The 71,178-nt window shown below is 37.9% G+C and overlaps 6 protein-coding genes across 18 annotated transcripts in view; 4 read left to right on the forward strand and 2 right to left on the reverse strand.

Annotated features, from left to right (window-relative positions):
- Positions 1 to 2,803, forward strand: part of gins3 (GINS complex subunit 3) — a 3,714-nt gene extending 911 nt beyond the window's left edge. The window contains exons 2-3 of the mRNA XM_084095995.1: positions 538 to 771; positions 2,388 to 2,803. Coding sequence (XP_083952121.1) covers positions 538 to 771; positions 2,388 to 2,618 — 465 coding nt within the window. The 3' untranslated portion in view covers positions 2,619 to 2,803. The remainder of the gene's footprint in view (positions 1 to 537; positions 772 to 2,387) is intronic.
- A 5,694-nt stretch (positions 2,804 to 8,497) lies between these two features.
- On the forward strand, positions 8,498 to 35,286 carry ndrg4 (NDRG family member 4). 12 transcript variants are annotated; one of them, XM_084095390.1, is made up of 19 exons: positions 8,498 to 8,665; positions 10,117 to 10,190; positions 15,988 to 16,078; positions 16,742 to 16,879; positions 18,896 to 18,934; positions 23,115 to 23,220; positions 25,971 to 26,091; positions 26,814 to 26,876; positions 27,754 to 27,814; positions 27,901 to 28,044; positions 28,243 to 28,346; positions 28,472 to 28,528; positions 28,612 to 28,663; positions 29,910 to 29,957; positions 30,060 to 30,095; positions 30,369 to 30,420; positions 30,691 to 30,729; positions 31,741 to 31,865; positions 32,501 to 35,286. In XM_084095390.1, exons 2-19 carry the CDS (start codon positions 10,117 to 10,119, stop codon positions 32,540 to 32,542), a joined length of 1,392 nt encoding a protein of 463 aa, XP_083951516.1. In that variant the 5' UTR covers positions 8,498 to 8,665; the 3' UTR covers positions 32,543 to 35,286. The 12 variants fall into 12 exon arrangements, with proteins under 12 accessions (XP_083951516.1, XP_083951520.1, XP_083951521.1 ...); XM_084095394.1 differs by having other exon boundaries at positions 31,741 to 35,286; XM_084095396.1 differs by lacking the exon at positions 10,117 to 10,190 and having other exon boundaries at positions 8,504 to 8,665.
- A 195-nt stretch (positions 35,287 to 35,481) lies between these two features.
- LOC311071252 (olfactomedin-4) lies at positions 35,482 to 38,822 on the reverse strand. Its single transcript, XM_084095540.1, has 5 exons — positions 38,664 to 38,822; positions 38,443 to 38,565; positions 38,104 to 38,322; positions 37,291 to 37,444; positions 35,482 to 37,192 (listed from the first exon to the last, which is right to left on the reverse strand). Exons 1-5 carry the CDS (start codon positions 38,718 to 38,720, stop codon positions 36,363 to 36,365), a joined length of 1,383 nt encoding a protein of 460 aa, XP_083951666.1. The 5' UTR covers positions 38,721 to 38,822; the 3' UTR covers positions 35,482 to 36,362.
- A 72-nt stretch (positions 38,823 to 38,894) lies between these two features.
- On the forward strand, positions 38,895 to 42,180 carry LOC311071251 (olfactomedin-4-like). Of its 2 annotated transcripts, XM_084095539.1 has the most exons (6): positions 38,895 to 39,227; positions 39,315 to 39,379; positions 39,824 to 39,982; positions 40,065 to 40,277; positions 40,680 to 40,812; positions 40,984 to 42,180. In XM_084095539.1, exons 2-6 carry the CDS (start codon positions 39,347 to 39,349, stop codon positions 41,793 to 41,795), a joined length of 1,350 nt encoding a protein of 449 aa, XP_083951665.1. In that variant the 5' UTR covers positions 38,895 to 39,227; positions 39,315 to 39,346; the 3' UTR covers positions 41,796 to 42,180. The 2 variants fall into 2 exon arrangements, with proteins under 2 accessions (XP_083951665.1, XP_083951664.1); XM_084095538.1 differs by lacking the exon at positions 38,895 to 39,227 and having other exon boundaries at positions 39,265 to 39,379.
- A 10,192-nt stretch (positions 42,181 to 52,372) lies between these two features.
- Positions 52,373 to 60,682, reverse strand: LOC311071011 (uncharacterized protein). The gene is made up of 10 exons (XM_084095224.1): positions 60,548 to 60,682; positions 60,266 to 60,388; positions 59,903 to 60,121; positions 59,196 to 59,349; positions 58,284 to 59,119; positions 56,409 to 56,465; positions 56,142 to 56,264; positions 55,819 to 56,037; positions 54,872 to 55,022; positions 52,373 to 54,803 (listed from the first exon to the last, which is right to left on the reverse strand). Exons 1-10 carry the CDS (start codon positions 60,602 to 60,604, stop codon positions 53,974 to 53,976), a joined length of 2,769 nt encoding a protein of 922 aa, XP_083951350.1. The 5' UTR covers positions 60,605 to 60,682; the 3' UTR covers positions 52,373 to 53,973.
- A 1,012-nt stretch (positions 60,683 to 61,694) lies between these two features.
- Positions 61,695 to 63,759, forward strand: LOC311070507 (olfactomedin-like). The gene is made up of 5 exons (XM_084094406.1): positions 61,695 to 61,827; positions 61,941 to 62,099; positions 62,227 to 62,439; positions 62,602 to 62,734; positions 62,893 to 63,759. Exons 1-5 carry the CDS (start codon positions 61,795 to 61,797, stop codon positions 63,702 to 63,704), a joined length of 1,350 nt encoding a protein of 449 aa, XP_083950532.1. The 5' UTR covers positions 61,695 to 61,794; the 3' UTR covers positions 63,705 to 63,759.
- Positions 63,760 to 71,178: the final 7,419 nt, after the last annotated feature.

The raw sequence follows: 71,178 nt of genomic DNA on the forward strand, positions 1-71,178 counted from the left end.
ATGTTCAATATTCAAAATGATAGTGTTACCACCAAAACAATATTGAATTTAAAACAATCTGATAAAAAAAAGTTAAGTTTGCATCACTGGATATTACTGTCAGTTTCACATTTCTATCATGCAACCGTTGTCAAATATTACATTTTTAAGCTACTCACCTTTCCAACTTACCTCTCTTCCACAGTTAAAAGTACAAAGTGTCATGTGGGAATTCGCTCTAATCTTCTGTGAACAGTAAATCTCGTCTTTTTTATTGACCATCTTAATCATTTTGACGAGCGCTGTTAGACCACTGAGGCGGACCAGCCTAAAAATGTAACTTTTAAAACTTGGTGTCATCCTAAAAACAGAGCATCAATAATATCAAATATTGGTGTGCGACAATTTAGCCGTTTTATCAGGGGTCCCCCTTGTCCCCCTTTTGTCTATGGTGTTTATGGCCCTGACCACAACATATTTATATGGTGGTCTAATGGCAACTTCATATGAGAAGAAAGTGTCTTTTCGCAGATTTATTCTTGTGTTTGTATGTTTCAGGGCACAAAGATGGAGATGCCGCTCTGGCTGGCCAAGGGCTTGTATGAAAGGAAGAGGCGAGTGCTGTCCATGGAGCTGCCGAAGGTGTATCGTGAGGGCTGGAGAACAGTGTTCGGGGCAGATCCCGCTGTTGTAGACCTGCAAAAAATGGGGCCATATTACTATGGTTTAGGCTCCCAGATGCTGCATTTTGACAGCCCAGAAAACCCAGAGATTGCTAATACCATCCTCCAGGTGAGCATGTCTAGATAGGTAGTCATAAAACAATAAATTATGACTTTAAAGAGCATGCAAATGCTCGGAAAATCTTCTTTAAATGTTAACCCTGCAAGATATGGTAAGGAGTTTTGTTTAATGTACTTTAACCTAGTTAGTAATTGGTAGTTAGAACAAGGCTTGTTGTTAAGGTTCGCAACTTCACATGCTAAAATTATGTCAGTTAAACAACTAATGCCGAGTTCACACTGCACAAATTTAGGCCCGATTTTCGCTCGCGAGATCGCCAACAAATGCCCGAAATCATAGGCAAAATCGGTGCTCGTTCATGCAAGGGACAATCACGCACTGTGAATGACCAAAGACACGATTTGAGAGAATCGCAATGAGTCGCCGACGCCCGTGAGATATTTGGCATGCAAATATCTGGACTAGTCGGCGATTCAGAATCCTGCAGTGTGAAATGTGTTCTGACTGAAAACTACGTCGGCGAAGACCTACATCCAATAAGAGAGCAAGAAACAGGACAGCGGGATGTTCGGGGAGGAGTTATAGACCACAATATCAGTATTTTAATAGATATATTTACAATTATATCAAACAGAAACGAAGCACAAACATTTGCTTGACCAGCAGCACATTGCAAAATTATTTATTTACCCCAGCTCTCTTTGCAGAACACACAATCCTTGCTCCCCGCGTCTCCCCAACCATTTCCTCCTACATTATCACAGACAATTTGGATCGCAATCTTCTTGCAGGCTATCATTTTTAATAAAAATTCCAGTCTGGCGTGAGAACTCCCGTCTCACGCACGCGTGATCTTGCGTTATTTCCTTATCACTTCTCGCGTGTTTGGTTGTGAAACGTAGTTTGCGGACCAGTTAGAAGTGGTCTGCGATTCTTTCTTTTGTAAAGTCATGCAAACCCCCTGTCTCCGATCCATCGTGCAGTGTTAACACAGCAGCAACTGAATGTTACCCCAGATAGTTGTGCAGTGTGAAAAGAACAGTGACCCGACTACTTGGAAAATCATACATTGTGAACTCGGCATTAGGGACATGCATGCATTACTGATCCATCTGCTATTTCTTATCTCAACCAGTAGAGGGAGCAATACATTTAAAATCATTACTAGCACTGACCAGTTGCTGGGCAGACTGGTATGGCAGGTTCAATAGGACGTACAGATCTGTTGTGTTAAATCAGTAAATGCAATTAAAGCTCCATGTTACTTAAGCTTATGGAAAGTCAATTTTGCTTAATTTAGGGCTTTACAAATCTGCTGCATAGATATTATGGCTGGATATTATGGCTTTTGGTTATTGCAATTCAACAAGCAGCTTTAAACATTAAGAATATGGCTAAATTCTTTTAATATATGTTTGAAATAGCAAATACAAAATGATTTTTAGTGTTTAAAACCATGTGAGAAATTGTGCACCATAAAGTCTACTTATTTTGATCATTTCTAGTGCTGAATTAATTACATTTTAGGAGTTAAATTGACTGATTATTGGTGTAACTGAATAGAAGTATTAAGACTCTTTCCTCAACTGTCCCTGCATCCTCTAAGGATGTATAATTGTACTTCCAATCCATATTATCTATACTGTCCCCATCTCTCTTATCAGACCTTCATTGGTCGTTTCCGTCGGACCATGGACTCATCCCAAAACGCCTACAACGAGGACACATCAGCGCTGGTGGAGCGATTGGATTGTTTAGAGAGATGCTTGTTTAAGTCAGGGCAGAGTGGACTTAACAGTTTCCAACTGTGGGAAAAAGGCCGGTCCTCTCACCTCACTGCCTCTAGTCTAGTTATCAACTACAGAAAGAGGAAAATTACAGACCTACAGGCCTGAAAGTCCAAAAGATTGTAAAAAAAGGTAAAAGTAGGGTTTCTTGTGAATGTGTGAGAAAGTGAGTCATGTGCATATGTGTGATATTGAGAGTTGTATTAAATTGTCTGAATTTTTTACTGTAATATTTCTGTGTATAAACTATTTCAATTTGGTATATGGTCAATAAATCAATTTATTATAATGTTTTAACTGTTTCTTTTTCTGTTTTTGAAACTTCATAATCATATTTTATATATATATATATTCACCCAGAGATGTGCTTTTTATAAAGCAATTGAGATTCTCCTTTGACGGGCTCTGTCTGTGTTTTTAAAGCCTGGGTATGAGTTTGCATGTCATCCACATCAATATCCAAAACATTTTAACAATGATTGTTTCCGGTGTTTAGACTGAAACATAAATAATTAACATTAATGCATTTATGCTCTCATGTAAAGGGTGCTCGTTTCTGGTGATCCATTTAGAATATTGGAGGTGACATTTGTATGCGTCACCAGGTTGTCCGTGAGAATGTGAGTGCGAGCAAGCCTCATTTGCGTCAGTCAACACAAAGACAAATCAAATCACTGGATTTCTCCACATCTCTGTGCCCATTTCTCTCCCCTCTCACTTAAAAAAAACCCACCAAGTTAACCTATCCTTAAGATCTTGCATATATTTGAATGCTCTTTTCTGCAGTATAAGACTTCAAATGTCTTGGTCTTCTTGTTTTAATGAGCATGTTTATGAATACAGAGTCCCAGCTGCTTGTTGATGCGTAAAATGTGGGTCAGCTGATGTGGATGATCTCATCCGTGATTTCGGAATGGAAGTTATTGATATATCCCTCTGGGATGGTCATATTGACCTTGTTATCTCTGCAACCTCAGCCGAGTTGGCTTGGGAAGGGCAGGAGGGATTTATTGACTTTTTCAAAGGTCTAAACTAAAGAAAAGTCACTCATGAAGTTACATAATTTGGTGGCTTGATGACAAATAGGGCCATGACTTTATTGAATAACCATACATGTTCAGACATTAAAATAAAATTGTTAATGATCCTAAGGAGAAAATGATATGAGAACAATTTTTTTTTTCTGCCTTTGGTAGTGTGTAATATAGCTGAAAGCTAGTAACCAGAAAGCTGATGATTCAATTACCCCAAACTTTGACATTTTTCCTTGGGCTTGTAAGCAGCCAAAACACACTAGAAACTCCATAGACCTTATTCAGAGCAGCGCCATGACAGGTATGTCACAGCTAGGCTGTGAGGGATAGACTTACCGTGTTTTCAATGGCATCCGCTGTAAAGGCCGTATAAAGCTCCTAAATCACTTATAATTTTCCACAGCTCATACTGTCTGGGGTTTTTTGTATACTGAAATTTCTTGGAAAGATATTTTTGCAGCGTCTTGTTGCCAGAACAATCCACAAACACATTTAATAACAGTACAACCCACTGAAGAGATGTATGTCTATCCCTCACAGTCACGCTTTCATTCCCGTTAAGAATAAAAGATGGTACTGCTGTGAACAAGGTCTATAGCGCCACGTTAAAGATTATTCAAACATATTTGCAATCACATAACCATCAGTGGGATATATCATTACATTTTTGCATATCATTGTAGATCTTTCCATGCACTACGTACAGACTTAAAAATCCTAGGTAACCATTCCATGGCCTCATAGTGAATTGTGTAGTTTTTCACCATGACCCATGCTGGGTCTCCAAGAACACTGCCATTTCTTGTTGTTGCTCAATGAATCACTCTTGACCTGGATTCACAGTGGTGGCTTTTCTGGCATGAGCTAGTGATGTACTGTTCCTCTTAAGAGATGTGAACATGGAGCTGACCCAACTACTGCCACATAAACCTGTTAATAGTCTCTGTGTTTTTGTTAAGAATCTGACAGTGACATTTATGGCTAACATATTTACGCACTGTAAACAAATGCAAGATGTTTTTTTGAAGTGACACTCAGGCAATAATATTTTATGAAGATGTAGTCCAGTGTTCAGTGTCAGAAAACAGCAGTTCCTGACCAAATTGAGCCCTTTCACAGAGTTTGTATGCAAGCAATGTATCCACAGTAGCATCATCTCTGTAGCAACGCTGCATATTTTGAGAAGACTGGTGCTAGAACAACACACACACAAAGACATAAAATATTCTGATGTGCACCTAAAAAGTGAAAACATCATTTTACAAAAACACTGACGTCTTTTCACAATCCCTTCCTCTCTCAATTATAGTCCTCTTATTCACTGCAGAGTTATTCACGTTTTTAACTGTGAGAATCCTGCAAAAGATTTTAGATCCATCTGTCCTGAGCTGACTGTGTTGCATCTCTTTTAAACTGAGTTGGATGAAAAGTATTTACTAGTGTTCCCTAGTGTCCGTCTTTGAGACTTTTAGTGTCTTTTTGTTGTTTCACTGAGCCTATTTTCAGACCTTTTCGTTTAAAAAGGACAGACACGACTTGGAGGAAAAAGAGTGAGAGATGGAGAGAGAAACAGAGGTGTCAGGATTAGCCGTATCTAAGCTAACGCCCACACACTGCTCTTCAGATGTGGCTAATCTCTCCCTGACTGGGTTTGCATTTACTCTGAAACACCGGCTCAAACAAGCCAGTGCACTATAGCAGGTGGGAGTTGAGAGAACACTGTTTTACCTGTTTTATCTAATATTAATGTTTTGTACTGTCAGTTAATTTGTAAATAATTTTTTTTTTTGACTAGGCACTGCAAAATGCCCCCCTCATGGAAACTCTGTTGATGTTGGATGTGTTGGAACGGATATTAAGATGTTGGAAAGTATGCCCTTCCCCTTCTAATCTGCAGCGCCTCATTCATCTGTTTTTAAATTTTTGCAGTATTTTAGAGATCCAGTTGCCTTTTTCACTGCAGATTGACCTGTCTTTTTATAAATAGGCTGAGCTTTTATAAAAGCATTTATTTTTCTCTCACCACCTCTCTCCTTACCTTGTTTCCCATTCTCTCTATCAGTGTCAGACGATGCCAGTTTGAAGGACAAGTTTTTTCAGGCTGATGAGGAAAAAACATCCATAAATTTCAGAGTCGAGTGACCTGTTCTGCTTCATTCCTGCTATAATGGAGGAATGAGTCATAGCTAAGCTGTCTATCTCTCATGTTTATCTCTCATGTTCTTTTTCTTATTCATTTGAGTGGCACATCACCACATATATGAAGCATCGTGCTTCAGACAGAATCCAATTTGTATTTAAGATTGTGCTGAGACAACCTTAGCAACTAAATTGCAACAACCTACTTGTGGCAGTGCATTTTGCACAGGCAACCACACACATTCTCGTTAGACAAAGTTACAATCTACTTTTTTATTAGGTGTTGTGTCAGTGGCATAGGGCTTGTAACCAGAAGGTTGCTGGTTCAATCTCTGCATGTAGCCAACCATGAGCTACCATCGTTGTATCCTTGAGTAATGTCTGACCCATAGAGTAAGTGTATCCCTCACTTTTTTTTTCTTCAATTATGTGGTATGTCAAATAAAACAAGCATTCTTGTGTTTCAGACAATCTGGATTCAAGCATGTCCTGAGGCAAATTCAGTCTACAAGGGATTCAAACAGAAAAGTATCAGTTTCTAAAAAGCAACTCAAATCCAACTCAATGGAAAATTTTGATGCAACGTGTAGACCTATAAGTCTAATACTGAAATCGCGTTTTTCGTGATCAGTTGCAGACACCATAATTTAAATCTCATTAATTTACTTCCATTTATTTTGCAGCCCTATATGTGCAAGTGAAAACCACAAGACCACAAGTCAACCTTAAGGACCTCTGACACTCCTAATTGTGATGTCTTTCCTTTAGACAGATGCACTGACACTCTCCACATTGCATTGGGACAACAGTTTTGCCTCCTTGATAGCACATGCCTTGAGTATGTCCTGCTTACCAATGAGCAGTTTAAAGTTCTCATTGGCACAGGTACAGACAAACAAACCTCAGATAAACAAAAGACTCAAAACGTGCTTCGCCTATCAACTGTGGTCCACAGCGCTGCCAGGTTTCTCCCAATTCACCACTTCAAACCTGGCTATAGTCCATCTACTGTTATAGACCTTTCCAAAAAAGGTGTCTGACCTATTTCTCCTTATCGCAGCGCTAATATAGAGACAAATAAGGGTTAATTAGCCTGCAAGACTGTGAGCCGAGAATGTGTTACTGTCTTAAATTTGCAACAAACAATGAAACAGAGAGGAATGTACACTGTGCTGCACTGTTGTGTACAGTAAGTGGTGATAACTGGCCCATAATTCCTAATGAAAGTAAACATAATCGTTCGGGGCTGGTTTGAGCTAGTGTATTGGCAAACTTTTACATTGAAGAGTGGAAAGCAACCTTCAGCAAAGAATATGTCAGACTGCAACATAATGTGAGTTGACATCTCTTGTTCAGTCAATTCAACAAGTGTGCTGAAATATTGTACTCTCAGAAGTTTACAGACTGGTGCCATGGCTGAATAAATTGAATAATATAAATAGATAAAATAAATTTGATTTTATATAGTTAAAATTGTATAAGTAGGAACAATAGAGTAGTGAGTTGGCATGTGCACCTTTTCCTCTCTTAACTGTGCCAACAAGATAATGTGGAAGGTTTATTTATATTGCTGATTGTGGCTCCAAAGTAGGTTATATGGACTATCCAACAGCAAAAGACCCTCAGAATTGCCAGGGAAAAGTTTTATAGCCATTTCAAAATTGCTGACGATTTCTACCCAGAAGCTACAGGCTGAGTCAGACTAGTCATAGGCAGCAAGATTTTTTCTTGGTTACAGGATTGAAGAATATTAAAGACAGTGAGACAGCAAGGGGAGACAAGGCATGTGTCAGCTTTTCCATCCTTTAGATGTGTTAATTAGGATATTGATTAGCTATGATTCAATGCTTTTGGCGTCTTGCAAATGATAAGCAGTTATCACCCTCAATATCATCATCATTGTCAATCTTACCACCAGCACAAACATTTATTTATTTATTTGCATTAAAAAAAAATTAGTCAGGACATGCAGCTAATTTTGAATGACCATTAACTGAAAAGATTTTGTTGCTCCCATTTTGATTTGGGCTACCTGGACCATGCTAACCAGTCTTGAACCCTTGACTACCCCATGCATTGAGATAAGCCAATTATAACAGCATTTAACTATAGAAGGTATGGAAGCAAAAACTGACCAATTCCTAGAGTTAGAGGGAGGATGAAAAATAGGCTGAATTACAACTGTTTTGGTGCAAGAAACCTTGACTAACATTAGAAGTAGTCTTCAGGGGGAAAAGTAAATTGCCATAAAAGAGTACAAATAAGTAAACAGTGCTCTGTAACAACATGTGCATAGGCGTATGTGTCTGTGTCTTCGAATAATGCTGTGATAAGTAAATGTGTGGGTTTGTTGTGGCAGTATTTGGGTGGGTATATGAGTATGTATTTATAATCACTTGGGAGAACAGTTTCTAGTAAAAACTGCCTCGATAAAAGCTCATACTGCCAAATTCATGCCTTCTCCCTGAAGTGTAAGAATTGCGTGTACAGAGCTGCCACTTGTGGTCTAATTGGACAGCCTTTCATCCCAAGCCTCCAGGCTTTACTCAATATCCCTCACTTTTTCTTTCTCCTCTCTGTCTCCTTGATTCCTTCCTGTCTGCCCTTTGCTCTTCTTTCAGTCCTCTCCTGTATCCAATTTCTTATCTCTCTGTCTCTCTCCTGTCTGTCCCTCTCTGTGTCCCTCTCTGTGATTGCTCTTTCTCTCTCTCTCCCTCCCTCTATCTCGCTCTCATCTGTTGGTATGGCTCAGGCTGCATCATCCAAGAGGACACGTGTTCTCTGTTTATTATAGAGCAAAAAAAGGGAGGGGGAGAGTGAGCGAACGAGGGAGGGTGGAACAGAGGTACAGAGATTCACACAGAATAGCCCTCATAGGGTAGACAGCATCGCTCTGAAACGCACTCACAAGCAAACAAAAAGAGAGGCTAAACACATCGAAATCTTTTTAGACGACAACAGGAACACAGTCCTTAAGCAAAGGTAAGAAAGATCTCCTTAGTCATTGCGGTGATTGTTGTAAAAAGGTGCAAATTAGAAAGATCATTCAAGAGAACTCTTAAGACATTTGTTGTTAGGTTAAGTTGACTACTTGGTTGTTTTGGTGCAAGGTGTTTGAAGACGTGGCAAATGGACAGAGCAGATCAAAAAGTGCCTCAACAATGGGCCTTGAGGGACTCCACCTCAGGAGAAACATTAGAGTCCCTGCTGAGAGTATTCCAGCGCTTGTGTCATAAGCTACGCTTCATAGTACCAGCCTCTGCATTGGCGTCAATGGGTAGTCGACAGGTTAAATTTATTAACCCTACAAAATAACTGCGTCAGACAGGGACGCTTTGCCAAAAACAGCAAGCCAGTGGTGGTCCATCCAGACCACCCCTTAAATTCAGGGTAAGTCTATTAACAGGTGTCCTTTTCCCTTCATTGGAGTAATGCTATCTGCTATGGTGCTGATATGTAATAACTGATAAGCACAGCTTTTGTTTTCTTAATCTCAATAACACTTCACAAAATATCTGACGCCAGTGTACCTGGTTGGGTGCCAGCTTGCATTGGGAGGCCAGGAGGGCCGTGGAACTTTCCAGGGTGGATAACTGGGACTTATCACAAGCCTTGGCACTTTCAACTTTAAAGGGGTGATGGATGATGTTGTTAGCCTGTGCCTAAAGATGAAAATATTTATGTTGGATTTAAAATAAAACAGTTGGTTTAAATACAGCAAATGGCGACTGCCACACCTTTGGTTGACAACATAGCATGAAGCTGAAATAAATATCTATGTAACTCAAAGGTTGATGTAAATTCAAGCAGGTAGTTTAATTACTGTGTGTGAACATTAAATCTGCAAAGATGCATAACAATATGTGGCATGCTTTTTTTTTTTTTTTAAACAAGTGATTAAAGAGTAAGTAAATATTTTAAGTAATATTTATCCTTGTAAAAAGAAAGATGGCATTACTGACGCAAGTTGATGCAAGGCTGATTCTTTTTTTTTTTTTTTTTGCTACGTATCCCTGCAAGACAACAACGAGATGCCCCCATTTCTACATTACATAATAATGCAACAGACGCCTTGGAAACTTTTCTGTCTCACTCTTACAAAACCTACACATCCTGAAAGCCTTCCCTGTTAGAACTGTTGGACTGTTCTCCACTGAGCATGGAAAAATATTTTTTAATAAACTGCATGTTAGCTTTACTCTAATAGAAGCTCCTGGCTTGAGATTTATATAAAGAATGTCATTTATAGAGGATTTAAAAAAAAAATCCTGGAACTTTTCAATAAAACATATCTTTGAAAGAGGCATGCCCTAGGACAAGTTTACATTTGAGTGTACAGGACTCGGAGGGGGCTTCCTGAATACTAAGATTTTTCTGAATACCAAATATTGTGTATAGCTGAATTACAAATGGATCTTGTTTTGTACTGATAGATGGGGCCCGGATTGTTCTGGAACTTTCCATCCAAGACTAGCTGCACGGTTCCACAGAGCCTGCTGCAGACAATGTACGTAGTTCCGCCTGTAACTGAGGTTGTAGCCTTTCTTTTCCGTTTTTTAGCATCCATGCCTTCATTTTTTGTTTGTCTCTTTGCTTGTGAATTCCATGGCTCGTTGCTGTGTCTGACCACCTTGATTTGTCGACCAATCACTGGGCAATGGCCAAACAAGGTCAAGTGTCAATAACCATCATTACTCAGCACTAGATCATTACTCATAATTCATTGGCCAATAGCTGTTGATTGTTCCAGCTTTGAGTCTGTGACCAATCCATTGATGTAGGTTTATGTTGATTTAATGTAAAAAGATTCATTTTATCATTTAGGTTTCATCAACTATATAGGGATCTGAATTATAAGGTCTTGAATATCTTACAATCAGTTGTTGCTTGAGTTATATGTTATTTGATAATAAAAAAATAATGTCTATATATGTGGCCTTCAGAGATGTGTATCGACCTTGATGTCCATTGTTTTGTTTTGGTGGCTTTGGTACTTTGGATATTTTTCTGTTCTAAAGGGTTCTGAAAATCTTCTTCAGTCCTTGACCTCAGTGCCCCCAAACTTATAATACTGAGCCAATACCAATTTCACTTTAATGAACAACAATAAATGAAAAAAATTTCCATGAATAATTTGACTGCACATGATTGAAGAAAGCCATTAATGGGTTTGATTGTATTATATTCTGACCTAAATAGGTGTGCAGCTGTGATAAAAGCCCAGGCCGAAGCGAAAAATCGCTTCATGAAAGCTTTTAGATGCAGGCTATTTATCAAAATGGAATCATTAATCTTTCAAGGAAAATGCACCTAACATCCCTGGATTGGTTTCCTACTGATCCATACAGTAGAAACCTGTTTTGAGGAAAGGTTCAGCCAGCTTACTGTACTTTTGGCCTAGGTAAAACAGCCGTATTGAGGGCCACATACCAACTCACCTTCTGTCAGCCTGGCTTAGAGCACTAGGCAGCTCCTGACAAGAGGCAGCGTGAGGGGTTGGATACATGGTTAATTCTGGTGGTACAACAGGGCAGATAGCTGTTATTGACCCTTCAGATGTTACCCAGAATCCCTCTGGAGGTGTGAGGTGAGTTCTTTGAGGGATCAAGATTACGAGTTTTTGTGAGTTCCACAGCTGCTTTTTATCTCAAGTTTATACAAAACCATATTCTGTTATTGTCTATTGGACTAGGGCAGTGTTTCCCAAAGTGGGTAGTACGCCCCATAAAGGGGGCTCAGGGTTATAAAAGGGGGGTGTGGCGAGGCCAAGGGATAGTGTAGAGTCAGCAGATTGTTGTGCAGAGAAACCTCTTCAGGGTGATATAAGACCCCCTGTGAAATTATCCCACTTATGTGGCTGCTTGCCACATAAGTAAATATATGAACACAAAATATTAATTTGACATTTTATTACCTCAAGATGACACTCAGGACCCGCTTGAATGGTCTGTTATCAGTTGTAGCGGTTGTTGTTATGGATTAACAGACTGCTAGATGGCGTGGTTGAAGAATCAGAATTGAGTAAAAATATAAAAGAACGATGCATGGTTCTGCAGTAAGCATAGACAAGACTGTGAAAGTACTGTCAGTGCCAAATGTAAAGCAGGCAATGAATCTACTTCTAAAGTCACAACTACCAAAACAATGTGTTTACATCAGACGCGAGCGGCCTGATGTGACAAAACCAAACTGAAAATCAGTGGTGCTGTACACTGGATGTGGCATGACACAAGAAATTCCCATCAGTAAACTGATGCCAGTTCTATTTCCGAAATATTCCAGCAAACGCACAACTTCTGACACAAAGGACACAAAGGTCCTGTACTTGCTCTGCAGCAGCAGCAGCAGCAGCAGCAATAACCAACAGCAGCAGCAATAACAGCAGCAGCATAGCAGATCCGCCAAGTCAAAACATATCAACATGGTCATATCCATTACCTTGCCAAACACTCCTAGAGTTGTCAATATTTTTCTCTACAAAAGGTGGGCCTGGCAGAAAAAGTTTGGGAATCACTGGACTAGGGTGTGCATCAGTTTATGATTGTAACGTTCCTGGAACAGTCAATTAAGTGTAAGGGTTATGTGAGCTTGTTTTATTCTCATTTGAGTATTTTCTGTTTCATCTTCCATCAACCTCTACATTTGACCTTATACAGTGGTTCCTTATAAGAATATTGGGCTTGAATGAAATATATACACATTAGAAGAACAAGAAGATCATTCATTCTATAAAAACACATAGAAAACAAACTTAGCAATGATGTCAGGGTAGTTTTCTAGTGGGTGTAAACAGAGAATAGTTTATTTGCCTTTATTTGACTTTTGCCAGACAGCAACAAGTGCTTTTATAAAAACAGCTATAGCTCTGGTCTTCTGCTGATTTCTCCCATATTTCCACATTGACATAAATTTATTTATTTTTATTTCCTGGTATATTTGATGCTGCCAGTATGTGGGTGGTACTTAGCACTCTCTACACCTTGCTTAAGCAGCCATGTTCTTTCTGTTTACCTTGATAATGTTATCATCCAAATGGCTAATTAAAACTTTGATCACTTGTATAACCTAATAGCGATGCCAATGAGACTGTATTGCTCAACTTCTTGACAGCTTTGTGGCAAGATTTTTTGCCTGTTTTGTGTTTAGAGAATGACTTTAGAAATCCGTCTGACATAGATTTAGTTGTAACAGATTTTTTTGTGCACAGCATAAACACACATTGTCTTGTCCTAACCCAGTTTCCAGGTATTGATGGGATTCTGTATATCAGGTCAGTACCTTGCCTTTAAACATATTTATTGATTTGGTGTCTGGCATATTCTCTTCCAATGGTCATTCCGTTGTCATATCATGCACTCTTTTTTGTCACCGGGCCAGGTCATATGCCAGCCCTGGCTGATGTTGTCTGCTCAATCTCACTCAATATGTGAACTCTATCTAGATCAATGGCCAACATTCTCTAAACGTGTCTGAGAGTGGCCATCTATTTTAGTGACTCCAAACTCAAACTTCAGTTAGGACTAGTAGTGAAGCTGTCGAAAAGGATAAAGGAAAGTGAAGATTGTCTACTGGCATTACTATAGGTTACCATGGCAACACTGACAGGGTACAGAACCCACAAAAAATAAATCTCTTTGACAAGGTTGGCTACAGGTTTGTTTTTGACATGAATGTATTTATTAATTTTTATTACAAGATAACACTAATGTTGTTGACTAAGAACTAGTTTAAAAGAAAATGTTATATTTAACCCATAGAAAATGTGACTTAAATATTATAGACTTAAATTATATACAGTATATACAGACCATAAACCATAGACAGACCAATACATTTTTAGCCAGTTATTAGTGGTGCATGCTAAGGTTGCTATTACTATTGATCATACTTAAGATTTTAGGTTTGTTTAAATATCTAAACCTAAATATTAAACTTTCACGCATAACTCTTTGTTTAGGTACCTCAAATTGTGCAGCTTGATTTGAAGAGGTGTAGTATTACTTTTATAAGCAATTGGACTTAACATTCTCATCTGGTGGAGAAAATGTGTGAAAAAAAGAGTTGAATAAGGGATCTAAGCCATAATGGGCTCTGTTGACTTCACCTAGTGAACAGCCACATGCTAGAAAATACTCAGAATACCTTAGCAACCACATAGCAATGGTGGTTGCGTGGAACCACTGGCAAGCACAGCTCATGTTCTCTTTAGAAAGAGTAAAAATGTAGCTCTATTATATCAAAACAGAGTGCTAATGATTATAGTAATGATCTGAGAAAGGTCAGTACAAGTGGGGGAGGAGGAGGGAAGATGGATCTACAGAGAGAATTGTGACAGAGAGGAAGGGAGGGAGGAAGAGAGGCCACTTGAGGGTATTGTGGTCATGTCTAGACCTCGTTATAATCAACTCATGGGAGGTGTTATGCAACCAAAATAATCATTCCCTGCAGGGCTCTGAATCATTCTATCCATTCACATCCAAGGGTTTGATTTACACTGCCCATGATTCCAGGACTATGACTTTTCTGCTGGCTTGAAGGGTTCTGAATTAAACTCAGTTATTGTTTGACTCTTTATGTCAAAGTGCTCTGTCATCTCTTGGGTAAAGGTGGCAATAATCTGCACTAATATTTGGATTAGTTTTTTTCTTTTCTTTATTTCTAATTCATGTTCTTGTTTATGAGGAACTCGTCCTCAAAGCACTTATATTTTTTAAAGATGCCAAGAAGGTTAGAAGGTTAAATGCTACAAAAAGATGCTAATGACTGTTGCTTCGCCTACATGTTTATGCTATCAATATTTCCATTAAGGTTGTAAATGAAGCCATTCTTCATAATCTTCGTCTATTTTTGTAGAATTATTAGAGATTAGTAAATTAGCAGGCTGTGGAGGTGTTTGTTAGCTTAGCATCATGTTAATGTTGATCATGAAATATCAACTGACAGTGATGGAGCTCCCATACGCCGACAACCCTCAGCTACACAGCTGGAGTTTAATAAGTAGCCTACCTAATGGAAAGGCACAGTACATTGTCTCATCCATCAACAGATCCCTTGACCTTGAGACAACCTGTGAGCTAGAGTCACAATTGGCATGTGCTCCTGGCGATTGAAAAGTTTGTACCTTTTTCGTATCATCCTGAACCTAACCACCAAACAACATTCAAGCCATGTTCACAATGCCACCTCATTATAAGTCCACAAAACCCCATACTCACATGTAGTTTTATCTTGTTTGGAGCCAGATTGAAAATTCAGCCCTGCTGAAAATGCAGGTAAAACCAACTCCTGATGGTAGCTGGTTTTACATGTGGTGTGTCTCAATTCGCTCCCTAGTTCAGTACACTGCCCAGGTAGGCATTAGAATGTTGCAGTGTACTAAAACATTCATTCCCTTGAAATTTCCAGCAAGCATAAGCTGCTTATTGAAAATTTTGTCTTCTTCAAGTCATCAGAATAATGATGTTGCTGATACGATTTAATGCATGATGTCATAATGTAATTGAGTCATTAGTATGCTAATACTTATTGGATCAAGGACCAAATGCTTATGTGTTTATGGATTCTTTCCATAGAGAACTAGGGAGTGGAAAGAGACACATGCTTACTAGCTGGTCCAAGCAAGCTGGTTTAGGTGCCTGGCACACAGTGGGTCAGAGGTCCACCTAGTCCCCACCAGCTGAACTATGTTCCAAAACACAGCTTGATTGGTTGACAAGCTTTACCACCTTAAAGACCTGTGGGAAATTGTTTAACAAGTGCAGTTGTACATATTTCCTATTGAAACAGGAAGTTTGGGCAGGGCATAATGAAGAGGTTACGTCAACAGGCTTTAGTAACGTCGCAGTTGTAAATCTACGCACTTGTTAGTTGGCTACAGGTGGTTTAAGGGGGAGGGACATTTTGATTCTACAATTAACATCCGATTGGACAAAAATCTGTAGTGCAGGATGAGTCATCAACATTTGTGGTCCATTTTGCTAGAAGAAAAATTCTGTAAATTTTAAATGTATATCTAGTTAAAGTTAATTTATTTCAACTTTTAGAAGTGCACTACAGTATAGATGACCTCAAAGCTAACGGACATGGAGTAAAAGCCACAAAACTACAGTTTTGATATCATCGGGTCTTTAAGCTGGTATGATCTGATTTTTTCCCCCCCAGCAGGGACTGGATACATGGTTTGAGCAATGGTAGTGTGGGTAATATTACAATATTGGAGCAGCAAGACAGATTTGATTGGATTAGGGTTTGCTGTCGAATAGCCTTGTTAATCTCAGGTGTGTGTGTTGCCATGGTGATTGCAGGTTGCTCTCCAGGATGGCTGGCATGAAGGATCAGCAATTCACTGAGGAGAAACCGCTTCTGCCAGAATCCAGGGGACAGGAAACAGAGATGGTGAGTATGTGTGAGTGTGTGCATAGCTAAATATAGTAGATCGATTAAAAATGTCAGCCTGTTTTTGGGCAAGAATACAAAAAATTGGATGTGTGTGTTCATGATAAAGGATGTATCTATGCTCACCAAATACTGCATTTTATCTTAATCCACACATCCACTTAATCTCAAAAGCATTGGGTTCTTACAGCCATTAAAAAGCTGAAAACATCAGGAAATTCTAAAATTGTAATATGCCATGCCAGGAATTTTATAAATTCATAAGATGCACTTTACAATAATGTTATGTGTTCACATTAGTTAATTCCTGAAAGCGATGAAAAACATCTATTTTACAGCATTTATTGGGTTATTAGTGTCTTGGTTTATATTCATTTATAAATATTGGTAAATAAAACGTTACAAAAATGAAAAGGATCTCAAGTGTAAACCCTAAAAAAAGATGATAAAAATCCTTATCAACTAATCACAAATGATAAATCACAATTTATTCCTCAAAACTTGTTGAATGGATTTTTGTGTTTGCTGCTTACTTTCCCACATATCATTTTTTTCTTCAGCTTCTCACCTCCGCCACCAAAGCATTGTCCTCCGATACTATTGAGGGCACTGTCTGCTGTAGTGTGCTGTAACTAGTGTTTGTGTCTATGTGTGATGTGGCAGGCTAAAGGACAGTGTGTGCACGTGCCGCTGCCCTGTGCTACGCCCTCCCCCAACACAGCTCGCCCCCCAAAACGCTGGCATGCCATCGCCCGACACTGGCTCGGCCTGACGCGCCGTCGGACCAGCGGGTACTTCCCGGTAGGCTGATAACTGCACAGACCATGTCCACCCCTCCAACTAAGGGATACTAATTTGTGTCAAGTCCTTAAATGCAATTATGATAGAAAAGACCAAACAAGGCCTGATATTTTCTCTCTACCCAAAAACCCATTTGGTTTCACATGGTGTGATGAGTACAACATAGAAATATTCTTTTTGGCTCAATGTTTCATACACACTGCTAATAAGCATTAGCAACATTTTAAGCAATAGTCAATAGATTAAATAAATGTGTCATTTTTCGCTTAAACTAATGGCTTTTCACATGATAATAGTATAAAAACAAGCATCAAGTAAAATTTGTGAATAACGCTTAGACTTTCAGACAAACAGCAAAAATCAGTACTTTGCAGTCAGAACTTCAGAACATCACATGAAATCTGATTTTTACTGATTAATTTAACTGAATTTCACAGATTCATTCAGGTTTTTGTTGGTCAAATTGGATTTTTTTTAAACATGACTAAAATGTCATATGTAAAGCTTGGAAGTGCCAATTCACGCCTTTATGTTACCAAATAGCATTCACTATATAGTGAATGGATTAACAAGTGAATGATTTTGTACACAACTTATGCATAAATGAGTAAATAGTACAGTAATGGCTCTGAATATGTTGTCATGATAGCATGATACCACACGCTTGTCTCTTAGCATTGTGCTAACACCTACATCATTGCTATGGCAACATATGCAGATATGCTGGATATTGACTACACTGTGTATACAAATAGATCACTTCCAAAATGGCATTGCTCAGGGTGGTATTAGAAATGCAAATCAGATTTATGTGCAATGTGGCCAAAGCTTTAGAACCTGTAATGTCATAAGTTTCAGTTCCTCAAGAAGCAAAGTTGTTTACCCGTAAGGCTGCCCCCTTTTGCACTTCTGGGGTACTGCATTAGAGTTTTTATCCTGAAAAGGAGTGACACCTGCTGGTCCGACATTAAAACAGCTTTTGCTTTTCTGCTGCCAACAGCTCTAACTGCATGCACTAACCTCTTTCTTTAGGTTTGTGGGTTTATTCCAGCTGCTGCCAATCTGCACAAGAATAACATTATACTTGCTTTATACAAGTTATACTTGCTTTTCCAAAATGGATGCTTTGTTTATATCTAATGTAGTTCATGCTAACTCATGTTTCCTTGCCTTTTCAGAAGAGTGAGATGGATTTTTTTTTTTGTCATTCCTATAGTGACTGCAGGAATACAATTGTCTGGCAAGAAGATGCAGTCCTGTTCTCAAGCTGTTCTTTTACACCATTTTTGCATCCATTTCACCTTTTTTTCTTTTGCACGTTGTGTTCTTACTGTCTTTACTCATTAATTCTGAGGTTGGACCAGCAAAACACTTTACCAATATACTTCCATGTTTAATAGAGTTAAACAGGCCTCATATTAGAAGTGAAGCAAGCTCAGCTTGCATGTTTTTATCTTTCCACAAATAGCTGCTGATCTGAAGCCAGCTTAGCCACCCACATACTAACCAACCAACCATGTCTAGTGAAACAACAACCAGTGGTGTAAAGTACTTGAGAAATTATACTTTATTATTATACTTAGTATTATTTTGGGGCATTTTTACTGTACTAAATTTAAAAGGAATACCTGCACTTTTTCTTATTTACATTACTAAGTAAGGAGTAAATTATATGTTTTACTCCTTTACAATTCTATTTAGACCTTGGAAATACATACGTATACATTCTACTTTCCAATTGTACAAATAAATTTTGCTTTCACTCCAAATGTTTTTAGCTAGGTATTTTGGTTTCTATACTTTAACTTAAGTATCATTTCTCAGTACTTTTTACACTCCTGAAAAAAACTCACAGTTGCAGACACAACAGTTCAAGTAACTGTTTCCATCACAGAAACCCATTCCTCGGTGACGGGACCTTGCAGTGTGTTGCTCCAAATGCTTATTTATTGTAAAAATATATTAAAAACAAATGTACTTTGGGTTTGATGAACCTGACCTTTTGTGTTCCTTCAGGAAAACTGTGATACCTTTGTGGCTACAGGAGACTGGAAGGTACGTGACTTTCCCCTGTGCATATTTGTTGTTGACTTATGATTTACATTTAAACTGCCCGTCTGTGAGGGATTTTGAGCCATACGTGTCAGATTCAAAATGGTGTGGTTGACATAGCGTCATTATTTATTTTTTGGCATTTGATTATTAGACAGCAAGACTGAATGAAATACATGGCGGCACTGCTATGACCTCCAGAGTACAAATTCAATCAATATCCACTTCAGAGCACTAATGGAAAAATGCAGTACCAGCCTGCTGGTTAAAACTGGTAGTTTAATCGTTCTGTGCCAGATAATTTTTTATTACAGCTGTGATTTTTCTGGTCTTATTGTGCAATAATATAATATAATATAATATAATATAATATAATATAATATAATATAATATAATATAATATAATATAATATAATATATCCATTATATAACTAAAGGTGATGATACACAGGGCAAATAACTGAAAATGAAAGTAATGAAAATGGGCAATACATTTCTATCTGGATAATTTAGATCGGTTGTGGGCCCTGTGTCTCATCTGGTTGCCCGTTGACGGCAACATTGCCCAGCAACATTGCCCAAAAAGTTGCCCTGTGTATCATCACCTTAAGAGTTAAACTCAGTTACAGAAATCCAATTGCAGTTGAAATCTGAGATAAAAGTTGAGGTATGAGAACTTTATCACCTCAGTTTTATCTCTGTCTCACAGTTTGCATCATCTCTTCACACCTCTAACAGAAATAGGACTAAATCACAGAGAAAATAATTTGAATAAAACAGTGAGAAATCCAAACAGCGGATGGGGCTGGAGATGATAGGATTTGGAAGCCGCACACTCATCGAGTGAGAGGTTTTAATTGTCATGGAGAATGGATAATTAAATAGGTGTTTGGAAGTACAATATGGTTACCTAATGGCAAGCAAAAAAAAAAAAAAAAGATGTACGAAGAAAGAAAGAAAGAAGATGACACTGAAAGTTAATAACCTAAACATATTTTGACTTTTGATGTGTTCACACAGCAACAGAATACGGTTGTCAGCCCTGTATTTGAGTCGTTAATATGGTATATGTTTTTTATAGTATGAATGGGTATAGGTTATTTACGGGAGTAAGAACCGCATCAATGAACTCACACCCATAAATTTTCAGGACTCAAACCACATTCTCGGAAAGTCCATGTGAACTAAACTGGACTGGACAACTAGTTGCCTGTCACGTCACATATACAGTGCAAGTAAGCCACTCTGTGCTGCACAAACACGTCTACCATGTGTTGCGACGAGTGTGTTTCATGTGTGGCTTCGGTAACTTGCTGTGATGGAGATATGAGCTGTGTGTCATCTAAAGGTTTTAGAAGGTTTCACTGTTCTCCACCAGAGCTATCCGTCAATTTTGTGTGCCATGCGCGTTGACTCAACCCCACAACAACTACATACATTTATCCACTAACTATTCAGAATCGTTCAGTTGCATTCTAAAAGTTGTAACTTCTTCCGGAGTCTCTCCATCAGTGTCCGACTCCAGTTGGACAACATTTATGGCTGAACACCGCTACTGACAATTTCTGACATTTCAAGGTACATTCTGTCAGTTTACTACAGTATATTTGTATTGGGATGGGCAGTAAAATTGTAGTTGCCAAAAATGTATAATTTCATTTGTTTGTACAGTACTCTACAAATGTCTGTTACAAAAGAATAAGCACTAAAAATCTGTTAGCACTTACTGTATTTGTGTGGTGTGATGCGGTGGGCAGTCCATTCTTTTCTTTTCTTTTTTGACAATGACAATGCAACTGTTTTTACACCTGTGTATAAGATCAGCACTTGAGAGGAGGAGATAGAGGTTGTGCATTTAAGCGAGACAACAAAAGCCTGGTCAGCCACAAAGGGATTAATCTTGAATATACACAGAGAAAAATACTCACACTCAAAAGACGCAGTCGAGTCTGCAGACGCTGCCACATACACGACTCGTGTCACATCGAGTGTGAAATCTATGAAATCTTTACTGGCATTTACTTGACCTGGCCTGTCTTTGTGTAATAATAATATTCAGATGATAAATTTGCTCATGTAGAAGCAGTAAATCGTAAAAATCTATTTAAAATTCCCTCTATTCAGAGAATCAAGCACTATATCACTGCTAAATTGCAACAAAATTATTGAATAGCCATATTAAAGGCCTTTATGAGTGTGTGGAAGATAAAGATAGAAAATATGGGACAAATACAGACAAAACACAATAGATTTAGACTGACACAAAGCCCAGCCAATCACAGGCAGCCTTTTGTTTGCAGTCAGCCAATGAGAGGGCAGGGGTGGGGTATGAAATCTTTTGGGGGAGGGGACAGCAGCGCTGCAAAACTCCCTGGATGGGGAGAGACAAAGAGACGCCGTAGCAACTGCAGCATCTCTCTGGTTGCCTGCATCTGAGTCCTATTGCCCGGAGCGGACCTTGTCTTCTTCCTGCTCATACACTCTTTTAAGCAAGCGTACACAATCTCTAAAGAGCCATGCCGGAGTGCTGGGATGGGGTGAGTGGGATATATGTGATTACAAGAATGTAAATAGAGAGTAAGAGAGACAATGCTTTCGTTTTGCTAATAATAAACAGCTAAAAATGGTTTTATATAACAATTTGTTGGCTATATTATCATTCTTAAGTGTTTAGCTGGTTGAATAATTTGTTATTTACTTGATTTGCCCTGTGGTCAGAAATAACTAGCTTGACCTACTGAACCAGTAATTGTGAAACAGTTCCACTGTTGCATATTTTTAATAATGTCCAATTATTTTAATTTATAATAGCTATTTACTAGTTATTATACAAAAAAATATTCTTAAGAATGTTTTTTTTTAAATCTTCACAAAATTGAATACAAATAATTAATAGTAAAAAAAAACTATCAAGAAACAGAAAATAGAAGAATAAGATATAGACACTACTTGTTTCATCTTTTAAATCATGTATTTGTGATGATGGGATTCTGAGTTCTGCAGAAATGTCCAGTCATGTGTGAGGTGGCCATTTGCACTGACACACTAACACACTGACACGGGTGAACCGTGCACTCTAATGCACCCCTGCAGTAACCTGGCGTGTGTGTTCAGAAACGAGTGTTTGTGCATGTGGTATTGATGATAAATCTTATGTCAGCAGTCTAATAATAAAAATCTTCCTATAGGACAATTGTGTGACCTTGAGCAATACAAATGAGCAGCTACAAGAGAATTTCTTGAGAGATTATTATGCTCTACTGTTTTCTGCCCCATATTTACATAGCATTGTGCTATCTAGGTCAAAATTCCTATTTATCCTATCCGTGTTTGTTGAATATTATCTCCCTAGAAAACATGCTCAACGTTTTTTGCGGCACAGTGACAGCTGCCACAAGATTTAATTTTGACCTAAACACAGAGGGACACAAACAGCTGCATTAAACTCACACACTCGCAGACCATTTTGCATCTGATCTGACCTTCCACAATTTTTCCAACATCAAAAACACCAAATGAAAGGGGCTTAAACCCCACAGGAGATTTATTTCCCGTCTCTCAGTGGATCTGCATAAAGCTGCCCGTGAGGTGTCTGCTAGGATTTGTGCATAACTCTGGAAAACTATGCTGAAATAATCCTCAGGACAAGAAAAAAACACACACACGCACACATACATTCATCGCTCTTCTGCTTGGACAGATAAAGTCTGAGACTAAATGTGGGTCAGATTAAAATGCCTTTGGAATTGGCAATTAAAAGCTTGTTACGTGACCGTGTGCAATCTGAGATCAGAGATGCTTTATGATAGTTTTTTAATCTTGTTTTTAACTCTTGCCACTGATTGAATTGATTTTTTCGTTCCTTGCTGAAATTTTAGCAGTCAATTATTGTAACTACAATATAAGTGTTTTAATTGTTTTAGCTTGTGTTTAGCTACAACCTACAGGCTGAAATCAGGGGCCTATTTCAACCCAATGTCAAAAAGTGGCCCAATTTACTTGACTGCACCCTGGTAATTAATACAAATTGAATAAAATGGTAATGTCAGTACTGCTATATATATACTGTATATATAAAGTTCAGGTCTCTCAAGTGATCCATTGTAGGTCAGTGGTTATAAGGAAAAGTCTGGCCTGGCTCTCTCAGACTGTTTGCTGAAATCGCTTTTTCTTGTTGTTGTAGGAACATGACATTGAAACCCCTTATGGGATGTTGCATGTGGTGATCCGCGGGGCTCCCAAGGGCAACAAGCCAGCTATCCTTACCTACCATGATGTTGGGCTCAACCGTAAGTAAACCAAGTTTTTTGTATTTGTTTGTACAAAGGTAAACCATACCCACATCCCGCTCTCCAATTCCCAAAGCAATACGCACTGCACCATTTCAATCTTGGTACACCATCTGTCTCCACGCATTGACCTGAAGTTAATTTCTTTTCTCCACAACCGAAAAGAGACGCTTGTGTGTTTGTGTGTGTACTTTTGCATATGTGCGTGTTCAAAGAGCAGCCCTCTGGAAGTAATGTGTGTGGGCTGTGATCAGAGCTGTAATTTGGATGCCAGCTGACTGCAGTTTATCAGTTCTGTTAACCGACTACATGCAGTGTGAGATGAAGCCGTAACTCAGGACTCCTCATCCCTGATTGCATCCCCCGGTGTCTCATTACCTTGTTAGTCTCAGTATATTTAAACCATGTACACTCATTCATTCCCTGCAAAGTCTTGTATGTTGTCTCACTGCATTTCTGAGTGTGTTTGTATCCTGTTTCTCCCGTGTCCTGGTTCTCTTGATTCTCTGCCTGTTCCCTCTAGTGATGGGAAGTTCGGATCATTTTACTGACTCTCTTGTTCGATCTCGTTCATCAAAATGAACGAATCTTTTTTCGAGTCATTTCGTTAATTTAAGGGGCTTTAAATGTTATACTTTTAACAGGCAAATTCCCCGAACACATCCATCTACGCAATCTTGAATTAAGAAATCCTTATAACGCAGTCAAAAATAATTTACAGGGAACATAAATAATTACTTTACCTTCCGAGTCTTTCGTTCATTTGTCACGTGACAGACGCAATGTTCATGAAAGACTCATCACTAGTTCCCTCGGATTTCTCTCTTTGCCTCAGGCCTGATCTGTTATTGTTTGGATTGTTTGTTTGCGTATGACCCTTGCCTGTTATCTGGATTACGTCTTTGGATTACCCTGTTCAATAAATACTGCATTTGGATCCTCAGCCTTTGTGTCTCAGAGCAGTACGTGACAATAGCACAGCTTTTTATTTCTTGTTCATTGTAGCTATACTTTTTAGGAAGGAGTTGCTATAAACAAAAGGGAATGAATGTCTATAAATTTTGTACTAAATGTGAATTATGGGAATTTAATCTATGGCATGATAAGGAACATTACTGTAGATCCATTTATGGGTCAGCAGAACAAAGGTGGCAGGGTCGCTATTAACCTTGATATTGAATTCCACATTCTGTCAATGTCAACCTTGGCCGAGAGCGCTTTTCATCACTCACAGCATGACTTTCCTGTCCTCTACTGCTCCTCTCTCCATCCTCTTTCCACCTAATCCCTTCCTCTCCATATCTGCCCATTCCTCATTATCTATTCCTGAAGTGTGTTATTGTCTGCCAGTTCGTATATGCAGTGTGAGAAACAGAGAGAGAGAGAGAGAGAGAGAGAGAGAGAGATATGTAGGTCACAAAAACATACCGATCATGCAGTGTTGGGGAGGGGAGTGGGCAAGGTCAGCACTGCGGCATAGAGTAACTCTGGCTCTCCTCTCTGCTGCAGATACATGTATTAGTATGCATGGCCATCCTTCCATCACAAAACATGACTCAGTGAGAGGGAAAGAGAGAGAGAGAGAGAGATTCAGATTTTTGGGGGGATTCGGAAGACTTATAATACTGCACACAAGTTATATGGATGACTTCCAAAATTTCTACTTTTGTACTCCACGGAATAGGTAACAGCATATAGGTTTGGAACAACATAAGGATGAGGCAATATTTGAAGAGAGTGAGAGAGAGAGAGAGAGAGAGAGAGAGAGAGAGTGAGAGAGAGAGAGAGAGAGTAACATTGACCACTGACAGGAAACACTGGCCTATAAAAAATGCAAAGTGAGCAATACAGCTGGGAGGGAATGAAAAAAATGGGTTCATTCACTAAAGGATATAGAAACTCGAATATGATTCATGCCACAATGCATCACCTTTAAGAATGCAAGTTTTTGGTTTAAAACCATGAAGGAGGGTCAATTTTAGAAATCCAATTTCAGAAGTTAGTAATTCATTAAATCCATTGAAGGAACAGTGCGTCTAAAAATTAAAAATCCTGTCATCATTTACTCATCTTCATGTCATTGCAAACCTGTATGTTGTATTCTTATTTTATTTTATTTTACTTTTTTATTTTTATTCAGAAGACTTATAATACCGGCGCACACAAGTTGTATGGATGCCTTCCAAAATTTCTACTTTTGTACTCCATGGAATAGGTAACAGCATATGGGTTTGGAACAACATAAGGATGAGTCAGTATGTTGATCTATTCCTTTAAATAAACTTGAAGACCTGCCAAAATACCATTTGATGTTGATTAGGGAAATGGCATGATCTAAAATGAGTTATTAGTGCCGCTTGAGCAGTTAGCTAGAACTGTTTTGTTTGTTCATTTTATGATCTAAATAGGCCAGTGATTCTGGCAAAAGAGATGAGCAGAAAGAGAGAACGAACGAACTGTCCCAAATTTGAAGTATTCTTTCATAATCAGTAATGTTATATAATGTATGACGTTATGAAAGGGGATCCAATGGAATCTGGGATAACAATGTATTATATGGTTGTTGGAGATGTACGATGTAAATACCACAGGCAGTATAGGAACATAATCTTTCTGTACCATGCATGGTATATAGCCTATATATCAATGTACCACACTATCTGTACCATCTGATACCATCATTTTATAAAGGTAACCACACAATACGTTTTTGTAAAGGCTACAATGTCTTGCTCTCTTTCTCTGAGCAGACAAGCTGTGCTTCAACACCTTCTTCCACAATGAAGATATGCAGGAGATCACTAAGCATTTTGTGGTGTGCCACGTGGACGCTCCAGGCCAGCACATTGGTGCCCCCCAGATGCCACAAGGGTATGATGAACACACATTAACATTTACACCAGTATTAGCCATTTTACGCACAGTATATGTAAGGAATATATGTAGACATTCAATCAATTTGGAAAAATAATCATTTTAGCCTGTCAGCAGTTAACTGTCACTGCAACAACCTGCTACAATCTTCTTTAAATAAAGACCAACCTTAGGTATGTATTGTATTCCAAAGCATTTACAACCATTTAAGTTCAGATCTGCTCAAAAAGGCAGGTGACAGTTAACAGGTTAAATAAATTCATTTTTGTATTGTAATGTCGGTTACTGTACATTATCCCACTTATTGCATGGCTACTCGCCAAATATGTGGACATGAAATATTGATTTGAGTTGAAATTATTTTATAATCTTACCTGTAGGCTAGCCTATGACCTTAAAGCATCCGCGAGAAAATGTGCAATGTACTAAACAGTTGTCCTAGCAACTAGACGAACACCTCGTCAATATTACTGTAAAATGAATCTGCTCTGAGGGGATTTTCACTCACTACAGTTGAAAACTGAGACACAAGATGGTGCCAGTTGCGTTTGAATCTTTTTTACAGTCTATGGTTTGAATTAAAGAAAAGCGCGCGAGTTCGCCGAGTGAGACGATGAAATTAGCGCCAGAATGCCGCGATTGACCAATCAGAATCAAATATTCCAGAGAGCCATCATCCATGTAATTTTTTTTTTTTTTTTTGGTCTTGTTATTCCTAGGTATCAGTATCCCACCATGGATCAGCTAGCTGGGATGCTTCCTAGTGTGGTGCAACATTTTGGGTGAGTTATTAGGCCTACACCCTGTGGTGAAAATCAAGTTTTTAATGTTGTTAATATGTCTGGTGTTTTTAATAGGCTATTCTTCAAGACGAACCATGTGCAAATTAATAAGTCAACACCATTGCTGCTGAGTATTTTCTCCTTAAAACTGCAGTTTACTGAAGACAGTCTCAAAAACGCAGTTTGAAATCATTGGTTTTTACACATTGTAACCAATCATGTCAGGGTGTGTGGGCGGGCCAAGTAGGGGTTCTCAAGAGAAGCCAGGTTATCCTGGTATGGTTTTCTGCCGATATGAAAAATCATGTATATTTAGCAATATAGTGGTTGAATTATATTAGATATATTACGATCTATGTTATGATGAACTATATTTCTCCACTGACGTTCCAACTTCCAAGTTGTTTAAAGCGTTTCAAAGGATACTGATTTTTAGAAGGCAGCTGTCTGGTGAACGGGATGGTTTGTGTAACATAAGCAACACATTATTAGCTGTTTGATAATGTAGTCAAGCAAAAGGCCAATCATTTTAATTACCAATATGTGTCCAACATTGTAGAGAGCGATACAAATCTTATTACCACTCTGATACATTGACTTGTAGAGCTTTATGAGTGAGTGGAGGCGGGGCTAATTAGCATATTCATGGTTCTGCATACTAAATGAAACAAGGGTGTACTACATTCAAGCCATTTTAAGTCATTAATATATATTTTTTAACTGGAAAAAACTTTTAAATATGTCATTTTGGTGATCAAAGAAGCGTTTTAAGGGACAACATTATTTGACTATAGGGGGACTTTAAATATAGGCTGTTATGCTAATGTAATGATAACCTATTGCCAATATACATTACTCAATGTTCTCTTTTCTATAGCTTCAAGAGCATTGTGGGAATTGGAGTCGGGGCTGGTGCCTACATCCTCGCCAAATTTGCTGTTAGTATTAAATCTCAGTCTTTTATGTTGGTCAATGGTCTTTTCATTCACATTCGGTGCAATTCAACTGTGCTTTCTACACGTAGCTGATTTTCCCTGATCTTGTGGAGGGTCTGGTTCTACTCAACATTGACCCCAATGGGAAAGGATGGATCGACTGGGCTGCTACAAAATTGTCTGGATTCACCAGTGCTTTACCAGACACTGTCCTGGCCCACCTCTTCAGCCAGGTAGAAATTAATCTACATTTCTTATGTTTCACTATGGATACACATATAGAGTAACCTTATAAATAAATAATAAGAATTAAACTAATAGAAAATACACATCTAAGACTTAATTTCTAAAGTATAAATGCCAATGTTAAATTGATATCTCAAGCTAAATATTTAGCTAACATAACATGTATTATTGTATGTGAATTACAGGAAGAGCTTATGAACAACACAGAAATTGTGCAAACCTACCGCCAACAGATCAATAACACCGTCAACCAGTTTAACCTACAGCTCTTCTGGAATATGTACAACAGGTAACTGCACACCGCCTCGCTAATATGTATACAAAGTGATACATAATGCATGCATTGAATAAAAATGCTGATTTGGTTAAAAAAAAAAAGGCATGGACATGACATGGATTTTTTTTTTTCTCCAGCCGCAGGGATTTGGAAATGAACCGCAGTGGCTCTGTGCTAAATGCTAAGACCCTGAGGTGAGGACTATGTTAATTTGACTCTGACTAGTATTCACATTTACATACACCTGTGTGATCAGACTAAATTCTCATTCTTGCAGGTGCCCGGCCATGCTGGTCGTTGGTGATAATGCTCCGGCTGAGGAAGGCGTGGTGAGTCTTTGTGTGTGATATTTAGGTAGAAAAAAGATTGAATCATGTTTTTCTCATCATTTTCATTTTCGTTTCAAATTTTCTTCCTCCAACCAAACATCTCTCCTTTCCGTCTTTCTGTCATATTTGTCGAATGAGTACGTATTTTGTAATTCAGAGACAGGTCAATCCCTTCTGCATTCCTTTGTTTTGCTCCCTCTTTCTCCATTTTTCTCATGGGAGCAGATGGCACCGGCCCCAGGGTTGATCTCCCGGGCTTTGCCAGCTTGTGTGCACTGGATATTTTTAACTCTGTGCCATGGTCCTTTAATCTAACATATGAAAGCTGGGTCAGTGCCCCATCACATCTAATCAGACACACAGGGTGAGAGATGAGGAAAAAAAGGGACACGGTGAAGGAGGGAATGAGATGGATGAGTGAGAGAAGAGAAGGATTTGAGTAATTTGGGTCAAAAGGAGGAAGATGAAAAGGTGGGAGCAGAAGTAACAACAGAAGGATGAGTAAGAGATTAAGAAGAAAATAAATAAATAAATAAATAAATAAAGCATGGAAAATTCTGAGAAAAATGACAGATCAGAAAAGCAAGATGCTACCAGTGAAACGTTTGGAGCACCAATGAGCACCTACTCATTTCTGATTATTACAATATTCCCCATTTTATAACTATAGTAACAACAGTAGTACTATTAATTGTCTGGTTTTACTTCAGTTTCTGGTCTAAATCATCCATATCTTAAAATATATACAAAAATTATTTTAAATGATTAAAAATCTATAAAAATTATATATATATTTAAATATATTGGTTGGAAAGATGGGTTCCCACCATCAGTATCACATCCATTGACTAATGCAGACACTTGTGGTGGAAGTTTTCATTAGAATCGTGAACATGCTAAAAAGTGGGCACCTATCCCATTCCAAAAGTGTCAGCGCCGGTCCGAACAGAGCCTGCAGACAGATGCGTCTGCGCAGCTGTTTTTCCTTAGTGCTGGAAGGAATATGACTCATCTCTGCAGTGCCGCTGTAACTGGGTCAGACCTCAAGAACACACATATGTACTCTATATATACCGTATAATCTCCTCCCTCCATCACACCATCCATTTTACTGCCCATCATTCAACTGCCTTTTGAAAAACTTGTTTTATCTTTTCTGACTTTTCTTTTTCTGTATAAAAAAACTGTAAAAAATTTGTACGTTTACATGTTTGTTAAAAACAGTATAAATGCTTTCTGTTCCTAGGTTGAGTGCAACTCAAAGCTGGATCCAACCAACACCACATTCCTGAAGGCAAGCGAACAGACATACTGTAGAAATAGAGGCAAAACTTTTCACTTTTGGCACATACATTTTCATAAATATATGATAAAAAATGTATTTGGTTTGTTTCAGATGGCTGATTCTGGCGGAATGCCTCAAATTACACAGGTGAGACTGCTTGACGTGTCTGATCTCAGATCAGTCTTTAACAAATAGTCCATTACAATGGTGACCCAACACAGTACCAGAATTTTTATTGTACAAAAGTAATAAAAATGTCCTTACATTTTTTATAAAACAAATAAGGAAAATTTGAAGTTAAAACTAAATTCAAACGGATTTTTATAATTTCATGAGCCAATAAAATGCTGTAAAAAAATAAATAAAAAAAATTGCAATTGAACCGTAAGTCTCGATCATACTTTTTTTTTTTTTTTACAGCCTGGAAAACTAACTGAGGCTTTCAAGTACTTCCTGCAGGGAATGGGCTACAGTAAGTCTAATTCATTTAATATCATTTTGACTGTCAATGTATTTACTAACAAATGTTTTAGGGCAAATCAGCACCGAAATCAGTTCATTTAATGATTCTTTCTCTGCCAAATGTAAACCGATCCAATATTTTCAGTGTGTCCTTTCTCCCATGTGTGTCTTAATCCCATTTTGAGACAGTTGTGAGTGTATGCATGTAAATAAATGTCTGTGTGGAGGTGTTGTATTTCTATAATCTGTACTGTATGTGTATTTTCCTGCCCTTTCTCAGTTGCTTATGTCAAGGATCGGAGAATGAGTGGGGGGCCAGGTACTTCCTGCTTCCTGTTCACGCCTGCCCTCTTCCTCATGTAGATGATACATGTAGTTTAGTCTTCTAATCCCTTGCTTTTTTGATTGGCCTTGATTAATTTATGTATTTGTCCTTCCCAGACTGATATTTCCATTCATTCATTATTTCCTTTATTGATCAGTGATTTTTCCTCTGGAGGAAAAATGTGCTTTGAATGCGCTCTCAAGCTCTCTGCATGGCAGTTATTTGAAAACATAAACTTAGACTAAAATAACATGATTTTTTTTTTTTTTTTAGCTTAGAATTATTATTTTTTAAAGTTTCAAATATATAAAAATATGCACCCTTTTCCTGAAATTTCACCTTTAAAAGAGCGTTTGTAGGCTGCAAGATCTTTTGTATTTTTATAATATTTATATATATTTTACATACTATTTTCTGTTTCAGATTTATTGGAATGAGTGTGAAGTCAATGACAATATTTTCTTATTTTCAGTACAAATATCTAAACATAAAATCAGACACAATTTCTTGAGAAGCGAAAATGCATAAAATATTAAGACTATATATAATCTTTTTTCTTGGCCCATTCACAAAATGTTTTTCTTGTTTTAATCAAAATCTAAATGGTTGGTTTATGTTTAAAACAAGGGGAAATATTCAAATGGGATAAGGGAAGTGAAATCTAAAATGAAAATATGTAGACAAAAACAAAATTGTTTGCTTGTGTATGTTTAGATATTGTTTTTTACTGAAAAACAAGAAAAATACTGATTTAAGGAAATGACTTTTTGCACTGAAAACATGGGCATTTAGATATAAAGATTATGATTGGATATTTTTTAGTTGGATTTGAGTCATTCCGGTGTATTTGCGGTGGAATGTTACCAGCTTGAGGCTGAAATTATTCTCGACCAAAAGTTCAAGCATGTCATCCCTGCCTCCTCTGCAACACATCATGCAGCCCAGATGAACTTCCCTGAGGATATGAAATGACTATTCATCTCTCTTCCTCTCTTTTTCTCTCAGTGCCTTCGGCCAGTATGACCCGTCTTGTTCGCTCTCGAACAGCTTCTCTGACCAGCGCCGGCTCCGTGGATGGTTCTCGCAACCGCGCATGCACAAACTCAGATAGCAGTGAGGGAGTTGGGCAGGTCAGCCACACCATGGAAGTGTCCTGCTGAACACTCGTGCACTGTCTCACACGCACACATTTAGAGAGAGACGTGGCATGGAAGGAGAGCGTGAGAAGAATGAAGGTCTCATACTGCTTTCATTCTTTCTTTCTCAGCCACTTTCTATGCCCCTTTCTCTCAGTTTTTCAGTGTTAGCCCTCATAAAGGATTAGTTCATCCAGAAATGAAAAATACTTCAATTAGTTAATCACCCAGAAGTCTTCAAAAACCTGTCTGACTTTATTTCTTTTGTAGAACACAAAATGAGATATAAATTTAGTCCAAGCTACTGTTTTCCAAATAATGAAAGTGAATGGTGACCACAACTTATTTGCAGTGAATACAATTTTTTTTTCGTGAATTGGCTTCAGAAGACTTGACAGATCATATGCACCACCTTTATGATGCTTGCATAGTGCTTTGTCGCTTTAGGAGCACGACAACACTTGGTCCCCATCCACTTCCATTGAATGGAAGAGAGCAGCTTGGACATTCTACTAAACATCTGCTTTTGTGTTCCACAGAATAAAGACATAGAAGAAGGTTTTTTATTTTGAGTTGAACTTTTCCTTTAACCTGTAAAAATTAAGACTGGCTATCATTTTCTTCTTCAGAACAGTGTTTGGTTCCCCCAGTTTTGTAACACGGATACTTAACGCTCAATGTGTCAGTGTTTCTGCACCCTTCGCTTGCTGCCTCCGGCCTTCACCTTCTCCTAAGACAAAACTACAAGTCCCATCAGCCCCTGCTCTCACTCATTCCTGTCCTATGACAGTCTTTGAGGAGTAACTGATGGATTGGGTCGCAGGTTGGTCCTGAGGAAGAGGACGAAACAAAGCAAGAGAAAGAAGAAGGGAAGGTTCTTAAACCAGAGGGTGATTTATGAGTGACATTTGTAACCGTGTTATGCTCTCCCTCTCAATTATGAACGAAATCAAAGCGATTGTGTAGTCAAAGAGGGTGAAAATCTCATAACCAGTAAACAGTTGCTTTCGGCTAATCATCTCAGCTCATTCAGTCATTGGGAGTGTATGTATCACCTCATACTGTAAGGAAGAATCACCGTTTTGATCGTTTTATTTGCATTATTTGAGCTAAATTTGATACCATGATTGGATTTCTTATTTGAAATATGTAAATGAAGTATGAAAAACAGTTTTACCCCATTAAAGTAGGAGCAGAAGTTGTTTGACTTGACCACTGATTTGCCTTAAAGTATTTTTGCCATGTTAGACTGCTTAATTTTGCCATTCACTTTCAAATCAAGTCTTACATCATAAAAGACAATATATGGTCCCACACAAATTCCCTTTTAGTGTGCACTCACTGTCATATAAAAATGGCTTTGCCTGGGATCGTTTCTGTACAATCTCCTTTTTGTAGACAATCAGCTTCTAACCCAAACCAAACTGGAAACCATCGACTGAGGCAAAGCCTGTGTGATAGGGTTTTCAGTGCGTTAATGGTACAGAATCAAGGCCTCCCGCTTCCCTTACAGCACCCAGCCCCGCACGAAGAATATACCAAAGCTACTGATATAAATGCACACACGAATGTACACATACATGTTCCAATGAGGGCTGGGCTCTGCAAGGTAACTTGTGTGCATATACTTTCACTATATATAATTTCATTCCACTTGACTCCAATAGCAAAAAATAAATAAATAAATAAAAAATAGCATTTGTAGCAAGAAAAAATGAGAGATGGATTACGGTGGTCAGAAGAAAGATATTTTCCATCACTCCATCAGCCGTTGTATTAGAAACACTCACACATCAGCATTAACTAGTTTTCTGAAATTTAATGCCAAGTAATATAACACAAAGTATAGTGTTATTACATGAAAAATCTGTTATAGTGTTATAATCATGAAGAATCGTGCCATCTCAGTCTGTGAAAAAGGTGCATTATTGGAAAGATCTGTTGTTGATGTATGTGTACAAACCGCACAAAATAATCGGAAAAAAACACCACAAACATTCACATGAATGAATGAACAAATCAGCGGACAAACAAAATAAATGGGCAAATATATGATTGAACAAATAAATGAATGAAATTGAATTAACTTATAGAGATGACTGACATGAGCTCAGATCTGATTGGCCGGAGCTGCTAACGTGGGACTTACGAGGGCGAAGCAACCATTGACTTTGCATTCCACGCTCGCTCTTTTCTGTCTTATTGAATGTCAGTTTTCCTGCAGCTTCCTCAAACAGGAAGTGCACAATTACAACTTTTCAGGGGTGTTTCCTGTGTGTTTGTCTGTAAGGGGCGGGGCTTTCTGGAGCATGTCGCTCCAAGCTCGGAATGTAGGGCAAATCCCACCCCCCAACAAACCCAAACCCCCAAAAACAAGGTGCCCCGCCCCTCACAGACACTTCCAGTCGCCCCCAAAGGGCTATCGACCCAGGCAACGCATCGTGATCGACCTCACTCCGTGCAAAGCTGGGCGCAGTACTGTAGATTCTGTACAAAGAGAAAGATGAATGCGTGAAACGGAATAAACAGTGAATGTGAAAAAAGAAAGAGAGGGAGAGATGGAACGAAAGGACCCATGGAGGGTGTTCAAAGCAAGAGGGTTAAAGACAAATTCAAAATATCGACAGGTTTCCTCCTAAAGACTCAATAGACAAACACATGTTCTTCCCCAGTATTGATTTGTATGAGTTTTGAGAATGCAACCTCGTGTTTGTGTTGTTTTCCTGATTTCCTGTCTGAAGTATGCAGTCGTTAGCTCTTATTAAGAGATAAAGAGCATGCCCACCTTTCAAAGGTAAATTTTTTTCTCCGATCCCTGATCTCTGCCCGGGGGCCCTGAATGTATAATGTCCTTTGGAAGTGCTGTACAGTATTGTCGATGTGGCCGTGGCCCCATATCACCTTTACTCGAATCAGGGCTTGCACCAGTTTGACCTGCCTTCCCTTTCAACCCTTCCCTTCTCAGTCTTCTACGCTGTAGATAGTTGCTGTTTTTAGGGCGTAAATCTAAAAATAGGTCCGTACCACTAGCTTTGTCATGTGGAACTGTTATACTTTGGATTTTCCTTGAGTTGCTTTTTTTATAATATAGTAATTCTTATTTAACCACGTGTTGCATCTCTTCTTGTGAGAATTCAATGAGTATTATTATTAATAATATGATTACAATTGTTACGATTAGCCATTGTTTTATATTAAGCAATAAGTTGTTGATGTTTTTGTTTTTTCTGGAAGGGGGCTGGTTGTTACAAATATGTCTAAAGATACAGTAGGAGTCACTCTTAACCTGCTTTACCATGAGACAACTATGAAAAATAATGTGTTTATGTAATATGTACATCTATATACAAGATGTCACTGTCTGTGTACTACAAATATGAACGTGCAACAAATAAAAATGGATATACAAACAGGATCAGGTCTTTTCTTGCAGCCTGACTTGTATCGACTCCCATGAAACACACACACACACACACACACACACACACATTAGTAGATGTGCCTATTAAAACTTGGATATATTTTTTTTATTTATGTAAAAATTAATTATTACAGAAACACAAAAGAACCAAATAAATTAATATTAGAAAATAATAATAATAATGACACATTTTATAAACTTTGCTGTAATTTATTTCAAGAAACAAATTTCTTTACCTCACATGCATAACAAAGCTAAGCATTTAAAGATGCAGTGAAAAAATATGCAGTGAGAAAAAAAAACATTCATAAGCTGCATTTCAATTAACATACTTCTATACAGTAAATGTACATACTTCATTGGTGATGGGAATGTATATACTTTTTAATGTATAATATGATAAGACACGAGCAATTGTACATAATACTACAAAATTTAATGAAATTTCCAATCACACTTTATATTAGGTGTTAACTGCTATGTACTTTCATAAAAAATAGTACAATGCACTTGTTGTGTTCATACTGTATTTCAAAACACTTTTGCTGCTACTGAGGTGAGCTATGAGTAAGGTCAGGGACAGGTTTTGTGGTGTGGTTAGGTTTAAGGGAGGGTTAAGGGGTAAGGGAAGGGTCAACGGGGTAATCATAGATGTAATTACAGAAATTAATTACAGCTGTAATTACATGCATGTATTTTTACAAAATAGGATTAGTGTAAAAACATTTATGTACACAATAAGTGTATTGTATCAAATTATTAATTTAAATGTTAGTACATAGTTAAAGACACCTAATATAAAGTGGGACCAAATTTTATCGATACCACAGACTCTTTGAAAGTAGTTGTAAACTGTTTTAGATGTAAAAACTAAAATTAGCAACTGATATATTCAGTGCCTTGCATTAGCATTTTACTTAATTATCTTAACCCTGCAAATACACACTTAAAAAAAAAACGGATCCACTATCTTTACGATCTGTATTATCATTTGCAATGTACTATTTCTAATCTTGCATACTATTTAGTACAGACAGTATGTGAAATGGGATGCAGCTAGTCATGTCGACTTACTGAAAGATGAGCTCATAAGTTAGAATGTAGGCATCACTGTAAACATACAGCAGATGATCTCTGGGGTCATAGTTTAGAAACTGAATATTAGTCTGCATCTTCTTAATATTAATTTTCAAATCGTATCGCTCTTCTTTTGTCTGGGTGTCATAAGAGTAAAAGATCTCTTCAGTTTCTTTATCTAGGTAACGAGTAGCATAAAGCACACCACACACCATGAAGGTGTTTGTGACAGTGCTTTTGTAAAGAGAAGTGGGCCATGTTTGGTTCAAAACAGGAGGGTTACTAGTCTCAACTTTACTGATCACCACATTTCCAAAGTTGCTTGTGGTTGCGTATATAACATAGACGCCTGATTCATCTGTGGCAAAATCCATATCTGTATAGGTGTATGTTGTGCCGAGGTGTGCGAAAGGAAACTTGCTGTTGAAACCTGCATCATTAGGTAAAGCAACAGTACTGACAGAACTAGTCGTCATGTTGAACTGACAGACGGAGTATTTGTAGTAACAGTTATAGTAGAGCGCATTGCCGTACATGACCATGTTTGGCCCCTGAATTGTGTTTGTTGTTGGGTTGGAGCTTGATATATAGGTATCTGTTGGTCCTATACCTAATAAAAGAGTACTCAAGGTACTGTACTGGCGAATAAAGTTGCCATATACATTACTACTTGACAGCACCACCAGCCAGTACTTGTTCTCGCCTCCTGGAGCCGGCTTTGCATCTCGACCCCAAGCACCATAAGTATAGGAGGTGCTGTAGACCGTGAGGGAATACGTTCTAGGTCCCGCCACACTGACCACACGGCCCAGACCGCAGCGGGCTACAAAGAGAAACAGAAACGTAAGACTTTCTGCTGTGGTTAATAATGAAAAAGCTCAGAAAGCTTGAGTTAAGTGATTATTGGGGTCTTTAGCAAACCTGGGGGAACTGTAGGAGGTGCTGCTGTAGCATTGAGCTCTTCTTTACACCGTTCCAGGTTCCTCTTAACGCGCTGGTTCTCTCTATTTGTTTTTATCACCTTCATGTTGTCAAACTCCTCCAGCTCCGCCATTGCATCTTTCATATCTTCAAGCTTTAAGAAAATATTACATATTTTAAAAAAACAAGTAATAAAAACTCGTTGAGTGTTTTAGCGCAATTTTCTGACCTCATGGGATCACAACACTAAGAGATAGTAAATCTTTTCCTGGATTTTTTTTGTGCGTTCCCGAGATTAGACCTTCCTTAACATAATGCCGAAAACCCGAAGTCTCTAGGTGGTCTGGTTGAGGAGTAGATAGAAGTGCAAGATTGGTGCGCACAGACAGAACAGAAATCATGAGTTAACAATCGCAATTTTGTCCGGTGGAAAATTGCGCTAAAAATGTTGACTTAACTTAAAATTATAAGGCAACTTGCTGCACAGATTTTTTGAGTTGACTCAACTAAAACATCTCTATAGTTGAGTTGACTCAACTATAACATCTCTAGTTGAGTAAACTCTATTAGTTGAGTCAACTCAAAAAATCTGTGCAGCAAGTTGCCATATAATTTTAAGTTAAGTCAACTTTTCTTTTTTTACAGTGTGTATATCTGTTGTTTTAAGACAACAGATGTGCCTATTAAAACTTGGATATATTTTTTTATTTATGTAAAAATTAATTATTACAGAAACACAAAAGAACCAAATAAATTCATATTAGAAAATAATAATAATAATGACAAAGCACTTTTTTTTGTACAGCAAGTCACCTGAGCTGCAGTCTGTACACCGAGATGCTGGTAGTTTTGGGTGGTCCTGTTGAGTTTGTCGAGGAGGTCCTGAATCTCGGCGATCTCTAACTCAATGATGCGTAGAGAAACGGCTCCATATAGATTCCTGTCATCCTCCTTTTCTAGCACGATCACGTTTTCCTCCAGCTGCTTGATGCGTTGTTGTAGACCCAGCACAAGTACGTCTAAGCCTGTCATCTGCAGATTTTTACATTAACACTATTCATTTGAATTTTATTTAATTTAGTTATTTAAAATAAGTTTGAACAACAGATAAAATGAGAGAAAAAAATATACTTTTAAATAATTTCATTCTACCTTTTCTGAAGTGATGGTCCCAATGCATTGTAAGGAAGTGGTTTCTACGTTCTTGAGTTTTTTCTCAGGGAAAACGGGATCTGAATTTTTTAGATCACACACACAGTCCTTCCCTTTCACTGACTGTGATGACCAGATGACAGGAAATTAAATTATATGAAACAAGCAAAAACACATAATTTTGAATTTTAGAATCATATAGGAATATATTTCTTTCTTACCTGAGTGAAAGATAGAGGAATGAGGATCAACAAAATTAATATATTAGACTGACTCATGTCTGACGGTAGAAAGTGTACCCTATAATAAACAGTGTTTGGTGGGAGCAGCAGAGTTTTAAAGCCATATCATTATGGTGAAATAACTGATAAAAAAAAAGTGAGAGATACTTCTTTATTTCTGTGGGTGGAACAGTTTGTTGCAATCTTCGTCTTATCTTTGTGGACACCTTCACTGTAAAAAATTTCTAACCTCCCCAACTCAAAATTTTCTAGTGACTGGTCACATCTAAATTTTTCAATTGGCCCAAGTGAAATTCTGTAAATTTAATTTTATAATTTACAGAATTTCACTTGGGCCAATTGAAAAATTTAGATGTGACCAGTCACTAGAAAATTTTGAGTTGGGGAGGTTAGAAATGTGTTACAGAGTTCAGTAGATGAACAATGAGTAATGAAAAATTGTATGGTTTACTGCGTTGCCTATTCATGAACTGACAAATTATCAACGTTTGTTTTGCCTCACAGTCTGACCACAACGGTGATATTGCAGATTTGTTGTGAGATGTGTGTTGGTTTGTTTTTTTCTTCTAAAGTTCTTTTGTAATACTTTATGTGTTTGCAACATCAAAATGTTTGTGTTGTTTAAAGCAGGACTTTTAGCCTTTCGGGGTTATTTGCTCATCATGCTCTCGTACCTGTTGGTCCTCACAGTCACAGTAAGTCCCATCTTTTATATGTTTTGGATTTCTTTAATGTCTTATTTGGAATGTTTCTTTTTAATGGAATAAAATGAATTTGTACTAATATGTTAGTTAAATAATCTGGATATGTCTATGTATGTTTATTATATAAAATTAAATATGAATATACAGTATTATTTTCTGTACACATTACAGTGGTTATATAATATATCTCATTATTTGACTCCCCAAAATTATTGAAGCATTAAATAAGGTAACAATTTACAAGGTTATTTTATTTAAATAATTTATTATAATACAATAAAATAAAGTTAATAATCTTTTTTGTTCTAAGTTCATGCATTAAGTTTTCATGTAATTGTTTAACTATAATTTAAAGGCAAATATTCAGTAAAAGGCAGAATTTAAAGAATTGTGAATTGTATTCAATATCTTGTATGTGTTTATGTGTGTAATCAGGCGACTGTCCAGGCTCAGAAAATTCAAGGTGAACAGAGTAATGATTCCTGCGTGTGTAAATTAAGCAGCTCTATCTGGGCTTTCCCCACTATGAAGTTCGAGGAAGTCGCAAATCAAGTCCAGACCTGTGAGGACAACCTTATACAGTTTCATAAAAAGGTGAGATCCTTTAAAGTCATACTGTAGATTCATTCTTGAAGTAAATGATGTCAGTGAACTCATTTGCGTTGTAAACTTCCAGGTAAAGGACAGAAATGTACAACTGCCAAAGATGGAACTCACTCTTAAGAACATTACAGCCCGCCTGAAACAGTTTGAGTATCTGAACACAAAAGGGCTGTACAACGCCCTTCATCTGCGACAACTGATGGAAGAACTTGACGAAATCTATTATACTGCCAGTGATGCTCACAAGAAAAGCCCCAGCAAAGAGACCAATGACCTTCTGAAGGAGGTAGATCTTTCTAAAAATAGTGACTAGGTCTAGGTCAAAAAATACCCAAACAACATAAAAAAGCACCATAAAAGTAGTCCATATGATTTGTCATGTTATTTTAGTGTTTTTTAATATACTTTTAAAGTATTTATTAAAATTCTGCAGTGTAATTATTTACTAAATAATCTACAGTGTAAGACATTATTAATGATAACTGCTGTTCCATGAAGCTCATGTTTAGTCTGCATTTGTATCCAAAAATCAGAAGTGGCAGAAAATGTTTTCTGATTACGGTTTGCTCCTTATTTAAGTTCCATGAATTGAAAATTCATTAATCGCAAATGACCAAAAGATTTGCCAAAAAATGGAAGACGAAAAACAGATTTCCCAATGGATTCAAAGATATTCTGTTTCTCTCAGTTGACTAGGGCAAAGAAGGACATCCAGAACATGTACAAAAGCAATGTCTTCAATCTAGAGACAATGAAAACGAGGCTACGTGACCTCAACAACAGAGCACAGACCTGCAAAACTATACCTGAAGACTTCAGAAGTAAGTACATGACTCTCAGTGAGAGGAGAAATGTTTTGACATTTACGTTGTGATCTCATTGATGTTTTCAACAGCATTGTGAAAATTGGTTTGCTCTTTTCATGAAAGAGACTGTAAAATATGTTTACCTGAATATTGAACATATGACCAATCCATACGATGCATTTGCAGGCACTTGTCATCAGCGTATTATGTCCACCATAAGTTCTCCAGTTGTCACCAAGCTCAATTCCATCAGCAAGTCCTATATCTCAGGTGCTTGGGGTAGGGATGCCGAACAGAACAGCAAGGAACGTTATTGGGAACACTGTCTGGTGAGTGGACACAAGCATGGGAACACAATCAGGATGTACAACTCGTACGAAGACTTCATGGCCAATAGGAACTACAAAGATGAACAGATAGCACCATCCTACAGCCACACAAATGCTGTTCAGGGCTCTGGCACTATACTGTACGACAATACCGTATATTACCAATGCTACAGCACTGCTGAAATCTGCAGCTTCAACATTACAACAAAAACAACCAAACGAGTGAAACTGGATGGTGCCGGAATCGACAACAAGTTCCCTTTCTGCTACTACAGCTGCCGTGACTGGACAGACATCGACCTGGAGGCTGACCAAGACGCCGTGTGGGTGATATACGCCACCGAGGAGAACCACGGCAACATTGTTGTGAGTCGCTTAGACCCGCTGGTGCTCAATATCACCCACACCTGGAAGACACATCTCTTTAAGAGGTCCGTCACCAGCACGTTTATGGTGTGCGGGGTCCTGTATGCTACACGCTATGTTAGTACTTACCAAGAAGAGGTGTTTTATGCCTTTGATACAACCACTGGCCAAGAGATAAACACTCTTTCTTTGGCCATTGAGAAGGTTTCTGCTGGAATAGCCAATCTGAACTACAATCCCGTTGACAGGAGACTTTACATGTATAATGATGCCTATCTGTTAGCATATAACACTTTCAACTGAGAGTCTTTCATATGCAGCTAAGAAAAAAAAAAGAAGCAATACCATATAGTTTATGTGAGTCCAAATTGCACAGCATGCAGAAAATCTCAAAATATGCAGTGGTTAATCTAGTTTTTTTGAGCTATATGGTTATGTGACTGTAAGTCTTTTGAAGTGTTTTTGTTTAATTTTGTTATTACAATAAAGGTTCTTAATACAGATTAATAAATGCTTAATAAATATGCTTTAATGAAGTATTTAGTAAAAAAAAAAACGTGCTTTATACTTCTCTGTCAGTGTCTTTTTAAAAAAAAACTTTTTTTACTAAATATTGTTGCGAACTGCACACTTCCTTTCAGTACTGTAATGTCACAACACATACTGCAATAAACAAAATGTGATCTCATCAGTCTCGACGTTCATTTTCCTATCTGGCATTGTACACAAACAATGTTCTCAATGCTTGAGTTCATGTGTAGAGCCCCTGGTGATACTTTGAGCAAAGTTTCATGTTGTATCGAGCCTCCTTAGTTTTTTAAAAATAGTGATTTTTGATGCTATCATAAAACTGCCCCATTCACAAGGCATTTTAACCTAAAACTAAAATACGGTCAAACTTAAAAAGTGGGGTTTCCATTCTAATTATGCTTTTAAACAAAAGTCTATCTCGGGTAGATTAACAAAAAGAGCCTAGGTTGCATTTTGGCAAGAGTTACCCTTTAATTTCAGCATTTGTGCTGTAGTTTTGGCCTGTAGCCTACACTGCTGATTCAGTTTTGCTTACAACAACCCTGAATAAACTGCCTGGATCCCATTCGTTTTTTGGTGAGTAGAAAAGTTCCAGAAATGCTACTGCATGTTGTATGTCGTAGCGTAATCCTAATATTAAAGTTAAAGCAATATTATTAAACACAAAATAAATATGATAACATTTTGTAATTATACATTAATTCTAATGCCCAAATCTAGCTTTTTAAGTAGTAGTCGAAGAACATCACACTGTCTTGCCACAGACTGAATATTGAAAAGCTAATTTAAAGTAAAGCACTCGTCTGCTTGGGAAACTTCACTTAGCGTCTGTAATGATGAGGCAGGGGATGACGCGAGAATACACATGCAAGCACTACTTTAAAATAACAATACAAACACAGGGAATCCAGGGCAAACAAAGAAACTCAGGACAGGAGCAGGTTACAGCAAACAACGACTGACAAACCACAAGAGAAACACAAGGGCAATTTATACACAGGCTAACAAGGTAACAAGGGGGCATGGTAAAACTGTCATAGGAACACACTAGGGTAACCAAGTGAACTAACCAGACACACCTGGGGAGACTAATCAACATGAAAAACTACAATGAACTACAAAACATGGCACAAGACAGGAAATATTCTTCTTGAGTCTCTCCATCATTGTCCGACTCCAGTTTAAACATAAAATGCAGAACAGTTTCTGACATTTTAGTGCTTGTCTGCAAGAGGTAATGGAGCTGCTAACACACACAAGCTCTTGAAGCTCCACACTCTGTGCCGGGAGCAGCAGCTTATTTGCATTTAAAAGGACACACACGAAAGGATGTGTTTTTACTGACCCTCAAAAAGGGACAATTTTAACATGCTGTAAAAAATTATCTGTGGGGGTATTTTGAGCTAAAACTTCACATACACACTTTGGGGAGAACAGAGACTTATTTGACATATTGTAAAAAGGAGCATTATACCAAAATATATACATATACAACAACAACAACAAACAAATGTTTACCCCAAGCCCCAAAAAATTACAATAACTCATGAACATTTGTCCTTATAATATTATTTTTAATCGTTGAACATTTTCTTTTTAGAAGTAAAAATTACAAATCTTGACCTCTAGGAGCCACTAGCTGAAAGAAAAGGCAACATCACCAAAGTCCTTGGAATTAATCTCCTGGAGACCATTTGCATCAAAAATACACACACTGAAAAGCAAAACAGGCCTTAAAAAATAAAGTAAACACAGTTTGTGTTGTTACATTGCAGTAATTTTGCCAGTCAAAGTTGACAAGCTCTCTGATGAGAAAAATTGAGGTGTTCAGGCTGATGCTTTTCTTTGGACCTTTCCAGATTTCTGTCTAATCTGTGCCTTTGGTATTTGGTGCCACCAGGGTTGATTCTCGGAATGAACCAAGATACATTATTTTTCAGACTGGTATTGGCAGAATTTGCCCTAATTCTCAAACTTGATGCTGCGTACTTTGATGTTAATAAAAGCATTACATCTGATTCTGAATGAACCTACAGGGGTGGTATATAATAAACTGATAATTCATAAATTTTTTTACTAGGGATGTTAACAATTATTCGTGCATGCTGCTCAACCGCGAAATATGTAAAGCAGACATGATGAAAAATTAATTGAGTGCTCCGGAGTTATGTTTGGTACCATTTTACAGCTAGAGTTACACCTTATGCATCCGCAGCCTTTTGTTTTGAGCAAATGCAAGTTGTAGTATTGTGATTATTTTGTGTAGGCCTATCTATATCTGATTTATCTCATATAGGATGCATTTGGTTAAGAATTAACGGTGATCATCTTCAACTTCACCACATGCAGCTCAAGTAAAATAACTAGCCTCCGGCCAAACGAACGTACGGATTAGACTTAAGTCTAAGTGCAACTTATGCAAGTAATGTGGCGTACTGCTGATATTTACGCTATGCCATGATGCACTACGCTACTTCTGACGTCATAAGTTGCGCTTTAGGTGTAAGTAGTCTGCGTATGGTCGTTTGACCGAAAGCTAGAATTTTACTTTGTCCATCCATCCATCTTCTTCCGCTTATCCGGGGCCGGGTCGCGGGGGCAGCAGTCTATTCAGGGATGCCCAGACTTCCCTCTCCCTAGACACTTCCTCCAGCTCTTCCGGGGGGACCCCGAGGCATTCCCAGGCCAGCTGGGAGACATAGTCCCTCCAGCGTGTCCTAAGTCTTCCCCGGGGCCTCCTCCCGGTGGGACATGCCCGGAACACCTTCCCGGGAAGGCGTCCAGGAGGCATCTGGAAAAGATTCCCGAGCCACCTCAGCTGGCCCCTCTTTATGTGGAGGAGCAGCGGCTCTACTCAGAGCTCTTCCCGAGTGACCGAGCTTCTCACCCTATCTCTAAGGGATCGCCCAGCCACCCTGCGGAGAAAGCTAATTTCGGCCGCCTGTATCTGGGATCTTGTCATTTCAGTCATGACCCACAGCTCATGACCATAGGTGAGAGTAGGAACGTAGATTGACCGGTAAATTTTCTTTCTTTCTTCACCACGACAGACCGGTACATTGACTGCATTACTGCATTACTGCAGAAGCTGCACCGATCCGTCTGTCAATCTCCCGTTCCATCCTTCCCTCACTCGTGAACAAGACCCCAAGATACTTGAACTCCTCCACTTGAGGCAGGAACTCTCCACCAACCTGAAGTGGGCAAGCCACCCTTTTCCGACTGAGAACCATGGCCTCGGATTTGGAGGCGCTGATTCTCATCCCAGCCGCTTCACACTCGGCTGCAAACCATCCCAGTGCATGCTGAAGGTCCCGGTCTGATAGGGCCAGCATGACAACATCATCCGCAAAGAGCAGAGATGAAATCATGTGGTTACCAAACCTGACACCCTCCGGCCCCTGGCTGTGCCTAGAAATTCTGTCCATAAAAATTATGAACAGAACCGGCGACAAAGGGCAGCCCTGCTGGAGTCCAAAGTGCACTGGGAACAAGTCTGACTTACTGCCGGCAATACGAACCAAGCTCCTGCTCAGGTCGTACAGGGACCGGATAGCCCTTAGCAAAGGGCCCCGGACCCCATACTCCCAGAGCACCCTCCACAGGACGCCACGAGGGACACGGTCGAATGCCTTCTCCAAATCCACAAAGCACATGTGGATTGGTTGGGCAAACTCCCATGAACCCTCCAGCACCCTGGAGAGGGTATAGAGCTGGTCCAGTGTTCCACGACCAGGGCGAAAACCGCACTGTTCCTCCTGAATCCGAGGTTCAACTATCGGCCGTGTTCTCCTCTCCAGTACCCTGGCATAGACTTTCCCGGGGAGGCTGAGAAGTGTGATCCCCCTATAGTTGGAGCACACCCTCCAGTCCCCCTTCTTAAAAAGAGGGACCACCACCCCGGTCTGCCAGTCCAAAGGCACTGTCCACGACTGCCACGCAATGCTGCAGAGGCGTGTCAGCCAAGACAGCCCCACAACATCCAGAGACTTGAGGTACTCGGGGCGGATCTCATCCACCCCCGATGCCTTGACACTGAGGAGTTTCTTGACTACCTCGGTGACTTCAGCTTGGGTGATGGATGAGTCCACCTCCGAGCCCTCAGCCTCTGCTTCCTCAATGGAAGACGTGTCGATAGGATTGAGGAGATCCTCGAAGTATTCCTTCCACCGTCCGATGACATCCCCAATCAAGGTCAACAGCTGCTCACCTCCACTGAAAAAAGCATTGGTAGGGCACTGCTTCCCTCTCCTGAGGTGCCGGACGGTTTGCCAGAATTTCTTCGAGGCCAACCGGTAGTCCTTCTCCATAGCCTCACCGAACTACACTAATATTAGTTCAAGTAATGGTTCGTCAAACTTACTTGATACTATACTGTCCTATCATAATAAAAGGTAAAAAAAGATATTCTTTAAACTGAGGCAAGTTAAGCTCCATCCAAACACAAAAATAAAATCAGCATTTTTTAAGCCATTACATCAACACCTCTCATAATGGGAGTGGGGGAACAGATTCCGACAGCTGTTTTTTTTTGCCGTCGGATTCTGTTCTCCCCATATTTCTGACACACTGAGGTTCTAATATTTATCAATTTGATGCTGTTTAAGCTCCATCCACACACAGAATACAATCAGTAAATTTTAAGCCGATACATCAACATCTCTCATCATTGGGGTGGGGGAACGGATTTCGACAGCTGAACTATTTGCCGTCGGATTCTGTTCCCCCTATGTTTCTTACACACTGAGGTTTTAATATTTATCACATTGCAACTAATTATTAGACCCAATAGCCTAGTGGTTAGTGCACTCTGCACTGGCATTCATTGATTTTTCAGCTTATTGCGACCCGAGTTCAAGTCCCGGTTCTTCAATCTTTCTTGATACTATACTGTCCTATCATAATAAAAGGCAAAAAAAATAAAAATTATCTAAACTGATGCAAGTTAAGCTCCATCCACACACAAAAATAAAATCAGCATTTTTTAAGCCACTACATCAACACCTGTCATAATGGGAGTGGGGGAACGGATTCCGACAGCTGTTTTTTTTGCCGTCGGATTCTGTTCCCCCCGTATTTCTGACACACTGAGGTTCTAATATTTATCAAATTGATGCTGTTTAAGCTCCATGCACACACAGAATAGAATTAGCATATTTTAAGCCAATACATCAACATCTCTCATCATTGGGGTGGGGGAACAGAATCCGACAGCTGAACTATTTGCCGTCAGATTCTGTTCCCCCTATGTTTCTTACACACTGAGGTTTTAATATTTATCACATTGCAGCCAATCATTAGACCCAATAGCCTAGTGGTTAGTGCACTCTGCACAGGCATTCATTGATTTCCAGCTTGTTGCGACCCGAGTTCAAGTCCCAGTTCGTCAATCTTTTTTGATACTATACTGTCCTATCATAATAAAAGGCAAAAAAAAAAATTCTTTAAACTGATGCAAGTTAAGCTCCATCCACACACAAAAATAAAATCAGCATTTTTTAAACCATTACATCAACACCTCTCATAATGGGAGTGGGGGAACGGATTCCATCAGCTGTTTTTTTTCGCCATCGGATTCTGTTCCCCCCGTATTTCTGACACACTGAGGTTCTAATATTTATCAAATTGATGCTGTTTAAGCTCCATGCACACACAGAATAGAATTAGCATATTTTAAGCCGGTACATCAACATCTCTCATCATTGGGGTGGGGGAACGGATTTCGACAGCTGAACTATTTGCCGTCGGATTCTGTTCCCCCTATGTTTCTTACACAATGAGGTTCTAATATTTATCACATTGCTGTTAGTTACTAGACTCAATAGCCTAGTGGTCAGTGCACTCTGTACTGACATTCATTGTTTTTCAGCTTATTGTGACCCAAGTTCAAGTCCCGTTTCGTCAAACTTTCTTGATACTATACTGTCCTATCATAATAAAAGGCAAAAAAAAAAAATCTTTAAACTGATGCAAGTTAAGCTCCATCCACACACAGAATAGAATAAGCATATTTTAAGCCGATACATCAACATCTCTCATCATTGGGGTGGGGGAACAGAATCCGACAGCTGAACTATTTGCCGTCGGATTCTGTTCCCCCCATATTTCTGACACACTGAGGTTCTAAGATTTATCAAATTTCAGCTTTTAAATAGCTTCAATAGCCTAGTGGTCAGAGCCCTGACAATTATTTTTTTTAGGAAGAGGCAAGGATATTTTTTTTAGGAAGAGGCAAGGATATTTTTTAATATAACTCCGAATGTATTCGTCTGTAAGTCATATACACCTATGGCTGGAGGGTAAGTAAGCCATGGGGTAATTTTCATTTTAAGGTGAACTACTCCTTTAAAAGATTCCCACACCCCCATGATGAGAGATGTTGATGTAGTGGTTTAAAAGATGCTGATTCTATTCTGTGTGTAGATGGATCTTAACCAGCAACAGTTTAAAGATGAATTTTTTGGCGTTGTTGCTGGTTAAACTCCATCCACACAAGGAATAAAATCAGCAATTCATTCTATGGAGTTCAGTTCACTGTAGTATTGTTTATCTATTATCATGGTAACTTGTGTCTGTAACCACAAAATGCCACTTCATTTTCACTTTGTGTTATTTTTGCATATTCTTTTTTAATGACTGTGGTACAGTAGCTCCTACCAACTGACTAACTTTATTGTATTAACAAAAGCTTGTTTGGGACTGCTATTTAATTTTTTTAATTTAAATATATAATATATATTTAATAATATTTATATTTAGAAATTATGTAAAATTGAGTTGTGGCTTAATGATCATAGGGCAATGTGAGTCCCATGGCCAAACCATTTGAGAAACCTGCTGAAAAATCCAATATGGATTCCATTCTGTTATCCATAGCAGACACAGAGAGAGGTGGATCGGTGACAACACAGTGCTTTATTGAACAGCAATCACAAACAGGTAAGTGATGATCACAGATGATGGTATATTGTGACTATATCAACAATATTTTGTGCTCTTGACTGCAATGACATATCTTTTACTATGTGGATTTTGTGGAATCATCGCATGCCTATAGACTAAACACATAATACGCATGTACATGCCATCAATGTTTTCACAGATTCACGTTTTTGAAGTTTACACAGAGATTATAATGATATCGCTTTCAAAACCAGTTTCAAAAACTTGCACTTTGAAATCTATTTCAAAGTTTGCGTTCTCAGGCCACCACAACGCCATTGTCATGTAAATGAACAGCCAGAACGCATTAAAGGTTTTCTGTTTTCAGTTGAAAACGGTGTCGTGTAAGTGGCCCCTAAGTTAATAACAATGGAAATGTGATAAATTAAAAACTTACTTAAGCTAGACTAAGACTTTCTTCTAGAGCTGCTGTACAGCCAAAACAATCTTTGTTGCATTAACTAGGGGCCAAGCACCGAAGGTGCGGAGGCACCTATTGTATCTGTTCCCGTTCTTATTATTATTATTCTTCCTTCTTCCGACTGGGTGTCTATGGCAGCCCATAGAACCGATTGCGGGAAAGTTGAAATGGTTTGACATTCTGATAGAGGACAGTCCCAACATTACAGTTTTTCTCGATTGTTTACACACATTTTCTGAAAGCATGCCTCATATTCTCAGAACTCTACACACAAATCCAAAAAAACACACACAATGGGCAAAACCCCTCAATTCTCCTGCAAAATGAAACTTAACATTCAAAACAATGTTATTTCTTCTCAAAATGGTATTTTGTTTTCAAATGACACACACAAACCATCATATGAATAGACATTTATAAGAACCAGTTGAACACTGATGTGCTCAATGTAAAACACTATGATGAATGGAAAACACTTCTTCTCCATTCATCATAATGACTTAGGCCTTTTTTTGGTTCAGTGTTACACTTACTACAGACAGTACATACATAAGTGTGTTGTAAAATATTTGAGAATATTGTTTTTATACTCAGAACACACAAATACACTGTAACAAATATATTTTATTTTTCCAACAAAAACAATGTACACATGTAGTGTACATCCCAACCAACACAAAGTTGTACATACAGTGGTCTACATACAAAACAACAGAATAATTTACTGTATACAGTTAGAGTAAAAACAAAAATCCAGTGTTGGCATCCATTGCTCCATTGAAGAGCTCACCTGTTGCCCTTTTATGCTAAAGCTCTGATTGCTGATTGTAAAACTGTGTGACGGGTGTTTGCCCATGTGATGAGTCAGTGTGCATATTTGAATGGCAGTGTGTTCCTTGTGAAAACAAGAGATTTTCTGCATGAAAATTGTGCCAAAAGCAGAGAATTGTGTGTAGTGTTTTGAAAAAAGTGTGTTTTAGAACTGCAATTTGAGTGTAAAGCAGGAATTGTGCTTGTAGTTTAGCAGGATTGGTTCAGGGGGTTGGTGAATGAGTTACATGTTGTGGTCATTGTGTCTCAAGTACCAGAATTTGTGTGTAAACAATTGAGAAAAACTGTAAATACACCAATTTTGGTGTTTCTGAATCATTCCCTCTAGCACCACCACCTGTCCAAAGTTTCATTAATATTTTTCTAATAACCTTTGAACCGTAAGGCCAATCAACAAAATTCTTTTTTCTTCCTCTGATTCCTGAGCTCATGACGATTCGATGGCACCCTATGACGTCATTTTCTGTCATAAAAATATGTCCGCCATTTAGAATTTTCCTAAAAAGCTACTTTTTCGAACTCGTCCTAGACGGTTTGTCCGATTTGCACGAAAATTGAACCAGATCATCTACAGACCATGCCGACAAAAAGTTATGGAATTCAAGTTGATTCGCTTAACCGTTTTCAATAAACACACAAACAAATTTTACATTGCACTTGCGAAAACAGACGTAAGGCGGTATCTCCGCAACGCTTTATCGGATTCAGACCAAACTTGGTACATGTCATCACAAGCATGACCTGAGGCTACATGCTGCGTTTCGGCACAGCGCCACCTACTGGTCCGGAGATATGAAAAATGGCTATTTTTGCTTATAACTTCTGAACAGAATTGGTCTTGTTAGATTCAGGGCAACATGCCGAGTCGACTGATATCCAATTTTACCATATCGGCCATTTTGACTGTTGGCCATTTTGAATTTTGTGCTAAAATGCTGTATTTTAAGAACGCATAAACGGATTGTTACGAAACTTGGTATGGGTCATCAGCACAATGTCCTGAAGAAGCCTGAGAAGTTTCGAAACAGCGCCACCTAGTGGCAATTTTTTCCCCCCAATTGCTTATAACTTTGGGTGTGGTCGACTTATTTTCACGAGACTCATCTAATTAGACTCCTGAATCCTTGCCGAGTCCTACGATACCAAACATGCTAGGTTTCGCCTTACGGTTTGTGTAGCGTTGTGATTTAGCGCTTAAAAAACATGTGGCTATATCTTCGAAACCGCTAGTCCGATCGAGACGAAACCACCGTCAGAAGTTTGGAAACATAGGTCGATAGCTATATGTCAATGCCCAAATGCGAAAATATTGATAGTAAGGGGTAGTAAAATCAAATCAAAGTCATGTGTCAGTCATTTTTTACGTGTTTTTTCATATAAATGTCTATAACTCGAATTGAGATATTTTCACCAAAATTGACACACTTATGTATGGGCTCACTCTGAGGACACATAAAAAAAATGGTGGGATTGAGCCTCTTGGTGGCGCTATAATAGAACAAAACAAAAACATGAAAACATGAAACATGAAATTATGAGGGCTTGTTTTGTTTTGTTCAAAACATGAACAAAACAAGCCCTCATAATCACACACACTGCAACATAGTCTAACACACTGATGCAATAAATTCAAAACAACATTTCCAAAACTGGTAAGTTATGTTGCTTGTGGTCCCCCCCAGACCCCCCCCCCCCCCCCCCCTCACAAACCTTTTCACATGATGAACACAAAAGACACAACCAGTGGATACATTGGCACATTTTTATTCATACACTGAAAACACACACACAAAAATATTTTTTTTTCCTGTTTTACTCTCTTTTTTTACTCTTTTTTTCACTCTCTCCTCTAATTTTTTATTTTTATATTTACTTACAGTAAGATGTGTGTGACCAACATATGACAGTAAAAGAGCACACACAAACCATATTCTAATATGGAATTCGAATTGTATTGGAATGGTAAAGAGTGTTGGGACGTGACAAGAGGGTCTCCAATCAAGGATACAATATGATGGATATGTCTAAGAATGTTCCACATATGGTTGAAATACCATCATTGGCCTAGAAAGATAACATTCTGGGAGTCAAGACTATAAAGGAGAAAGGATGCCCTCCCTTCACTGTCACACTCTGCAGTCACTCTGTGTGACTGTACGACTGCTGGCCTTTTCTTGCAAGAAAATAAACCTCATCAAAGACTATTGGTTATGTTTGTCTTTTATTCAGTGATATAATTTTGTTTGCCACCACACCTCCCTGAAGGTTCTCGAGGCGACGGTAAAGCGACTCAAATTTGGCCTTACTCGTAGCCGAGCCTCCACATAGTCATACCATTGACTAACACATGGGCAACTAGAGTGGCTTGAATTTCATCTGAGACTGCTTGTCTTCTTGTCCTTGCCCTTCCTCCTCCTTATTCTTATCCCTCTTCCTTCATGTCTTTCTGGATCCATTGTTCCAAAACGCAATAAACTGATTTGGGCCCTTTTATATATCTATTGAAGGTTCTGATTGATGTGTGTTAAATTTTGACTCTTAGTGTTTCCACTTGGGTAATTGTGTGCTAACTGAGCTGAAGCTGTGCTGACTTGAGTGAACAATTTTGAATGCTAGTGCTTTCTAAATGACAACATGGTCTAAGCAATGAGAAATGAAGGGATTTGTGTGTAGAGTTTTGCAGTGACAGTTCAACAAATCTGACTCGTGTCAAAACAGGGAATAGTGTTTATAGTTTAGTGAAATGGGTGTGCTTTTTGATAAATGGCGTTATGGTTTTGAAATTTTAGTTCAAAAGCCTGGTTATAGTGTTTAAGCAATCGAGAAAAACTGTAATAGATTCCTTGGGTCAAGCCGAGAACATGGATACCAAGTTTTCCTTATTTGGCCGAACTTCCTGTCCACCATCTTGATTTTCATTCAAAACCTATTTTTTCGAACTCCTCCTACACCGTTTGTCCGATTTTCACCAAAATTGAATCGTATCATCTCCAGACCGTGCCGACTAAAAGTTATGGATTTCGTGTCGATTGACAAAACTGTTTTCGTATAGCGCAGCAGCAAAGTTGAGGCATGATGCTAAAAGCACTATTCAGGCTTTATCTTTGCAATGCCTTGACATATTGACACCAAACTTTGTATGTGTCATTGTCACTTCACTCTGACCACATCACATCAGTTTTGTAACTGCGCCACCTATTGGTCGAAAGTGATAATCCATTAAATCATATTTTTATTTACTGTTTCTATGATTTTTCATGCATTTTGCCTAAAATCCTCTTTAATGTCTTTAATTGCTCATTGTCGCAGTTGGTCTGACACTTTCAGCAATGTTGGCATGTCTTGTCATCTGATTGTGCTTGGCCCCGGTAATTGCTGCTTGCAGCTATATTTTCCTATTATTACTGTAAAGCTGCTTTAAACAATCTGTATTGTCAAAAGCGCTATATAAATTACATATTTTGCAGTGATTTTGCTGTTGCGAGAGGGATGTTGTTGATGTCTGTTGTATTTTGTAAGGTACTTTTGTATTTTTGATGTTTGTCTGTATTTGTCATTTGGTGTTGGTGATGACTGAAGGGTGTCACAGACACAAAATTAATTTTCGAAAGGACAATAAACTAAACTTATCTTTAGTTAAATAAAGGTCACTTGACTTGCCTTTGTTTCCTTTGCTGCCTTGTTTGTCTCCATAGTTACCCATGTTTGTTTCTATAGCGATTGATTACAAGTTCATTGTTCAAGTTCATTGGAGACTTACTGAAAGATGAGCTCATAAGTTAGAATGTAGGCATCACTGTAAACATACAGCAGATGATCTCTGGGGTCATAGTTTAGAAACTGAATATTAGTCTGCACCTTCTTAATGTGAATTCTCAAATCGTATCGCTCTTCTTTTGTTTTGGTGTCATAAGAGTAAAAGATCTCTTCAGTTTCTTTATCTAGGTAACGAGTAGCATAAAGCACACCGCACACCATGAAGGTGTTTGTGACAGTTCTTTTGTGAAGAGAAGTGGACCATGTTTGGTTCAAAACAGGAGGGTTACTAGTCTCAACTTTACTGATCATCACATTTCCAAAGTTGCTTGTGGTTGCGTATATAACATAGACGCCTGATTCATCTGTGGCAAAATCCAAATCTGTATAGGCGTATGTTGCGCCGAGGTGTGCGAAAGGAAACTTGTTGTGGTAACCTGTATCTTTAGGTAAAGCAACAGTACTGACAGAACTAGTCGTCATGTTGAACTGACAGACGGAGTATGTGTAGTAACAGTTATAGTAGAGCGCATTGCCGTACATGACCATGTTTGGCCCCTGAATTGTGTTTGTTGTTGGGTTGGAGCTTGATATATAGGTATCTGTTGGTCCTATACCTAATAAAAGAGTACTCAAGGTACTGTACTGGCGGACAAAGTTGCCATATACATTACTACTTGACAGCACCACCAGCCAGTACTTGTTCTCGCCTCCTGGAGCCAGCTTTGCATCTCGACCCCAAGCACCATAAGTATAGGAGGTGCTGTAGACCGTGAGGGAATACGTTCTAGGTCCCGCCACACTGACCACACGGCCCAGACCACAGTGACCTAAAAACAGAAGAAAAACTTAGTAATGTACAACTGAAAAATTGGGACTATTGGGGACTTTAGCGTACCTGAGGAAACTGTAGGAGGTGCTGCTGTAGCCTTGAGCTCTTCTTTGCACTGTTCCAAGTTCTTCTTGATGTGTCTCTCTCTATATTTCTTAATTACTTGCATTTTGTCAAACTTCTCCAACTCCACCATTGTGTCTTTCATATCTTCAAGCTACGAAAGGGTGAAAAATAAGAATTTGGCCAGTTAAAAAACAAGTAAGGAAATAATATATATATATATTTTTTTTAAACAGCAAAAATGCCCCATCATTTATCATCTACATTTAATTAACATTAGTGTCAGATGTGCGTAGTGGAACATTTCCGGGTTTAAGGCAATTTATATTAACATATTTTTATTTAAAAAGTCATTTTCTTTTACATTGTTATCTGACCTCTATTTGAAGATCTACATCATGGTAACACTTTACAATAAGGTTTAGTTTGTTAACATTAGTTAACATGAACTAACAATGAACAATACTTCTACAGCATTTATAATTCTTTGTAAATGTTAATATTTAGTAATAGATTATTAAAATCAAAAGTTGCATTTGTTAATATTAGTTAATGCACTGTGAGCTAACATAAACAAACAACGAATAATTCTTTTTTTACTGAATAACATTAACAAAGATTAATAAATGCTTTAAAAATATATTGCTCATTGTTAGTTAATGTTAGATAATGCATTAAATAATGTTAACAAAACAGAATTTATTGTGAAGTTTTACCTATAATATATAATATTTATGATGTTTGTTTATTTATTTATGAGATTGTTACTTTGAGACTGTTGTGTTTTATGTTATGTATATTGACTTAAGTTGTATTTCTGTTATTTACATTTATAATTAAAACTACTTGCATGATTTTTGTTTTCTGTTTGTGATTATTATTTTAGTGTTTTTTCTTGGAAAGAAAATACTTTACATTGCAATGGATTTGCACTTTTTTGTACAAGTCACCTGAGCTGCAGTCTGTACACCGAGATGCTGGTAATTTTGGGTGGTCCTGTTGAGTTTGTCGAGGAGGTCCTGAATCTCGACGATCTCTAACTCAATGATGCGTAGAGAAACGGCTCCATATAGATTCCTGTCATCCTCCTTTTCTAGCACGATCACGTTTTCCTCCAGCTGCTTGATGCGTTGTTGTAGACCCAACACACGTACGTCTAAGCCTGTCATCTGCAGATTTTTACATTATTAATGACATTTTAATTTGATTTAAAACTCAATTGAATTAAATATAATAAGAGGGGAAAAGATGTCATTTAAATATCTTTTTGTACCTTTTCTGAAGTGATGGTATCAATGCATTGTAAAGCAGTGGTCTCTACTTTTGTTAGTTCGTTCATAGGAAAAGGAGGATCTACATTTTTTAGATCGCACACACATTCTTTTCCTCTCACTGACTATGGTGACCAAATGACAGGAAAATACATTATAAAAGAATAAAAACACTTTCAAACAATATATGCACTCTACAATATATTAGACACAGTACTTTGAGAAATAAGGTATCAATAGTAATTGTAAAGTGACTTTATTTTTCTTACCTGAGAGAAACTTAGATGAATAATAATCATCAAAATGAATAGATCTGACTGACTCATCTCTAAAGGAAATTAACCTTAAAACCTCAAAATAAACAACTTTGTGTGTCAGAAGAAGAGTTTTAAAGACATATCATTATGGTGAAATATTAAAAGTGAGAGAGACATCTTCATGTCTGTGGGTGGAGGTTATTTGTTGCAACAGAGCTTGCTTTTAATTTCCAACCTTTTCTTAACGTCTAAATGTTACTGAAATGAATGAATGGTGGTGAAGATTTGATGGCGAATTTCTCAGTTTCATACTTTATTGTCACTTAGATCTTTTATTTGTGTAAAGAAATAATGAAATGTGTTCGTTTAAAAATCATGTGAAAAATTACAAATGAAAAAGTAAGACAGGATGTGTTGTCTTATCTCTGTAGACACATTTGGTAGGTCCATGAGCAAAGTCAAATTGTAATGATTACTAACTGTGATAAGCTTTATTTAATCATGAATTGGCAAATGTTTTGTCTCACAATCTCACCACAATGTTGCTTTATACAGTGTTTGCAACATCTAGTGTTTTTGTGCAAGTTTGAAGATAGACAAAAAAGGGAACCCAGATGTGCACATGTGCATTCAGGTAAGGAAAGAGTCAGGTCTGCCTTATTGGGTATGATGGTAGTTATATGTTTATAACTAAACTACCTAACCCTAAATTTAAATATTAATAATAAACATGACATAAATAGGCCTATTCAAAATCAGTGTTGGGTGTAGGCCATTGCACACTGAGTCCGAAATTCGCATCCGAAATTTCCGCACGTTAAAAAAAAAATTCGACCTCACGTTATGTCAATCACGCTTGCACACTGTCTACGAAACTTTCGTCCGTAAAAAAAATAAAATGTCAATTTACAACAAAATATATCGCTAGTTACTTTTTCCACATTTATTGACTGACAGCTCTCCTGTCCCCATGTTGAGAGAAATAAAGTGTTGCAAAACTTTTATAAAGCTATATTAAATTACATAAATATACTTTATGTATTTAATCTCACTTTATTAAGCGATGTCTTTGCTGCTGACCTTCAATGATCTAATTCAACCATACTAATAAGCAAAAATGACTTTAGATTAGATTTAGAAATAAGAGTGTTGAACTGTATCCTATTGTTCTTTAATCTAGAACAGCAGCAGCTGAAAGGTTTGTTTGAGCTGCTTCTGTACAGGCGTAAATATGCATTTCAACCCTTCAGCCCGAGGATTATTCATCTCACTTTTGGTGTGAAAGGGCCTTAACATTTGTCAAAAATAGAACTGTTTTTGTTGTTATTAAAAAAACAAAAAAGAAAGCCCAGCCCAGGTGAGAAAAAGTAACGCAAAATTAATGTAACGCATTCCTTTTCATGAAAAGTAACTATGTAATTAGTTACTTTTTTGTGAGTAACGCCATATTGTAATGCATTACTTTTAAAAGCAACTTTCCCAAACACTGTTCAAAATACACAAAAGCATAATGGCCAAATCCAGCTGTTATTATTGTTATATAAAGTAATTGTAGACACCTCGAACTATCCTGCCTCAGGATTCAATTTGAAATATCAGCTTGGAAAGCAGATCAGTGTCACTTGATCACCTTCACAGGTAAGACAACTTTTAACAAAAAGTTGAACTGAAATAACAGCGCTGCATACACACAACATGGGCAGTGTCAGCACGCAATGGGTTATTACAGATTAATAAACCAGCACAAATTTTTCACTCAAATTTTATTTCAAGAAACAAAATGTGATACATAGCCTATTTAAATGATTTTCCCTTTACAGAACCACATGAAATATGTAAAATCATTACATTTATTGGCAAATAAAAGACTTGAAACTGTATAGTTCAGTGAACTTCCTGAAACATGGTTTCATATGTTACAATGTAGGCATCACTGTAGACATACAACAGATGATCTCTGGGGTTATAATTCATATACTTAATATTAGTCTGCATCTTCTTAATGTGAATTTTCAAATCGTATCGCTCTTTGTTGGTTTTGGTGTCATAAGAGTAAAAGATCTCTTCTATTTCTTTATCTAGGTAACGAGTAGCATAAAGCACACCGCACACCATGAAGGTGTTTGTGACAGTTCTTTTGTGAAGAGAAGTGGACCATGTTTGGTTCAAAACAGGAGGATTACTAGTCTCAACTTTACTGATCATCACATTCCCAAAGTTGCTTGTGGTTGCGTATATAACATAGACGCCTGATTCGTCTGTGGCAAAATCCATATCTGTATAGGCGTATGTTGCGCCGAGGTGTGCGAAAGGAAACTTGCTGTTGAAACCTGCATCATTAGGTAAAGCAACAGTACTGACAGAACGAGTCGTCATGTTGAACTGACAGACGGAGTGTGTGTTGTAACAGTTATAATAAAGCGCATTGCTGTACATGACCATGTTTGGCCCCTGAATTGTGTTTGTTGTGGGGTTGGAGCTTGATATATAGGTATCTGTTGGTCCTATACCCAATGTAATAGTACTCATACTACTGTACTGGCGGATAAAGTTGCCATATACATTACTACTTGACAGAACCACGAGCCAGTACTTGTTCTCGTCGCCTGGAGCCGGCTTTGCATCTCGACCCCAAGCACCGAAAGTGTAGGATGTTCCATACACAGTGAGGGAATATGTTCTAGGTCCTGAAACATTGACCATGCGGCCCAGACCACAGTGACCTAAAAATAAAGCAAATATGTAAGTCTAGTACATTAACACAGGGGTGTAGCTGTGGCTACGTAAGTTTATACATGCCTGGGGAAAGTGTAGGAGCTGGTGTTGTACTATTGAGCACATCTTTGCACCGTTCCAGGTTCCTCTTAACACGCTGGTTCTCTCGCTCTTTCACCATCACCTGTGTGTGGTCAAACTTCTCCAGCTCCACCATCGTTTCCTCCATATCCTGAAGCTGTAGGAATGAAGGTTTAAATAAGAATAAGCAAAATGCACATAATTCACGAAATGTCCCAGTGACATAGTATTGAGGAATTGTGGACCTGAAAAGTAAAAAATAAAAAAAATAAAATGCAAATAATAAATAGATTACTTAAAAATCTATTTAAGATCTATTTGATTAATTAATATTAATATTTTTTCTATTGGTCTGACATAAATTTGTGCATAATGCAAAACACTGCAGAAAAGAATAAAAAATAAAAACAAATGAATTAAACATTTAAAAAGAATTTAAATACACTGTATTTAAATGCTTGATTTAAATCAAATGTTTACATTTATTTTAAATAAACATACATTTAATTATTTTAAACATTTCATTTAAATGTTATACATTTTGAAAATGATCATATGACTACGAAACAATATGTTTGATATTTTGATCTTTTTGTACACGTACTGAAAATTATCAACTTTGATTAGGAATTAATTTGACACTTAGAAATAAACACATTGCTTACAATTGTAATAGAAATGTAAAAGAGCTGTGGTGTAGATAAATTCACCTCTGCTGCAGTCTGTCCACTGAGCAGCTGGTAATTGTTGGTGGTCCTGTTGAGTTTATCCAAAAGGTCTTGAATCTCCGCTAACTCTAATTCAATAATGCGTAGAGACACGGCTGCATACAGATTTCCATTGTCTTCTTTTTCCAGCATGGACACATTTTCCAGAAGCTGCCAGATACGATGTTGTAGACCCAACACAAGCCTGTCAATCTCTGTCATCTGCACACATTTGAAGAGAACACAATTTTGCTTTAATAACAGATTGTATAGAATTATATGGCAAAGTGTAAAATTAGTTTTTAACTTACATGACTGATTTGCAAATCATAAAAATCACAATACTATGTTTTGATATTTTTATACCTTTTCTGAAGTGATGTTCCCTATGCATTCTGAAGTCGTGAACTCAACGTTCTTGAGTTTATTCTCAGGAAAAGCAGGATCAGAATTTTGCAGCTCACACACACAGTCCTTCCCTCTCGTTGACTGTGGAGACGGAATAACAGGGTTATTACATAACATAATTAACTCCAACATACAAGCAAAATTACACCTAAACTAAATTTGCTAAACACTTAGTGTCAAAATAGTGTAAGAAACAATGTAAAAAATAATAATGTTAATAAAAGGACAGTTAAATTTTACCTGTGATAAAATTAGAGGAATGACGACCATCAAAATGAACATGTTTGACTGACTCATGTTTGAGTTGGGAATGATTGGGATCCTGTAGCCTTGAGAATAAAAAGACAGAAGCAGAGATTTAAAGCCACAAACCCAGGATTGGTCAGTAAGTCAACAGTGCTGACATGAGAAAAATTATGAAATAAGGAAGATCATCACCTGATCCTGCAAATACTTTGAGATTGCAAAAGGATTTGCTTAACTATATATATATATATATATATATATATATATATATATATATAAAGCTATTTCAAAGCTCAGTTTGAATATTATATATACTGCTAATAATAATAATAATACATGTTATGAAGACTTCAGATGCAAAAGCCTCTAAGTCCGTCTAACGTTTTTTTTTAATATTAACATTTTTATCTGGCTCCTATATAGGTTTGCTGTATACCTTGTATAGGTTTCTACCTAAGTACTGACATTTCTGAATGGGCTGAGGCTGGGATTTAGTGAGTTTGAAGTGAAAGTGTTTGATGAATGTATACTATGTGCGGAGAGCATTCACTCAATATTATTATCTAATTTTTGACATGGGTAGAGGCTTTTGCATCGGAGGTCTTCATATATATATATATATGTGTGTGTGTGTATATATATTATTATTATTAGCAGTATATATATAATATTCAAACTGAGCTTTGAAATAGCTTTTTTCTTGTGTTAAATTGCTTGATTTAGGAATATAAGAATTAAGTATATACACAAAATGAATCATAATATCAACAATACTGACTGTAAGCAGAATACCAGATTTTGCTGACATGAGAATAAAAAGTTAAAATAAATCTTCATCATTTAAAATACATGCATTTACAGTTTTTGTAATATTGTACTGACATAAGAAAAAAGTTTAAAACAAAAACTAAGAGATTGTGTTTCCGTAATCTTTGTCATTTCAATTTCATGCAGTACTGAAACCAGTTTTCAGCCTTCATCATATAATAAAACTGCAGATCTTTGCATAAAATTTATGATGAACTGGGGTTGAAAATTTTTTGGGGGGGAACTTGTGGTAGAATTTCCCCACATTTCTCAACTAAATTTCTTCCTGAATTTCTTAAATGAGCCATATGTGCAATTTTCACATCCCCTTCAACAGACCCCCAAAACTGCAAATTGGCGTAACTAAAATTGCGTCATAGTGTTTTAGTGGTGGTTTAAAGCAGATCTTTAGTCTTTCAGCCCATTCAGTCGACATGTTCATCTACCTGCTGCTCCTCGCAGTCATCGTAAGTTTTCTCTTTGTGTCTTGAATTAGCTCACAGGTTTCTACAATTCTCTGAAAATAAGAAAATATGAGAGAACTTGTGTATGTATGACATGTATTGTATTTGTACATAAGGCGACTGTCGAGGCTCAGAGAGTTCCAGGCCAACAGAAGACCGATTCATGTTTGTGTAAAATAAACAGCTCTATCTGGACTTTTCCCGCTGTACGGTTTGTGGAAGTCACAAAACAGGTCCAGAACTGTGAGGAGAACCTGAATGAATTTGAGGAAAAGGTAAGGTATCAGTTAAGTTTCTTTATAACTAAATAGACACTGCAATGATTTTTAGACGTTTTTCATTACAAGTGAGAAGAATCTCGAACTTAGGCAATATCAATTAACTATCTGAGGTGACTTCCAGTTGAGTAACACAGATGCAGAACTGCCGTTAATGAGAGCCACTCTTCAGAACATCACAGCCCGTCTGAAAGCATTTAATTACCTTCACACAAGCGGACTGTACAACGCTCTTACCCTGCGACAGCTAATCCAAGAACTCGAGGAAATCCATCAATCTGTTAATGAATCACACTTGCAGAACCCCAACAAGGAGACACATAACTTGTTAAATGAGGTAGACATTGCAACACATGAACATACATATTTCTAAACTCTTTTCTCTTGTGATCAGTGTTTCAAATCAATCTCAAGTTAAAAGGTGATGACAGAACTATTTAAACAATACATAATAGTATATGAGACAACAGTTTAATGATACCATCTGTGTTGTTCTCAGTTAAATAAGGCAAAAAATGATATTCAAAGGATGTACAAAGATGATTTCTTCAACCTGGAGACCATGAAGAAGAGGTTACGTGACCTCAACAACCGAGCACAGACTTGCAAGACCATACCAAACAATTTCAGAAGTGAGTACATTGCTATTTGTGAGTTTGTTTTTTTTTCTGAAGGAATAGGATACAGAAACATAATTGCTTTCAAATGGCATTTTCTGAATTACTAAGGTCCAAAAAGGTTCTAACAAATTAAAAAAAAGCTTAAACTGTGTTACTACAATTACTTCCAGGCACTTGTCATCAGCGCATCATGACCAGAATAAGTTCTCCAAGTGTCACCAAGCTCAACTCCATCAGCAAATCTTATGTTTCTGGTGCTTGGGGCCGTGATGCCCTACTAACCGATCAGGAACGTTATTGGGAACACTGTCTGGTGAGTGGACACAAGCATGGGCACACAATCAGGGTATACAACTCGCATGAAGACTTCATGGCCAATAGGAACTACAAAGATGAACAGATAGCACCATCCTACAGTGACAAAAATGCTGTTCAGGGCTCTGGCACTATACTGTACGACAATACCGTATATTACCAATGCTACAGCACTGCTGAAATCTGCAGCTTCAACATTACGACAAAAACAACCAAACGTATGAAACTGGATGGTGCCGGAATCGACAACAAGTTCCCTTTCTGCTACTACAGCTGCCGTGACTGGACAGACATCGACCTGGAGGCTGACCAAGACGCCGTGTGGGTGATATACGCCACCGAGGAGAACCACGGCAACATTGTTGTGAGTCGCTTAGACCCAATGGAGCTCAATATCACCCACACCTGGAAGACACATCTCTTTAAGAGGTCCGTCACCAGCACGTTTATGGTGTGCGGGGTCCTGTACGCTACACGCTATGTTAGTACTTACCAAGAAGAAGTGTTTTATGCCTTTGATACAACCACTGGCAAAGAGATAAACACTCTTTCTTTGGCTTTTGAGAAGGTTTCTGCTGGAATAGCCAATCTGAACTACAATCCCGTTGATGGGAAACTCTACTTGTACAATGATGCCTATCTTTTAGCATATGATACCTTCTTCTGAAGGCATTTCAAATGCATTTACCCAATAAAAAGTTTGTTGTGTTTTAAATTCAAAACTGGTCTTTTTTCTTTCTTTTTTTTTCAAAGACTTTTACTTCTGGCAACCAAGAGAGCAACTCTTAAAACATGACATTCAAAAACGATAGTTACAATGAGGTACTAAACTTAAAATGGATACAATGCAACTTATATCACCTTCAGACATGCCTAAAAATCTGATGAAATCAATGCATAATGAATAAACATGAACATATTTTAAGTTTATAATAATAGTAGGCTATACATTGTCCTTCATATATTTTTAATGTAAAGTAGCAGTTTCATTGAAAGCCTGCAGCTCCCTCTGGTGTTTGTATGAAAGGTTCTTCAGACTGTGCTCTTTCTTGCTCTTGTTTTCCTGGTTTTGAATCCTCCTGTTCAGTCTGTTTATGATCATCTGGAAATTAGACAATCCAGTATGTCATTCCTTACAACTCAATTTTAGCTAAGAGACGAAAAGCATTTACAAAGCATTTTATTGGATGAGCCATGTTCAAATCTATTGTAAAATAGCTAATGGCTGACACTTGTGACCACACATCATTTGTTGCTTTTCATAAACAACCTCCAGTTAAGCTAAAGTATTTGCTGGAAGACTTGTGATTATAATTATATGTGTGTGTATTTTTTTATTGAACACTGGTATCTTTTATCATATACTCCACTTCATGTCATGCTTAAAATGTCTTATTTCTTCACTAAATTACTACTTGGTTTGACTGAAGCGACTTCACACTCGTTGAGGACTCATTATCGTGCCTCTCTTTGCTTCCTTTTTATAGACACCATCGATTTTATGGGTTTTTCTTCACCCCTCACTGTTGAACCAGAAGAGCTTTATGACTTATTATAACTCAGCATACTCTTCTATAAGTCACAGACTAGAAGACAAACGGCAGTCTGAAGTTGTTATTGGTCAGGTGCTTCAAAGGATATCATGGTTGCTTAGTCAATATGACAGGCAGGGATCTTGTGGCTAACCATTATATCAGCACATGAGCATTTTAGAGCAACTGTTCAAATCGGCTGAAATTGGAGGGTATCATAGTTCATATGTGTTGTTTGCAGCTAGGTAATTGTGAATGACTACTGCTAGATAAAAAAATAAAAAAAACACACACATCTGACTCTGAGTCATTGTTGTCCAACAGTTTTTGTGCACTCTTCAGTCCGTACATCAAGAACCTGGTTTCTACAGAAAATGTACAAAAGAGTAAAATTATACATTCATTATTTTGAACCATGTATCTTGGACGATAAAGACATGGCAGGTGAATGAAGCAATGAATGGGTAGGCCTAGTATCTTAGAAAAATATTTTTCAGTAAATCCCTGAGAAGTTCTTCTTCTTCTTTATATCAGTTTAATCTTTTAATTTTTATCATCCAATATTTTGTAATTTATCAGTATTGGCTGATATTGGATTTTCAATTGTGCATCCTCTTTTTCAAATTCAGATTACATTTGCACTCATCTAACACTCAAAATTAATTTAGAACATAAATGTCCATACACTGTAAAAAACTATATGATCAATAAATCATGACAACTTATGTTTTTACATTACCTCATCAAAGTAAGCCATTTTTCAAGTTATACAACATTCAACTAATTTTTTTAAGTCAGATTAATGTAATTTAACGTGCATCAGTTATTTTATATATTTATATATTTATATATATTATTTTTTGCCTTTTATTTTAGTAGGAAAGTATGAGGTTAACTGAGGTTCTAATATTTATCAAATTGATGCTGTTTAAGCTCCATCCACACACAGAGTAGAATAAGCATATTTTAAGCCGATACATCAACATCCCTCATCATTGGGGTGGGGGAACGGATTTCGACAGTTGAAGTATTTGCCATCGGATTCTGTTCCCCTTATGTTTCTTACACAATGAGATTCTAATATGTATCAAATTGAAATATTCTACTAGTTTCAATAGTCTAGTGGTCAGTGCCCTGACAATTTTTCTATTTTAGCTTTGGGCGACCAGAGTTCGAGTCCCGGGTCGTCGAACTTTCTTGATACTATACTGTTCTATAATAATAAAAGGCAAAAAAAAAATTCTTTAAACTGATGCAAGTTAAGCTCCATCCACACACAAAAATAAAATAAGCATTTTCTAAGCCATTACATCAACACCTTTCATAATGGGAGTGAGGGAACGGATTCCGACAGCTGTTTTTTTTGGCGTCGGATTCTGTTCCCCCCCATATTTCTGACACACTAAGGTTCTAATATTTATCAAACTGATGCTGTTTAAGCTCTATCCACACACAGAGTAGAATAAGCATATTTTAAGCCGATACATCAACATCCCTCATCATTGGGGTGGGGGAACGGATTTCGACAGTTGAAGTATTTGTCGTCGGATTCTGTTCCCCCTATGTTTCTTACACAATGAGGTTCTAATATGTATCAAATTGAAACAACTTAATAGTTTCAATAGCTTAGTGGTCAGTGCCCTGGCAATATTTTTTTTTTCGCTTTGGGCGACCCGAGTTCGAGTCCCGGGGTCGTCGAACTTTCTTGATACTATACTGTCCTTTCATAATAAAAGGCAAAAAAAAAAATTCTTTAAACTGATGCAAGTTAAGCTCCATCCACACACAAAAATAAAATCAGCATTTTCTAAGCCATTACATCAACACCTCTCATAATGGGAGTGGGGGAACGGATTCCGACAGCTGTTTTTTTTGCCGTCGGATTCTGTTCCCCCCATATTTCTGACACACTGAGGTTCTAATATTTATCAAATTGATGCTGTTTAAGCTCTATCCACACACAGAGTAGAATAAGCATATTTTAAGCCGATACATCAACATCCCTCATCATTGGGGTGGGGGAACGGATTTCGACAGCTGAAGTATTTGCCGTCGGATTCTGTTCCCCCTATGTTTCTTACACAATGAGATTCTAATATGTATCAAATTGAAAAAGGCTTCTAGCTTCAATAGTCTAGTGGTCAGTGCCCTGACAATTTTTCTATTTTAGCTTTGGGCGACCCGAGTTCGAGTCCCGGGTCGTCGAACTTTCTTGATACTATACTGTCCTATAATAATAAAAGGCAAAAAAAAAATTCTTTAAACTGATGCAAGTTAAGCTCCATCCACACACAAAAATAAAATAAGCATTTTCTAAGCCATTACATCAACACCTCTCATAATGGGAGTGAGGGAACGGATTCCGACAGCTGTTTTTTTTGGCGTCGGATTCTGTTCCCCCCCATATTTCTGACACACTAAGGTTCTAATATTTATCAAATTGATGCTGTTTAAGCTCTATCCACACACAGAGTAGAATAAGCATATTTTAAGCCGATACATCAACATCCCTCATCATTGGGGTGGGGGAACGGATTTCGACAGTTGAAGTATTTGCCGTCGGATTCTGTTCCCCCTATGTTTCTTACACAATGAGGTTCTAATATGTATCAAATTGAGCAATTTAATAGCTTCAATAGCCTAGTGGTCAGTGCCCTGACAATATATTTTTTTTCGCTTTGGGCGACCCGAGTTCGAGTCCCGGGGTCGTCGAACTTTCTTGATACTATACTGTTCTATAATAATAAAAGGCAAAAAAAAAATTCTTTAAACTGATGCAAGTTAAGCTCCATCCACACACAAAAATAAAATAAGCATTTTCTAAGCCATTACATCAACACCTTTCATAATGGGAGTGAGGGAACGGATTCCGACAGCTGTTTTTTTTGGCGTCGGATTCTGTTCCCCCCCATATTTCTGACACACTAAGGTTCTAATATTTATCAAACTGATGCTGTTTAAGCTCTATCCACACACAGAGTAGAATAAGCATATTTTAAGCCGATACATCAACATCCCTCATCATTGGGGTGGGGGAACGGATTTCGACAGTTGAAGTATTTGTCGTCGGATTCTGTTCCCCCTATGTTTCTTACACAATGAGGTTCTAATATGTATCAAATTGAAACAACTTAATAGTTTCAATAGCTTAGTGGTCAGTGCCCTGGCAATATTTTTTTTTTCGCTTTGGGCGACCCGAGTTCGAGTCCCGGGGTCGTCGAACTTTCTTGATACTATACTGTCCTTTCATAATAAAAGGCAAAAAAAAAAATTCTTTAAACTGATGCAAGTTAAGCTCCATCCACACACAAAAATAAAATCAGCATTTTCTAAGCCATTACATCAACACCTCTCATAATGGGAGTGGGGGAACGGATTCCGACAGCTGTTTTTTTTGCCGTCGGATTCTGTTCCCCCCATATTTCTGACACACTGAGGTTCTAATATTTATCAAATTGATGCTGTTTAAGCTCTATCCACACACAGAGTAGAATAAGCATATTTTAAGCCGATACATCAACATCCCTCATCATTGGGGTGGGGGAACGGATTTCGACAGCTGAAGTATTTGCCGTCGGATTCTGTTCCCCCTATGTTTCTTACACAATGAGATTCTAATATGTATCAAATTGAAAAAGGCTTCTAGCTTCAATAGTCTAGTGGTCAGTGCCCTGACAATTTTTCTATTTTAGCTTTGGGCGACCCGAGTTCGAGTCCCGGGTCGTCGAACTTTCTTGATACTATACTGTCCTATAATAATAAAAGGCAAAAAAAAAATTCTTTAAACTGATGCAAGTTAAGCTCCATCCACACACAAAAATAAAATAAGCATTTTCTAAGCCATTACATCAACACCTCTCATAATGGGAGTGAGGGAACGGATTCCGACAGCTGTTTTTTTTGGCGTCGGATTCTGTTCCCCCCCATATTTCTGACACACTAAGGTTCTAATATTTATCAAATTGATGCTGTTTAAGCTCTATCCACACACAGAGTAGAATAAGCATATTTTAAGCCGATACATCAACATCCCTCATCATTGGGGTGGGGGAACGGATTTCGACAGTTGAAGTATTTGCCGTCGGATTCTGTTCCCCCTATGTTTCTTACACAATGAGGTTCTAATATGTATCAAATTGAGCAATTTAATAGCTTCAATAGCCTAGTGGTCAGTGCCCTGACAATATATTTTTTTTCGCTTTGGGCGACCCGAGTTCGAGTCCCGGGGTCGTCGAACTTTCTTGATACTATACTGTCCTTTCATAATAAAAGGCAAAAAAAAAAATTCTTTAAACTGATGCAAGTTAAGCTCCATCCACACACAAAAATAAAATAAGCATTTTCTAAGCCATTACATCAACACCTCTCATAATGGGAGTGGGGGAACGGATTCCGACAGCTGTTTTTTTTGCCGTCGGATTCTGTTCCCCCCATATTTCTGACACACTGAGGTTCTAATATTTATCAAATTGATGCTGTTTAAGCTCCATCCACACACAGAGTAAAATAAGCATATTTTAAGCCGATACATCAACATCCCTCATCATTGGGGTGGGGGAACGGATTTCGACAGCTGAAGTATTTGCCGTCGGATTCTGTTCCCCCTATGTTTCTTACACAATGAGGTTCTAATATGTATCAAATTGAAACAACATAATAGCTTCAATAGCCTAGTGGTCAGTTTCCTGACAATCGTTTATTTTTCGCTTTGGGCGACCCGAGTTCGAGTCCCGGGGTCGTCGAACTTTCTTGATACTATACTGTCCTTTCATAATAAAAGGCAAAAAAAAAAATTCTTTAAACTGATGCAAGTTAAGCTCCATCCACACACAAAAATAAAATAAGCATTTTCTAAGCCATTACATCAACACCTCTCATAATGGGAGTGGGGGAACGGATTCCGACAGCTGTTTTTTTTGCCGTCGGATTCTGTTCCCCCCATATTTCTGACACACTGAGGTTCTAATATTTATCAAATTGATGCTGTTTAAGCTCCATCCACACACAGAGTAAAATAAGCATATTTTAAGCCGATACATCAACATCCCTCATCATTGGGGTGGGGGAACGGATTTCGACAGTTGAAGTATTTGCCGTCGGATTCTGTTCCCCCTATGTTTCTTACACAATGAGGTTCTAATATGTATCAATTTGAAACAACATAATAGCTTTAATAGTCTAGTGGTCAGTGCCCTGACAATATTTTTTTTTCGCTTTGGGTGACCCGAGTTCGAGTCCCGGGTCGTCGAACTTTCTTGATACTATACTGTCCTACAATAATAAAAGGCAAAAAAAAAAATCTTTAAACTGATGCAAGTTAAGCTCCATCCACACACAAAAATAAAATCAGCATTTTCTAAGCCATTACATCAACACCTCTCATAATGGGAGTGGGGGAACGGATTCCGACAGCTGTTTTTTTTGCCGTCGGATTCTGTTCCCCCCATATTTCTGACACACTGAGGTTCTAATATTTATCAAATTGATGCTGTTTAAGCTCTATCCACACACAGAGTAGAATAAGCATATTTTAAGCCGATACATCAACATCCCTCATCATTGGGGTGGGGGAACGGATTTCGACAGCTGAAGTATTTGCCGTCGGATTCTGTTCCCCCTATGTTTCTTACACAATGAGATTCTAATATGTATCAAATTGAAAAAGTCTTCTAGCTTCAATAGTCTAGTGGTCAGTGCCCTGACAATTTTTCTATTTTAGCTTTGGGCGACCCGAGTTCGAGTCCCGGGTCGTCGAACTTTCTTGATACTATACTGTCCTTTCATAATAAAAGGCAAAAAAAAAAATTCTTTAAACTGATGCAAGTTAAGCTCCATCCACACACAAAAATAAAATCAGCATTTTCTAAGCCATTACATCAACACCTCTCATAATGGGAGTGGGGGAACGGATTCCGACAGCTGTTTTTTTTGCCGTCGGATTCTGTTCCCCCCATATTTCTGACACACTGAGGTTCTAATATTTATCAAATTGATGCTGTTTAAGCTCTATCCACACACAGAGTAGAATAAGCATATTTTAAGCCGATACATCAACATCCCTCATCATTGGGGTGGGGGAACGGATTTCGACAGCTGAAGTATTTGCCGTCGGATTCTGTTCCCCCTATGTTTCTTACACAATGAGATTCTAATATGTATCAAATTGAGAAAGTCTTCTAGCTTCAATAGTCTAGTGGTCAGTGCCCTGACATTTTTTCTATTTTAGCTTTGTGCGACCCGAGTTCGAGTCCCGGGTCGTCGAACTTTCTTGATACTATACTGTCCTATAATAATAAAAGGCAAAAAAAAATTTCTTTAAACTGATGCAAGTTAAGCTCCATCCACACACAAAAATAAAATAAGCATTTTCTAAGCCATTACATCAACACCTCTCATAATGGGAGTGAGGGAACGGATTCCGACAGCTGTTTTTTTTGGCGTCGGATTCTGTTCCCCCCCATATTTCTGACACACTAAGGTTCTAATATTTATCAAATTGATGCTGTTTAAGCTCTATCCACACACAGAGTAGAATAAGCATATTTTAAGCCGATACATCAACATCCCTCATCATTGGGGTGGGGGAACGGATTTCGACAGTTGAAGTAT

Source organism: Abramis brama, assembly GCF_963993115.1.
Source record: "Abramis brama genome assembly, chromosome: 20".
NCBI lineage: Eukaryota > Metazoa > Chordata > Actinopteri > Cypriniformes > Leuciscidae > Abramis > Abramis brama.

Bases quoted from the DNA above. Each gene is read 5' to 3' on its own strand.
- LOC311070507 (XM_084094406.1), top strand. From the start codon at position 61,795: ATGTTCATCTACCTGCTGCTCCTCGCAGTCATC. The intron at 62,440-62,601 runs GTAGACATTGCA...TGTTGTTCTCAG, and splicing joins CACATAACTTGTTAAATGAG to TTAAATAAGGCAAAAAATGA. The intron at 62,735-62,892 runs GTGAGTACATTG...AATTACTTCCAG, and splicing joins CATACCAAACAATTTCAGAA to GCACTTGTCATCAGCGCATC.
- LOC311071252 (XM_084095540.1), bottom strand. From the start codon at position 38,720: ATGAGTCAGTCTAATATATTAATTTTGTTGATCCTCATTCCTCTATCT. The intron at 37,445-38,103 runs GTGACTTGCTGT...ATTTTCTTAAAG, and splicing joins GTGTACAGACTGCAGCTCAG to CTTGAAGATATGAAAGATGC. The intron at 37,193-37,290 runs GTTTGCTAAAGA...TTCTCTTTGTAG, and splicing joins ACCTCCTACAGTTCCCCCAG to CCCGCTGCGGTCTGGGCCGT.
- LOC311071251 (XM_084095538.1), top strand. From the start codon at position 39,293: ATGTTTGTGTTGTTTAAAGCAGGACTTTTAGCCTTTCGGGGTTATTTG. The intron at 39,983-40,064 runs GTGAGATCCTTT...GTAAACTTCCAG, and splicing joins TTATACAGTTTCATAAAAAG to GTAAAGGACAGAAATGTACA. The intron at 40,278-40,679 runs GTAGATCTTTCT...TGTTTCTCTCAG, and splicing joins CCAATGACCTTCTGAAGGAG to TTGACTAGGGCAAAGAAGGA.
- LOC311071011 (XM_084095224.1), bottom strand. From the start codon at position 60,604: ATGAGTCAGTCAAACATGTTCATTTTGATGGTCGTCATTCCTCTAATT. The intron at 60,122-60,265 runs GTATAAAAATAT...AAATGTGTGCAG, and splicing joins GGAACATCACTTCAGAAAAG to ATGACAGAGATTGACAGGCT. The intron at 54,804-54,871 runs GTACGCTAAAGT...TTCTGTTTTTAG, and splicing joins ACCTCCTACAGTTTCCTCAG to GTCACTGTGGTCTGGGCCGT.
- ndrg4 (XM_084095390.1), top strand. From the start codon at position 10,117: ATGGGGCCCGGATTGTTCTGGAACTTTCCATCCAAGACTAGCTGCACG. The intron at 27,815-27,900 runs GTTAGTATTAAA...TTCTACACGTAG, and splicing joins ACATCCTCGCCAAATTTGCT to CTGATTTTCCCTGATCTTGT. The intron at 29,958-30,059 runs GCAAGCGAACAG...GGTTTGTTTCAG, and splicing joins CCAACACCACATTCCTGAAG to ATGGCTGATTCTGGCGGAAT.